At 42.0% G+C, this 72,089-nt stretch overlaps 4 protein-coding genes across 4 annotated transcripts in view; all 4 read right to left on the reverse strand.

Annotated features, from left to right (window-relative positions):
- The window catches only part of anp32e (acidic nuclear phosphoprotein 32 family member E), a 16,423-nt gene extending 16,393 nt beyond the window's left edge, over positions 1 to 30 (reverse strand). Inside the window, exon 1 of the mRNA XM_012968578.3 lies at positions 1 to 30. This exon is cut by the window's left edge and continues 235 nt beyond it. The gene's annotated coding sequence lies outside the window, so the exon portion shown is untranslated.
- Positions 31 to 13,617: 13,587 nt separating this feature from the next.
- On the reverse strand, positions 13,618 to 29,062 carry LOC100491454. Its single transcript, XM_012969701.3, has 5 exons — positions 28,862 to 29,062; positions 18,997 to 19,044; positions 17,445 to 17,482; positions 16,519 to 16,623; positions 13,618 to 14,081 (listed from the first exon to the last, which is right to left on the reverse strand). The coding sequence occupies exons 1-4, from the start codon at positions 29,043 to 29,045 to the stop codon at positions 16,522 to 16,524; spliced, it is 372 nt and encodes a 123-aa protein (XP_012825155.1). The 5' UTR covers positions 29,046 to 29,062; the 3' UTR covers positions 13,618 to 14,081; positions 16,519 to 16,521.
- Positions 29,063 to 60,677: 31,615 nt separating this feature from the next.
- On the reverse strand, positions 60,678 to 61,637 carry LOC116406837 (olfactory receptor 5B21-like). Its single transcript, XM_031891801.1, has one exon. It carries the CDS (start codon positions 61,635 to 61,637, stop codon positions 60,678 to 60,680), a length of 960 nt encoding a protein of 319 aa, XP_031747661.1.
- A 7,119-nt stretch (positions 61,638 to 68,756) lies between these two features.
- LOC116406838 (olfactory receptor 5B21-like) lies at positions 68,757 to 69,695 on the reverse strand. Its single transcript, XM_031891802.1, has one exon. It carries the CDS (start codon positions 69,693 to 69,695, stop codon positions 68,757 to 68,759), a length of 939 nt encoding a protein of 312 aa, XP_031747662.1.
- Positions 69,696 to 72,089: the final 2,394 nt, after the last annotated feature.

The following is a 72,089-nucleotide window of genomic DNA, read 5'->3' on the forward strand; positions in this document are numbered from 1 at the left end:
ACTGAGACTCCATTACACAGCACAGGCATCCCCTTCGCTAAGTTGACGCCCCTCCCACGCAACGATTGGCTGTCCGCTCAGGGATCGTGGCTATTATTGGTGGTCAATTATGTCAGTCAGGTTCTTCCAAATAGAACGCCGCACCATTGGCTGGAAGTATGAGCGCAGTAAATTCGGATTGGCTGCTGCTTTTGTCCATCTCGGGGGGGATGCGTTGGTTTTTTTTAATTTTTTTTTTTTTTTTTAATCTTTTAATGTCGTTTGACCCAGGCGTCGTGTCTTTGTGTATTCAGTGCTTTCGCGCCCTATTTTAGGTCAGGGAAGCGTTGTGTGAGGTGGGATATCTGCTAATGTAGGGGCTACTTCGCTTGCGATAAATCAATGTAATGGTAGAGTAGGCTGGAATACGCGCAAGGATACCTTAAATGTACGATAAAGAGAAACACGAACTAATTGTAGTCATTTGTTACCGCCAAAATGGCTAGAGGGAAGGCAAAGGAGCCTTTTAGGTTATTTGATCGTTTGTCCTGGGCCCGTCTGTGGCCATATTGGGTACATATGTCGGCATATTAAGTCTTATATAGATATGAAGACGTATTAGTGGGTCCAAAAATTATTTTAGAGCCCTGTATAAGCTTTGGAAATAAGCCATGTAAAGAAATATATATTTTGAAGCTGGGTGTCTGTTATTATACAGCCTTGTCCAACTAGTACTCCCAGGGTCCTAGTTATGGTGTTAAATTGAGCAAATACATAAAGACTTGGTTGGTGAGGTTGCTAACCAATCCGATTTGGCCATACACGGGCCTATAGTAGCTGCCGATATGGGTCCCTTAAGCAAAAAAGTGTCTGCACACTCAGAAAGTACAAAAGAAACAAATCTTTTATTAAATACAAAACAGAAAATACAGCCCAACGCGTTTCAACCCAATAAAGGGTCTTCATCAGGAGAAAAAAAAGTTAAAAAAGGGGCAGGATATGTGTCCCTAAAGGTGGCCACACACAGGCAGATCCGCTTGCTTGGCTTCATCCGATATCCCCACCTACGGGTGGGGCCAAACGATCGAATTCTGCACGCGGCCTGGGGCCAAACGATCGAATTCTGCACGCGGCAATGGGGCAGTCGGTTCTGGGACCGCATCAACGAGCCGATGCGGTCCCCGATCCGACGGGATTTTCTAACCTGGCCGACCGATATCTGGCCAATTTCAGGCCAGATATCGGTCGGCCAGTCCGATCGTTTCTGCCCCTACACGGGCCGATAAGCTGCCGAGTCGGTCCAAGGGACCGATATCGGCAGCTTCTATCGGCCCGTGTATGGGGACCTTAAAGGTGGCCACACACGTGGCGATTTGCCATCGGTCGCACAAAAGATCGTACAATCAGCCACACACCATTCAGGGCTGAAACGGCAGATAAGGAGGTAGAAACAATAGGATTTCGACCTCCTGCCGATTCAGCGCTGAAGGCAGAATTTGGTCAGGCACCTTCTATGGCGCCAGATCGGCGAGTTGACCGATATCAGCAGCTTCCTGCGATATCGGTCGACTCGCCGACTTTCCATACACACACCGAATATCGTACGAAACGAGGTTTTGTACGATATTATCGGTGCGTGTATGGCCAGCTTTAGACCGATTCGGCAGCTTATCAGCTGGTGTAGGGGAAATAATGACGGGCCTGCCCAACCAATATCTGGCTTAAAATCGGGCAGATTTCAATTGGGCAGGTTAAAAACTTCAGGTGGATCGCAGACCGCACCGGCTCGTTGATGCGGTCCCCGAACCATCTGCGCCTATTCCAGTCGTTACAATCCGAATTAGCCTAAATTCCCCCGATATCGCCCACCCGTAGGTAATTGGACTGATCCAATTGTTTGGCCCCTGGTCAAGCAGTCTAATCATAATGCAGACATATGCATGTCCGTAAAGGTGGCCATACACACTTAAGATCCGCTTGCTTGGCGAGGTCGCCAAACGATCAAATTAGAACGACAGGTATAGGCATCTTGGTTCAGGGACCGCATCAACGAGCCATTGCGGTCCCCAATCCAACAAATTTTTAAGCCTGCCTGATCGATATGTGGGCAATTTCATGTTGTTAGTGCCCATACACGGGCCGATAAGCTGCAGAATCGGTCTAAGTCAGGGGTGCCCAGACTTTTTCTCCTGGTGAACGACTTTTGGCTCTTCCCCGCGTACATACGCATACCCAATAAACGCGCGGAACAGTCATACTTCCCGGCTTCGACGTGGTCCACCAGAAATCCACGGGGGATTGACTGGTGGACCGCGATTGACGTGTTGGTCACCCCTGGTCTAAGGGACCAATATCGGCAGCTAGATTCGGCCCGCGTATGGCAGCCTTTAGGAGAGGACCACATCAGTGCGCCAATACGATTCTTGTCTAGTGGTGTTTTCTAATCCGTCCCATAGATAATTGGCTGATTTTTCAGCTAGGTATTGGTTGGGTGAGTGTCGGAAAGACCCCAAACACAGGCAAATAAGCTACGTCTACTTATGCATGCCCAGGTTAACAGTCATTTTGATAGATAAAGGAGATAACAGTAGAAAGGACATTGTTTAACAATTGTTTATTATTTTTGGTTTATAACTGTCAGCCATGACGTCTTGGATTTAGTTTCCTGTAGCAGTTGTACTTGAAGGTATGGTATTCAGCTTCAATAAAGGGCTGGGTTCAAATATGAAATTACAAGGCAACAGGTACAAATACTTCAGGTACTACGGGTTGATGCCGGTACATGTCCGATTGCCTCTTTGGGGCATGGAAGGCCTTTTTTTCCCTTCTAATGCAACCCGGAACAGCTTTATATGGCGTTTTACTTGCATTCTTCTAAATAAACTAAAAAATTAGTTCACTTGATCTGTATGACAAATGATTTCAATACAAACTGTGAATTAATTAAAGCTGTAGAGACAAAATATGGCTTGGATTCCTGTGATTGCTGGATCAGTATGCCAACTAAGGTTTAATTTATTCTTATTGGTGGCTTATTAGTAGACCCAAATTATGGAAGGATCCCTTATATGGAAAACCCCTGGTCCGAAGCATTCTGAATAACCGGTTTCATACTGTAATTGTCTGCAAAAACATCTCAGAGCCGGCTAACACATACATACATTTTATGTCCAAGTAGAATAAGCTATTACTTGCCATTCGGGATAGTTTATCTTCTGTGGGGCTTACAGGAGGGTTAGGTTAGTTCAGCAGTTCAGGAGACAGTTTAAAGCTGCCCATACACACACAGATATAATCATAGGAAAACTTAGTTTTGTAAATTTTTTGGACCGTGTGTGGGCTCCAAATATCGTCCTAATAATTTTCGTACCATGGCTATCGATTGTTTAGTCCAGGGGTGGCCAGACTTGGTCCGGTTGCGATCGACCAGAGCGACACATTCACGCAGCACTTCCGCATCCCCAGCTTGATTGCGCTGCACCAGAAATCCACGGGGGATCGGCTGGTGGACTGTGATCGACGTATTGGCCACCCCTGGTTTAGTCGATCGGACAGTTTAGAGAATGCTGGATAAGGATAAAATCTGTGCATGTATTGGGTATCTGACGATATCCTTGGGGGACATATAATGGAGTCACTTTCGTACGGCTGGTGTCTGCCAACTATTTCATGCTCAGAACATCCTCCGATTTGTTATTTTTAGGTCTTTTTCCTACAATTTCAGTCTGATTGTTAGTTTTAGATCGTTGCATTTAAACGTACGATCGATACCCGAATGTATCAGCCTCCATCGCCTGTTACCCATGCATGTGTGTGCCAAAAAGTGCTAACTTTGTGGGAGTCAGGAAGTGGCACTGTACTCAGATCTAGTGACCGGTCCTGGCCACTTTTTTTCCCTGGGGGTCCCCAATAGTCATGGGGTCTGCTGTACGGTAGTTACTCCACTGCATATGACACAAGTGGCATCACTTTGCATCAGGTTGTACATTGCAGTTTATTCCTAGTTCTTATGCATTATTATCATATAATGTGAATTTATCATTTTGGTTCTCAGTTATTTATGGAATTGATGGAGGGTTTAGAGTTGGTAGTTAAGGTTTGCCAAAAAATGACATGGGTAAGTAATGACCAGGCATTCAGGGTGTATGGATTCAGTTGAAGGGCTGATTTAGTGGTTATTTTGTTATAAGAAGGTTTGGTTCATAGATTTTTGTCCTGAAAATATAACTTTACTTGATAGATAAAGTCTTCATTGTTCATCCTCTAGCCTGGCGCCATCTAGCATCTTATGTGTAATGGACAAAATATCCCAAAGGCAAATGTTTGGGTACAAATTTCATTAAACATTAATGCACATGGATGTTTTTTGGCAGTGTAAAAAGCAAAGGAAACCATTGGAGGCCCACATGTATCCTTCAGGCCTTCTACTGGAAAGCATTGCTGTAGAGCAGGGATCCCCAACCTTTTGTACTTGTGAGCCACAGTCAGATGTAAAAAGTGTTGGTGAGCCACACTTGGAGATGCGGAATAAAAGCTGTGATTGGCTATTTGGTGGCCCCATGAGGCCCTAGGACCCTTCATAGCATCTTCCATTGCTACAAGTACGATTATTAACATAAATGGTGTTTGCGGATGAGAAGCAAACATATATCATTTACAAGAGTGGGTAATAGGGAGCTATATTTAAATGGATTGGTTATTTGTTTCTATGGATGAATAATGACCAGACGGAATAAGGTTGGGCAAGAAGAAGTTGTTTCCGAGCTCAGACCTAATAACTGATTTTAATGCAACGTTCTTCGTACCTGGGTCTGGGCCACCGGGGCCCACCAGGATTTTTCCCGGTGTCCTGGTGGCCCAGTCCAACCCTGATCAAAGGATTCACAGTGCACACAAACAAGCCAAGGCACACATACATGCTAGGCCCCATCAGCCAATGAATGGACAGAGTTCTGCCTTTTGCTCCCACACTACTTCCTGTTACAGTCAGAGCTGCATCACTTCCTGTCAGCTGATCTCTGAGGGAGCATACAGCCCATCACTAAATGGCGGCTCAAGGGAAAGGATGTAAAAGGGTAATATTTACTGATATATATATTCCAGTTTGGAAATATTTCTTAATAGGTCACTTCACACAATATAAAAATTTGTTGGTTAGGTATTCATTCTAGGGGTATAGTTTTCCTTAAAAAAATCCATTACCCGCATCTGTTCTTTTCCCCGCACCATGCTAAGATTGTATCCGACTCCCAGAAACCCAGTGACACGGTGCTGTTCCCAAGCTGGCTGCCTGTTATTATCAGTTCCTGTAGATCCTTTTAAAATTACCCCTGCTCCATTAGGCCCTGAAATAAATGACAATGTAGGGAGCAAAGTGCAATTTTGAGCTCAGTTGCCATTTTGCAATTCCCCCCCCCCCTGCAATTTAGGGTTTTTCCCAGAATCCCAGCATTATTTCAGGAGCACTGCGGCCGCTGAAAGTGAAGTGACTGTGCGGTGTGGGATGCAGACTCGCGGCATCTGGTGCAACTGTGCCTAATTTGTCACAATGGATGCTGTATGATCACTTCATCGCAGTTGCACTGAATATTTTCGAAGTCTGCTTGACGCCATTCTGGTGTTCATCATGAGAGTGATGTCTGTGCCCGATTCTTTAGCCGCAACTGTGCTCTGGCGATTGGCAAAGGGCTGTCAGGGAACCCCAGGGCTACCAACACCTTCAGGCAGTAGCTCCAGGGTTCCCTAGTCTGTCTAACTAACTATCATCTATCAGCTGTCTATCTATCTATCTATTTATCTATCTATCTATCATCTATCTATCTATCTATCTATCTATCATCTATCTATTTATCTATCTATCTATCTATCATCTATCTATCTATCTATCTATTTATCTATGTATCTATCTATCTATCTATCTATCTATCTATCTATCATCTATCTATCTATCTATTTATCTATCTATCTATCTATCATCTATTTATCTATCTATCTATCTATTTATCTATCTATCTATCATCTATCTATCTATCTATCTATTTATCTATGTATCTATCTATCTATCATCTATCTATCTATCTATCTATTTATCTATCTATCTATCTATCTATCATCTATTTATCTATCTATCATCTATCTATCATCTATCTATCTATCTATCATCTATCTATCTATCTATCTATCTATTTATCTATCTATCTATCATCTATCTATCTATCTATCTATTTATCTATCTATCTATCATCTATCTATCTATCTATCTATCATCTATCTATCTATCTATTTATCTATCTATCTATCATCTATCCATCGATCTATCTATCTATCTATCTATCATCATCTATCTATCTATCATCTATCTATCTATCTATCTATCTATCTATCTATTTATCTATCTATCTATCATCTATCTATCTATCTATCATCTATCTATCTATCATCTATCTATCTATCTATCATCTATCTATCTATCTATCTATCTATTTATCTATCTATCATCTATCTATCTATTTATCTATCTATCTATCTATCATCTATCTATCTATCTATCTATCTATCATCTATCTACCTATCATCTATCTATCTATCTATCTATCTATCTATCTATCTATCTATCTATGTATCTATCAGCTGTCTATCTATCAGCTGTCTATCTGTCTGTCTGTCTATCTATCATCTATCAGCTGTCTATCTATATATCTATCTATCAGTCTGTCTGACTGTCTATCTATCTATCTATCATCTATCTATCTATCTATCAGCTGTCTATCTGTCTATCTATCTATCTATATATCTATCTATCATATTATCTATCTTTCTATCTATCTATCTATCTGTTATATTTTCAATCTACCTGTCTATGTATCATCTATCTATCTATCTATCTATCTATCTATCTATCTATCTATCTGTTATATTCTTTCTGTTTATCTATCCACCTATCTATCAATCTATCCAACCAACTATCTTCTATCTAATTATCTATCATTTATCTATCTTTCTATATATCTTCCCCAGGCATATTCCACATTAAAAATCTCTCGCTCTTGGAGTGCTGTCCTCAGCCCTATACATACACACACACATATATATATAGAGAAAGAGAGATATGATTCACAGTACAGCTAACATTTTGGAAGACATATTGCAGTTGATAATTACAGGTGTAAATAACATTACATCTGGTGTATACAGGTGCCAGAACCACATCCTATCAACAAAAACATTTACAAAAAGGCATTTAGTGAGCTCCCCTTACAGTGTCACTGTTGGGCATAAAATGCTTTAATTCAAAGTGTAGTGTCCATGGAAACCCACTCCTAAACTTTATTCTTTGTTTCATTCACCCTGTAAAACAACATGCTGTGTATTAATATTTCTATTTACTGATTAAATGTTCATTTAACCCTCTGGAGGCCACACTCATATATTTAGAAAGCTTCCAATGTTAATAGCTCCTGTATGGGGTCCTCCGACCCCATAAAACAATCTTCACCCGGATCTTCACCCGATATCCCAACCTACGGGTGGCGATATCGGGGAGGAATGTCGGTGAATTCGATCGTTTGGCCCTGGGGCCAAACGATCAACTTCTGCAAGCGGCAATGGGGCAGTCGGTTCGGAGACCGCATCAACGAGCCGATGCGGTCCCCGATCCGACAGGATTTTCTAACCTGGCCGACCGATATCTGGCCAATTTCAGGCCAGATATCGGTCGGCCAGTCCAATCGTTTCTGCCCCTACACGGGCCGATAAGCTGCCGAGTCCGTCCAAGGGACCGATATCGGCAGCTTCTATCGGCCCGTGTATGGGGACCTTTACTTGTATGTATGTATGTATGTATAACTTTATTTATAAAGCGCCACAAGGGTACGCAGCGCTGTACAGTCTTACAGAATACAAAATTACACACAGGGAGGACAAGTGATATAATAAATAAATACAATAAATACATATATGTATACATATATATATAAGTGCCATGTGGTATGAGACACAGTAGGAAGGAGGTCCCTGCCCCGTAGAGCTTACAATCTAAGCGAGATCACTTGTTTGGTGATCTCGCTTAATGAGCAAATCTTACTGTGTATGACTACTTTCAGTATCTGTAATTTGTGTAACAAGTTCAACAACTCCTGGGGGAGGGCTGGAGCAACGGAAAAATGCAATTTATCCAAATCCTTTTATGTATGTACATCCAAAGTATGTATATCATGTGATTACTCAGCGCATTTCGCGTACCTACAAACAGTCGCTCAGCTGTACCCGTCCACACAAAGAACGCATCAACATTAAAATGTCTGTAGAAAGCCTTGCATTGCCTAAATAGAGGCTGATAAAATAAAGGTACTTTTTGATACCCGTGCATTGGAGTATATGGGAGCAACGTTGGACCCCATTGCTGTTCCCTTGCTTCGGCTATAGTATACATCCTCAGATTGAAATATCATTTTAAAAATGGATAGCCCGAATTCAGCCTTGTAATTGGTATCATCAGCAATAAGCTTTCTTACTGCCTCTATACCTGGAACAGTCTATTTCATTTATCGTTAGAGACTGCGACTCACCTTCAAGGGAAAGCTGAGCCCTTTTTTAAAGCATTGCCACTTACGTGTCCATTGGTTTATAGGAAAAGAAGATGAAAATCAAGTTTTCTTGGGCATCTGCCATGTTTATATAGGAGTGCTGTTTAACCCTTAGTGGGTTGTTTCTTGAGTCCTTGGTGGTTTATTTGCTTCTTTCTAAAAAAAAGGTTGCGATGCAGCTTTCTCCTTTTTCACTCTCAGAAGTGACAAGCAGCTCTGTGGATCTCCAAGTCAGCTCTAACAGATCCCGCCTTCTAAAGGCTTCTGCTTAGCTATTGGTAAACGCTGCCCCCTCCTGCAGTCCTGGGCTTCAGATTGGCTCATGTTATGCACAACAGCGACACCTTGTGGTGCAAATACTTCATTTCTGCTTTTTTTTCATTTATAGGTTCTGCAATGGTTTCCTTCATATGAGAAAATGATTGCAAGATTATTATCGACAGCACACAGTGTTACCCTTTGTAAATATAGATAAGTAAATGGACCGGTTAACTTTGGGTTCAGCATTTAACCTTATCCAATAGCAATTTCATTTACATGCCACTTTAAAACCGGTGAAAATGTGTAATAAATGTCTATTGGAAAGTTGCTTAGAATGATATTTTCTTTCATTACGCAAAAGTTTTTGAGTGTGCAAGTGCTAGAGGAAGGAGAGAAGGGTATGAGCAAGAGGAAGGTAAATGGAGGACAAATGGGGGCAATTACAGCAGAACAGTATGATGGATAAATCACCAATTTCTAATAATCATTAGAGACTTATAAATGAGCATAGTTATATTTATTTATAGATTAGGGCAGGGTTAGGTATTGAGTGGTGTCAAATTTTTTTCAACCCGCACAAGGGTTACCACCTTTGCCAGTGACTAAACCCGAAGAAAGGGGGCAGGGTTGAAGGTATTGGGGGTGGGGCAGTAATGCTAGAGGTGGGCTTGAAGACATAATTGTCAGGCACAATAATGTCCGGTGGGATTATGAAGCCGGGGTGTGGTTACTACATCATTTAGATACAAGGCTGCCATTGGGGGGGGAGAGGGGGTACAGCTGTGCCGGGCCCCATGAAATCTTTTCATAATGGGGCACGGCCGTAAGTTACACATAAAGTTATGCTGTTTAAGTTTTAATATAAAGATAAGATATATGCCCTTATACAGTTGTGTTCAGAATGATAGCAGTCTGACGCCTTTTTTTTGATGCAGCCATGCCTTTTTTGGACACAACCGCAAATTTTTCGCGGCAAAATTTCGCGGAAGTTTCATGGTTTGCTGCGAATCCGTGCCTGGCGAAAAAATTCGGTCATCACTATTTAAAATGCCAACCAATCGAACTTGGATGGAAAAAACATACAAGCACTGTCAAATTCAACAACCAAAACAACAAGAAGCATGGACTCACATACAATAGACAAATCCCTGCCAATCCCCCACCAACCAAAAAGGAAAAGAACAGAAAAGCAAGAACCACCTCAGCAACCAAGAGGCAATCCCACCAAGCATGGATCCCCCCCCCCCCTATTTCCCTCTCCTACTTACCTCCACTACCCCCTTTCAAATCTTTATCCCCAATGTTCTTGATGTGTACCACATGTAAAGAAAAAATAAACAAAAATTTTCAGTAAAAAAAAATAAAATAAAATGCCAACCAAAACCCGAAAGATGTGAAAGAAAACGTCAAATTATCTTTTGAATGGATAGAAGAATAGCCAAAAAGACAATGATCAACTTCAGGAAGAGCAAAGAAGGAGTAAAGTTACCTGTGAGTACTGTAACAATTAGAATTAGAATTAGAAGATGACTATGTGAAGCCAAGGGGCCCCCGCAGAGTCCCATAGTTGAAAAAAAGATGTGCTGAAGAGATTACAATTTACCAAAGAACACAGTGATTGGCCTAAAGAAAGCAAGATTGTTCTTTTTGGGTCTAGGGGCTTCTAGACACTGAATTCAAGCCACAGTACACTGTAAAGAGCCCTAAAAGGTGCTAAACTGCACCAGCAACAGTAATTCATACTAAACAATCAACTACCTTTAAACCAAAAGATCTCAATGGTTGCTACGAGTATTTACCCTGGTGTGTTTTATCTCCTATGTTAGTAAATCAGTCACAATGAAGCATTTTAACCAAGATTGGGCATGAGAGTTTAGGAGAAAACTATAAGTTATTGTTGAAACTGTAGCATTATCTTGATCAAAATTTGGATTTTTTATACCCTTACTAGTCCCCATTTCAAGACTTACAGAGGCTTAATTACTAATACTGGGAAAAAACTGTCTCAGTGCCGTAACCCATAGCAAACAATCTGCAATTAGTTTTGATAACCCTGCTGCAGGTAGAACACACAAAACAAAAATTGAATTGGCAGGGAGGTAATTTTGCCCACAGTTAATACAGGAGCCCCCATATAAGACCAACAAACAAAAAGACTCATTATCTGTTCTTGGAAAGATGACCAAGTGTAACAACAGTGCCACCTACTGTTACGTTCCTGTAACTGTACAGACAGAGAGAAATACCTTCAGAAGGGAAACGGAGAAAGGTTCTGATGTTGCTCTTCTCAGGAAAGAGATCAGAAGCCTTAGATGCCCTTTCCCACCTCCTGAATACCCTTGGCTGAAATGAGATGGGGCACAGACAAGTTTTTGGACATTAAGTGCCAGTAACATAGCAATCTGACCTGCCACAGAGTTCTCAGCACAAGTCCCAGGGATATTTTAGTCTCTTACACTTTCCCCAGCTAAAAGTGAGGTGGTTGGTACTCAGATCCAGGGCCACCATCAGGGGGTTATAGGAGGTACTGCCGTCAGTGGCCTCATAGCACAGGGGGCCCCCAACGTGAAAAGGTGTCATTTGTAGGTCATGAAAGGGGTGGGGCTTAAGGTCAAACATTGGTGGAGCTTGGGCAAAACTGGAGAGTGGCATGGATCAAGGAATTCCTTGAGGCTCCATTTAACTTGCTATCAGTAGAACAAAGAGTAAGCACAAAATACCCACTTACCTATGTTGGAATCCTTGAGATCCAGTGCTTCCGGCTGCATTTCCAAGGCTGACTAAATTTAATGCAATAACCGGCTTTTTATTGGCCTTCCTAATGTACTGAAGGAGACAATGCAGACCAGTTTATCATGGCTGGCTAAGTCCAGGGTCGGACTGGGCCACTGGGACACCAGAAAAATCCTGGTGGGCCCCAGTCCTAGTGGGCCCCGGAGGCCCAGACCTGACCCATGCCGGTGCTCCCCTGGCCTGCGAGGGGGGGGGACATGGCTGGCGGGGGCACCTGCAGGGCCCCTGGGGCGGGAGCCCCGGTGGGTCCTACAACCCCCAGTCTGACCCTGCTTGAGTGTTCTAATCCGTCCACAACCCTTGCAGTAGAACAAGAGCATCAAATACCTATTAAAAACATGCCGCCTACACCAGACCACTAGCATGGGAAAGTGACAGAAGCTTCAAGCCAAATTCTAGGATGGGCAATTTTATATGCTATTTATGGATAATGCCCATTTGCTGCCCTGGATACACCTGAAAGCCCAGTTTACAGGTCAACTAGATTGGAATTTCTATCTTAGACATTCCTGAACCTATGGCTGACTCACTGATATGCCAATGTTTTCCAATATTCCGTAACCTTGTTATGATCCAAGGGGGTCCCTAAGCAAAGGATCAATCCCCAATGCATTTGCCTTTAAAATGATGTGCCCAATTCTTTAGGTGCAAGTGAACTGCTCATATCGGCAGCGCTGTGGGAACCCAGGGACCACCGCCACCATCGAAGGTGGTTGTAGCTCCAGGGTTCACTTACTATACCCTATTAATATTTTTTGCTTCCGACACCGCTCTACTTTATAAAATATTTAGGTCCATTTACATATACAAAATTTTTAAAAATTGTGTCTCTATAAAGGGTTAAAGATTTTGCAAAAAAACAAATCCAGAAAAGTATTTTAAAAAATATTGTTTATCAGTATTTTATTTTTGTATCTACAGTTCATGTGAAGTCTCAGTTCTGATATATAAAATCATTATCTTGCAGTTCGGCTCATGACTGCCCTCTTGTGTTTCATTTTTTTAAATTTTATTCTTGACCAACAAATGTATTTGTAGCTGTAATATTGGTGTGTAGGCGCCATCTCAGTGCATTGTGCCTGAGTCTGAGCTTTCAGCCAGCGCTACACATTAGAACTGCTTTCAGCTAACCTATTGTTTCTCCTACTCCCATGTAACTGGAGGAGTCCCAAGCCGGACTTGGATTCCTTACTATTGAGTGCTATTCTGATACCTACTGGGAGCTGCTATCTTGCTCCCTTCCCATTGTTCTGCTGATCGGCTGCTGGGGGGGAGGGGGGGGATATCACTCCAACTTGCAGCGCAGCAGTAAAGTGTGCCTGAGTCTGAGCTTTCAGAAGGAGCCAGCGCTACACATTAGAACAGCTTTCAACTAACCTATTGTTTCTCCTACTCCCATGTAACTGGAGGAGTCCCAAGCCGGACTTGGATTTCTTACTATTGAGTGCTATTCTGATACCTACTGGGAGCTGCTATCTTGCTCCCTTCCCATTGTTCTGCTGATCAGCTGCTGGGAGGGGGGGATATCACTCCAACTTGCAGCGCAGCAGTAAAGTGTGCCTGAGTCTGAGCTTTCAGAAGGAGCCAGCACTACACATTAGAACTGCTTTCAGCTAACCTATTGTTTCTCCTACTCCCATGTAACTGGAGGAGTCCCAAGCCGGACTTGGATTTCTTACTATTGAGTGCTATTCTGATACCTACTGGGAGCTGCTATCTTGCTCCCTTCCCATTGTTCTGCTGATCGGCTGCTGGGGGGGGGGGGGGATATCACTCCAACTTGCAGCGCAGCAGTAAAGTGTGACTGAAGTTTATCAGAGCACAGGTCACATGTGGCACCCTGGAAAATGAAGAATATGGCTAGCCCCATGGGAAATTTCAAAACTAAATATAAAAAAATCTATTTGTGTTGTGTGAAAAACAGATTACAATGCAGGATTCTGCCGGGGAAGCTCTATTACCTGATGGGTTTGGAAAAAAACATGTTTTCCCATGACAGTATTGCTAACTGCCACTTTATTTCCCTCTATAAATGAAAAATGCTTATGGTGGTGAAGGCAAAAACCATCACAGCGTCAGTGACAAGGTTGCGCGTGGCCAAGGCAAGGAATAGTCAGCCTGATGGGAATTGTTGATGGCAAAGATGCAAAGAACAGGTGGGGGGGTTAAAGAACACCAGGCAGCCAATAGGAGTTGGAATAATCCAAGGCCCATCTTACTGGTCAAAATCTGATCATCGAATACAAGTGATTGTTTCATAAAGGTTTCAACAGTGTTGAATGTTAGGAGAATACACCAGTTTTATAAGCCATTCCTTGTGTGAACGTTTTGCACGTGAATTTGATTTGACTTGCTTGGACTTCCCTGAACCAATCGATCACTGAGTAGCCAGAGAATGGAGCCTTTCCTGATTAGAAGGAGATTATCCCAATTGTAATCGCTTTGTCATTTCCTTGAACCCCCCTGTGGGACAAAACCAACAGCAAATAAGCAACAGTGCATAATATTCTACACAAAACTCCTGCAAATGAAAGTCTCATACAGGTATGGGTTCCCTTATCCGGAAAGCCTGTCTCCCATAGACTCAATTTTAATCAAATAATTCAAATTTTAAAACTGATTTACTTTTTCTCTGTAGTAATAAAACAGAACCTGTACTTGATCCCAACTAAGATATAATTACCCCTTATTGGGGGCAGAACAGCCCTATTGGGTTTATTTCATGTTTAAATTATTCCCTTTTCTCTGTAATAATAAAACAGTACCTGTACTTGATCCCAACTAAGATATAATTACCCCTTATTGGGGGCAGAACAGCCCTATTGGGTTTATTTCATGGTTAAATGATTCCCTTTTCTCTGTAATAATAAAACAGTACCTGTACTTGATCCCAACTAAGATATAATTACCCCTTATTGGGGGCAGAACAGCCCTATTGGGTTTATTTCATGGTTAAATGATTCCCTTTTCTCTGTAATAATAAAACACTACCTGTACTTGATCCCAACTAAGATATAATTACCGCTTATTGGGGGCAGAACAGCCCTATTGGGTTTATTTAATGGTTAAATGATTCCCTTTTCTCTGTAATAATAAAACAGTACCTGTACTTGATCCCAACTAAGATATAATTACCCCTTATTGGGGGCAGAACAGCCCTATTGGGTTTATTTAATGGTTAAATGATTCCCTTTTCTCTGTAATAATAAAACACTACCTGTACTTGATCCCAACTAAGATATAATTACCCCTTATTGGGGGCAGAACAGCCCTATTGGGTTTATTTAATGGTTAAATGATTCCCTTTTCTCTGTAATAATAAAACAGTACCTGTACTTGATCCCAACTAAGATATAATTACCCCTTATTGGGGGCAGAACAGCCCTATTGGGTTTATTTCATGGTTAAATGATTCCCTTTTCTCTGTAATAATAAAACAGTATCTGTACTTGATCCCAACTAAGATATAATTACCCCTTATTGGGGCAGAACAGCCCTATTGGGTTTATTTCATGGTTAAATGATTCCCTTTTCTCTGTAATAATAAAACAGTACCTGTACTTGATCCCAACTAAGATATAAATAATCATTATTGAATACAAAACAATCCTGTTGGGTTTAATTAACGTTTTATTGATTTTTTAGTAGACTTAAGCTATGGAGATCAAATTATCCAGAATACCCTAGGTCCTGAGCATTCTGGATAATGGGTCCTATACCTGTACATAATTATAGCCTCTGTCTGTCTGTCTGGTTGCTATCGGGGGGTACTGGGGCTACTCCTGTCACAGGCCTCATGGCAAAGGGGGCCCCCCATGAGATGGGAAAGTACAATTTATGGGTTGGTCAAAAAGGGGGTGGGGCTTGCAGGAAGTGGGGGGTGTTGGGCAGATCATGGGTGTGGCTTACTGATAAAGTGGATTTAGATGGGGTTTGAAGTTATGGGACAGGGACAGTAGTTAAGTTGAGCCCAGTTTTATTTACAGTAATTATTTGCATTCTGGCTATTTTTGGGCAAATACAATGTGCAGTCCATCGTGCAATACTTCAAGTTATCCACTAGGTGGCTCTAGTATAGTCAGCAGCAGTGTCTTTATAAACTCCATTGCAACAATCTGACACCAATAATAATTTCAAAGTATATAAAATAAATATGCCTGCTTATGATACCATTACTGTTTGGTAGATGCACACTATTTAATTCATGAATCCAACAAGTCCCACACTTCAGAACCTTACATAAATCACCCTTTGATCTAGTCTAAGAGCAAAACTTGATCCTGAGAGGACAGAACAGTGGAAGCAAAATGGCCAGCTCTTGTTTGTGAATGTCCCATTTTTCCTTGTAGATTGTAAGCTCTTTTGGGCAGGGCTCTCTTCACCTCTTGTATCGGTTATTGATTGCTTTATATGTTACTCTGTATGCCCAATGTATGTAACCCACTTATTGTACAGCGCTGCGGGATATGTTGGCGCTTTATAAATAAATGTTAATAATAATAATAATAATGTAGATTGTAAGCTCTTTTGGGCAGGGCTCTTTTCACCTCTTGTATCGGTTATTGATTGCTTTATATGTTACTCTGTATGCCCAATGTATGAAACCCACTTATTGTACAGCGCTGCGGGATATGTTGGCGCTTTATAAATAAATGTTAATAATAATAATAATAATAATAATACTTCCACTTTTTGCAGCTTTTAGGCTTTGGGATAAGCTCTGCTCTTATACTACATGGATGTATCTGCTGTTTGGAAGAAATGGGAGCCATCTAGTGGATGAAATGATGAATAGCAGGCATTAGGACAATGCTGTGTTTCTGGGAGTGTGTGTCCTTTTTATATGATACAGTTTTCTATGCAAATCACCACAATGGAGTTATTTTTTTATTAGTTTTACCTTCTAGCGTCCAACTGGGAAAACTTGATGCCACACCATCCAAGTGAAATAGAGAATCAGTGTTGCAAATGGCAGGTACCCAGGCGTTATTGATGTACCGGAATTCTGCAGCAAGACACATTAGTGGAAGTCACAGGTAGGCCGAAATTGTTCCACACAATAAACAGATTAAACTTAATAGCAATCCTATCAATTCAACATACAACAGTGTATAAAGCCTCATTTTTCTTATTTATAATCATAATTGGGAGTGTGGGGGCCACAAGGGACCCTTGGAGAGTGCACCCCCCCAGTCCGACCCTGCTTACAGACAGCAGACCAATAAATGCAATCATCAGCAACATCATTGGGCCCCTATGCTTACGCAATTTACACAATTTATGTTACTGTCAAAGAAACTTACGTAACTTATGTATAGACTCCACTGACCCCCCAATTAAAATACTTTCTTATTAGCACATTAATTGTTTTTACTGTTATTATGAACTACTACTGACTAGTTATTGGGCCCCACAGCAATATCATTGGGCCCCTAAACGTATACAGTTTACATAACATATCCAAAAACGTATGTTACCTCCATATCAATATCAAGCAATGACAGCACAGAGCAGGGGCAGGTAGGGGGGCAAATTTAGGGCAAATGCCACTGACCCCCTATAAACTGACTGACTTATTAGCACATTAATCAATGGAACTCTTTATATAAAGGGCTTATTATAGAGTCAGCAGGTTATATTACACACACAGGGGGTGTGGCCAAATGTTGGTACTAAGTGCTTGTGTTCATGGGGGGCCCCATATAAATAACTTGTGTGGGCACCCAAAGTTTCTGATAGTGGCCCTGTGTGTATTAGATGATTGATGGCATGTAGCCCATTGAATCCCTTGTCCTTCTTAGGAGGAACCAATCATAAGGCACTTACAGGTACGTGGTATATGATTTCAAAGTCATCGTAAAAATCTAAAGAAAAAAAAAAAAAGAAAAAATTCATGGTTTAATCTGACATTTCCATATAATTCTAGTTATAAACCAGTAAAATGATATAAATATTGATGAAATAGACTGGTAAGAGGGAGCCGTACACACACACTTTTATGCAGTTTTCCCCATTTATTATGACCACCCTGTATTAATATTTTGGGGGGGCGCACCCTACCTTCCTCAGCATACAATACAAAGAAAACCACACCCCTTTAAAGCAAACAGTTCCCGCCTCCCCCTAATAAAACAGGAAGCATATTGGATATGGCGATTAGGCAGGTTACGCCCTAATGATCGCAATAAAAGTTTCAGTCTTACTTGTTTTTTATAAATATGATTTTAGGCTGTTTTTTCCACAAATAAGAACTGCTGGTGGGGGGAATTGTGTAAAGGTAACAGCCCCGTGGTAGTGAGTATAAAATTATGTAATTAATAGTTGATTTAATTATTTATATCTCTGTTATAACTGAATTGGCGTTCTAGTATTCATGGAATCAGGAAGTTTGTCGCTGGGTGCATCCCAAGCCTCATTGTGGATTATATACCTTTCTATGGGCTGATTGGACAATGAGGGACTTTGGAAAGGGGAGGCGGAACTGTTTGCTTTAAAGGTGTGTGGTTCACTTTGTATTGGATCCTGAGGAAGAAAGAGTGTGCCCCCCCCCCAAACATTGGTCATAATAAACGGGGTAAGTGCCAGGTTGGCGGTTTTCCCGCCAAATTGGGCTATTAATTTAAAGCCCAGGTGGGTTTCCAAAGTACAAACCTGCCAAGGTACAGATTTGGGCTATTTTTTTGGAGTCTTGGGGGGTTTGTAGTTTGGAAACTAGGCAAAGTTTATTTCCCCTAGTAAACCTGACATGCCTGTCCCATTGCATGCTGGGTAATATAGTTTGTATCTAACAATTAGGCTACAGCTAGAATTAATATAAAACTACAATACCCAGCATGCAATTGGACAGTATAGACAGAGGCTCCCATTTCTATTGTATTCAGGCTCAACCTGTCTGCTCTACACCCTGCTCTATAGGGTGAGAGTGATTGTACTATTACTTTCTACTGGGATGTGGGGCAGTTCTGCAGTTGATCCTTAAGATATAACTCTCAGGAGTTGTAGTTCAACGGACTCATATGTATATCATATCTGAATCCGTTTCTGTAGTGACTTCCCAGCTGGACTGGGCACAGAGGGCATTATCAGCCATCCCAGTAACTGGAGAGAGGGCACAGGGCAAAATGCAGGTTTTCCCATATATACTTTTATTTTTCCGATTTTTTTTCATTGTGCATATTGGGCTATTTTTGTACTTTCGAAGTGGCTTTTGGCTAGTTTTGGGCTGGTTTTAGAACTGACTTTGGCTGGTTTGGGAAAATAAATCTGGCAACCCTGGTAAGCTCCCCTGCTGAATAAAAGTGCGTCCATTACGACTTATCACATGGCTGCCATATGGGCAAAGCAGATAAAGACTGAATACGAGCTGCAAACAGGGTACCTGATGACTGATAATAGAACGTTGTTGTTTCCTCAACTTCACAGTTCCCTATAGATGAAAAGGAGAAAAAGATTTTTAAAATGCATTATAATGTATCAATGAGCTCTGAATACAAGATAAGAGTTATAACACCCCCCACATTTTTTTTTTTGCAACATTGTAGCCTTTTGACTATGTTTGCCTGAAAACTTGCCCTAACTGCCCTACGGACTAGGCTTTCACTAGTGTCAAGAGGAATAGGTTGAGCCCCCATAACCTGCTTTGGACCCCCTATGGGGCCAGACCCACAACTGACACACCTGAACCCAAGACTCATGTCATGCATTTTAGCCTACATCAGAGGATCCCAACCTGTGGCGCTGATGTTCCAGGGGGGTTCTAGGCACGTAGTTCAGTCTTACCTCCCAATATTTCAATATTAAATAGCAGGACAATTTAAGCTAATCCCTGATATGTCTGACCACACCCAGTTAACCCCTAGACATGCTCTTGATCCATCCAAAGCTCCACCCACTTTCCAGTAAATAGTAATAATAATACACTTCTGCTAACTGTAACTCCCCATGAGCATTAGGTACTGCAAATTGCCAAATGAGTGACTGTTGAATCACAAGATGAATATGTTTACAACCTAGTTCTCTAACAAAACTGTTTCATTTCAGTGTGGCTGTGTCAGCAAACACAAAGAACCTTGCCCTGCTGGAGCATATGATTGGGGGGTTATATAGGCCGGGGCTTGTGGCTTTGCTCTTCGTGGTCTCTGTATAGTTAGTGAACTCTGTATTATTGCAGTTATAGGGACATTCTTTGTTTAGTAATCTGGAAATGCTGCCATCATTCCCAGACACTCTTTCACAGGGGTTAGAGCCTATAGTAGGGACTGTGGCTGTGGCATAGCAGGTATAGTAGGGAGAGATGGTGCCTATAGTAGCAGTGGGGGTATAATAGCCTTTGGGAAGGGACTGTGGCTGTGGGATAGCAGGTATAGTAGGGAGAGATGGTGCCTATAGTAGCAGTGGGGGGATAATAGCCTTTGGGAAGGGACTGGGGCTGTGGGATAGCAGGTATAGTAGGGAGAGATGGTGCCTATAGTAGCAGTGGGGGGATAATAGCCTCTGGGAAGGGACTGGGGCTGTGGGATAGCAGGTATAGTAGGGAGAGATGGTGCCTATAGTAGCAGTGGGATAATAGCCTCTGGGAAGGGACTGGGGCTGTGGGATAGCAGGTATAGTAGGGAGAGATGGTGCCTATAGTAGCAGTGGGGGGATAATAGCCTCTGGGAAGGGACTGGGGCTGTGGGATAGCAGGTATAGTAGGGAGAGATGGTGCCTATAGTAGCAGTGGGGGATAATAGCCTCTGGGAAGGGACTGTGGCTGTGGGATAGTAGGTATAGTAGGGAGAGATGGTCCCTATAGTAGCAGTGGGGGGATAATAGCCTCTCGGAAGGGACTGGGGCTGTGGGATAGCAGGTATAGTAGGGAGAGATGGTGCCTATAGTAGCAGTGGGGGGATAATAGCCTCTGGGAAGGGACTGGGGCTGTGGGATAGCAGGTATAGTAGGGAGAGATGGTGCCTATAGTAGCAGTGGGGGGATAATAGCCTCTGGGAAGGGACTGGGGCTGTGGGATAGCAGGTATAGTAGGGAGAGATGGTGCCTATAGTAGCAGTGGGGGGATAATAGCCTCTGGGAAGGGACTGGGGCTGTGGGATAGCAGGTATAGTAGGGAGAGATGGTGCCTATAGTAGCAGTGGGGGGATAATAGCCTCTGGGAAGGGACTGTGGCTGTGGGATAGCAGGTATAGTAGGGAGAGATGGTGCCTATAGTAGCAGTGGGATAATAGCCTCTGGGAAGGGACTGGGGCTGTGGGATAGCAGGTATAGTAGGGAGAGATGGTGCCTATAGTAGCAGTGGGGGATAATAGCCTCTGGGAAGGGACTGGGGCTGTGGGATAGTGGGTATAGTAGGGAGAGATGGTCCCTATAGTAGCAGTGGGGGGATAATAGCCTCTCGGAAGGGACTGGGGCTGTGGGATAGCAGGTATAGTAAGGAGAGATGGTGCCTATAGTAACAGTGGGGGGATAATAGCCTCTGGGAAGGGACTGGGGCTGTGGGATAGCAGGTATAGTAGGGAGAGATGGTGCCTATAGTAGCAGTGGGGGGATAATAGCCTCTGGGAAGGGACTGGGGCTGTGGGATAGCAGGTATAGTATGGAGAGATGGTGCCTATAGTAGCAGTGGGGGGATAATAGCCTCTGGGAAGGGACTGGGGCTGTGGGATAGTGGGTATAGTAGGGAGAGATGGTGCCTATAGTAGCAGTGGGGGGATAATAGCCTCTGGGAAGGGACTGGGGCTGTGGGATAGCAGGTATAGTAGGGAGAGATGGTGCCTATAGTAGCAGTGGGGCGATAATAGCCTCTGGGAAGGGACTGGGGCTGTGGGATAGCAGGTATAGTAGGGAGAGATGGTGCCTATAGTAGCAGTGGGGGGATAATAGCCTCTGGGAAGGGACTGGGGCTGTTGGATAGCAGGTATAGTAGGGAGAGATGGTGCCTATAGTAGCAGTGGGGGGATAATAGCCTCTGGGAAGGGACTGGGGCTGTGGGATAGCAGGTATAGTAAGGAGAGATGGTGCCTATAGTAGCAGTGGGGGGATAATAGCCTCTGGGAAGGGACTGGGGCTGTGGGATAGTGGGTATAGTAGGGAGAGATGGTCCCTATAGTAGCAGTGGGGGGATAATAGCCTCTCGGAAGGGACTGGGGCTGTGGGATAGCAGGTATAGTAAGGAGAGATGGTGCCTATAGTAACAGTGGGGGGATAATAGCCTCTGGGAAGGGACTGGGGCTGTGGGATAGCAGGTATAGTAGGGAGAGATGGTGCCTATAGTAGCAGTGGGGGGATAATAGCCTCTGGGAAGGGACTGGGGCTGTGGGATAGCAGGTATAGTAGGGAGAGATGGTGCCTATAGTAGCAGTGGGGGGATAATAGCCTCTGGGAAGGGACTGGGGCTGTGGGATAGCAGGTATAGTAGGGAGAGATGGTGCCTATAGTAGTAGTGGGAGGATAATAGCCTCTGGGAAGGGACTGTGGCTGTGGGATAGCAGGTATAGTAGGGAGAGATGGTGCCTATAGTAGCAGTGGGGGGATAATAGCCTCTGGGAAGAGACTGGGGCTGTGGGATAGCAGGTATATAGTAGGGAGAGATGGTGCCTATAGTAGCAGTGGGATAATAGCCTCTGGGAAGGGACTGTGGCTGTGGGATAGTGGGTATAGTAGGGAGAGATGGTCCCTATAGTAGCAGTGGGGGGATAATAGCCTCTGGGAAGGGACTGTGGCTGTGGGATAGTAGGTATAGTAGGGAGAGATGGTGCCTATAGTAGCAGTGGGGGGATAATAGCCTCTGGAAAGGGACTGGGGCTGTGGGGTAGCAGGTATAGTAGGGAGAGATGGTGCCTATAGTAGCAGTGGGATAATAGCCTCTGGGAAGGGACTGGGGCTGTGGGATTACAGGTATAGTAGGGAGAGATGGTGCCTATAGTAGCAGTGGGGGGGATAATAGCCTCTGGGAAGGGACTGGGGCTGTGGGATAGCAGGTATAGTAGGGAGAGATGGTGCCTATAGTAGCAGTGGGGGATAATAGCCTCTGGGAAGGGACTGGGGCTGTGGGATAGCAGGTATAGTAAGGAGAGATGGTGCCTATAGTAACAGTGGGGGGATAATAGCCTCTTGGAAGGGACTGGGGCTGTGGGATAGCAGGTATAGTAGGGAGAGATGGTGCCTATAGTAGCAGTGGGGGGATAATAGCCTCTGGGAAGGGACTGGGGCTGTGGGATAGCAGGTATAGTAGGGAGAGATGGTGCCTATAGTAGCAGCGGGGGAATAATTTCCTCTGGGAAGGGACTGGGGCTGTGGGATAGCAGGTATAGTAGGGAGAGATGGTGCCTATAGTAGCAGTGGGGGGATAATAGCCTCTGGGAAGGGACTGGGGCTGTGGGATAGCAGGTATAGTAGGGAGAGATGGTGCCTATAGTAGCAGTGGGGGGGATAATAGCCTCTGGGAAGGGACTGGGGCTGTGGGTTAGCAGGTATAGTAGGGAGAGATGGTGCCTATAGTAGCAGTGGGGGGGATACTAGCCTCTGGGAATGGCTGTGGATCTAAATTACCTCTAGGCCTGGACCTTTATGACTATCTTCTATTCCACCAGCCTGCCTAAGCTTAAATGCTGAAAGCCCAGGCCCCAATATGGTGTCATTGGAAACCAGTCCCTGCAGGTGTATCCATCCTCACCACTGAAGGCAGATAGACAGCTTGTAGTGTCCTTGTTGGGTCTGAATTTGACTACTCCTTGCCCTAAATGGTCTTTTTTTGGTCATTCCTACTGCACACAAATAAAGGGATCCCACGTTGGCTATACTCTAGGATCTGCTCCTACAAAACATGGCCTGGTCAGACTACATTGTTGTTCGCTGCAATGTTAGTGTGAATGAATGCATTTAAACAGCTAATATTCAACCTTCCGAAACACTCTACTAGCTGAGAAAAGCAAAAACAAAACTCCCAGCTGCCAAGCCACAGTTTCAGCTCCGTCTGATAAATGCCAAGTAGGTCACAAGACAGCTCATAGGGAGCAATGCATGGATCACAAGATGACTTTGCTGATGATTTGTTTCCTTAAAATAAGAGTTTCGTTATTGCCAGTTATTGCCACAATTTGTCTACATTTTCCAGCATAGCGGGTAGGTGACATAACGCTGAGAACTGCCCCTCCAATGGGTAATAGTAGTCACCTTGATCCTACCACCTGGAGATTACACGTGTAATCACATGACTTGCGAGTGCAGCAACAGGGTCTAGTTGCCTATTGAAGGCAATCCCCAGTATTTTGCTGCCCAGTCGCCAAGCTGGAAATCTTTCACATCTCTGCCAACAACCAATACGTTTTGGGCAGTTGGGCAGTCACATATTCATCCAGACATCTCCACTGTTGGGTGCCAGCAGCCATTGAAGAAGGATGGCTAGACGGACCAGAATATTATGGGGGCTAGTAGTTTTGCTGAATTTGATGACTGTACATGGGTAATGCAAAAGAGTTAATAGAGAAATATATGTTTTTGGGAGGGTTAAGTTGCCCTTTTTCTGATTTTAACTGTGTGGATATTTTCTTTACTTGCTTACTCTATAGATCAGTGCTGTCCAACTGGCGGCTCGCGACCCCCCTCTGTGTGGCCCCCCACCTGTCTGGCTGCTTTGATGGCTTACTCTTGTGTAAGCTTTAAATGGTATCAGTACTGTGATTAACTGCCCCCTGCATGGTTCCACCTCAGATTCAGGCTGTAATCCCCCTGTATTGTTTAAATATGTAATCCCCTGTATTGTTTAAAAATGTGTGTGTGTTGTTCACACCTTTTAATCTCTGCATTGTTCAACCCCTGCAGTGTTCACACCTCAGGCTCAGACTGTAATCACCCACATTGTTCCCCTGTTCACACCTTAGACTGTAGGAGCAGTAGAAACCCACAAATAAACCCTGCACACTACAAAAAGAACATATACTGAGGTGGTACTGCAATTAAAAAGTTTTTTAATATATAGTTATTGTGCAGACTGTAGGAGTAGTGCCAGCATTGTGTCACTACACTATGCCATACACACAGGCAGCATAGGGCAGGAAGAGTATGGCCATACAGGCAGGGTAGGGCAGACAGAGTATGGCACAAACCAGCCAAGAATGGCACACACAGTCAAAGTATGGCACACGCAGGCAGGGTAGGGAAGGCAGAGTATGGCAAACACAGGCAGGGTAGGGCAGGCAGAGTATGGCACACACAGGCAGGGTAGGGCAGGCAGAATATGGCACACACAGGCAGGGTAGGACAGGCAGAATATGGCACACACAGGCAGGGTAGGGAAGGCAGAGTATGGCAGGTTTTTGCTGTACTACAACCATTAATATGGGTTTGGTCATGTGACGGGTGTGGTTTAAAGTGGGTGTGGTTTCAAAAAGGGGAGTGGTCAAAACTGGCTTCCATTATCGGCCCTCCACCGCGTAGGTCGGAAAAATTCCGGCCCTCGGTACCACAGAAGTTGGACAGCACTGCTATAGAAAATTATGGTTTGTAGACAGGTGATATATACACCATAACCATGAAAATTGTGTCTGAATCTATTAGAAATAAAACGAGATGCCCAAACCACATGCGACTGTTTCCCCGAATATGTGAAATGATGGCTTGTAAGTCACAGTTTCCAACAATAGCAGACATTTGCCTGTAAGAACTTGTGGTTGATTGTAAAACCAGCTGCTAGGGTGCTCTGCTGCCGGCTAGAATAACAACAGTGAACTGCTCTACTTATTTTGTAAAGGGCATGTAAAGCCCAAACATTAAATAATGTAACAATTTACTTTCATTTTATATTTACAGTGGTTTCTGGGATATTAGCAGTTTTAGGCCGCTAATAGCAGGCTTTAGGCTTAACAAGTCTCTAAAGGTCAAAGTGTGAGTGACCCTAACTCTTTGCTTTGCTCCCATTGCTGTTAGGCTTTCACTCTTAAACCAGTTCACTTATTGACACTGGACAAGCTCATCTGATTATATGCCTTATTTATGGCTTTTAGTTTTCTTACTTATACACGTTAATGAGGGCTTGTTTGCTTGCTGGTATAGGAAGTATGGACGTCAAGCCTAAGGGCACCCAAGGGAAAATTGTGCAAGTTAGGAGAACTAAGGAATGATAGGGTCAGAGTTACAATGCTGTTAGCTCAGGAAGCAGATACTTTAAAAACAATTTTCATGAGATTCGATGGGAAAGAGATTCCCTATTGCCAGCAGGCTTCTTCCCATAATTATTTCAGTAAAGGGTGGGGTCTGGATGGTTTCCATCTGAAAGTAACTCTGGAAATGACCCTGGTAATACTGAGGGGAAGGGAAATGAGAAAACATGCACTTGGGAAAACATAGTGAAAACCAGCCAGGAGCTGACAGATTCAGCATTTGCTGTAAGTCCTTCTCTACTTCCCAGTCCCAGGGTTTACTGGTTTGTTGGAACATCCTCCAAGGAACAATCTTGGCCAAACTTCTCACATGGTTTCTGTTGTCCAGGACTGGAATGAAACTGCTAGCAATGGGTACCCGATAAAGACAAAATAGCCCCCTTCATATCCAGTACATTTAGCACACTATGGCAGTAGTTCCCAAACTATGGATCTGCCCCCCTCCCAGGTGGGGCTTTAAGCAGTGGCAGCAGAGCCTCAGCTTGAAGGCCAGTTGGAATCAGGGATAATTGCCATTTGCTTCTCTATATGTGCCTAAAAGGCCAGCTGGAAGGTCAGTTAGGGTGAGAGTTGAGGTGAACATGTATTTGGTGTATTTGGGCAGACTTCAGTTGTTGATTCAAGTCTGGGTATGTGCCCCCCGATGGTCCTACTTGACCGACATCTGGCCTAAAATAGGCTAGATCTCGATTGGGCAGGTTTCGGATCGGAGGCATCTTTGATGTGGTCCTTCAGTCTGATTGCGCCTATGTCCGATGTAATTTGATTGTTTGGCCCTAGGGCCAGACAATTGAATTAGCCTGATATCGCCCACCTTAGGTGGGCATATTGGGAAAAGATCTGCTTATATGGCGACCTTGCCAAAAGAGTGGATCATACTGTGAATGGCCACCTTAAGACTAATACATTAATATTTTAGTTTATCTTTTCCTATATTATGAGCTAATGGGGTCCTTCAAGTGGGGCTTGAACTGAAAATGTTTGAGGCTCAGTGGGCACAAGTAGTTTTTTAATAGCATTTAAGTGCACACAGTGTTAGAGATTTAACATCTCACTAACAGCAATGAGCTAATATGGTGCAGGCAGTACTAGGGCAATTAACTCAATCAGATGTTTTTAATTAATATTTTCTTCTCAGCTGTTTAACTAAAGCTGTTTGCTGATTAGTTGCAGTTACCACACTGGAGCAAATCGGTATAATATTAAAAATATTATCCGCTAATGGGTCAGCTGAGTGATTGGCAGAATTCATATTACTGTGCTATGGCCTGAGCAGCCGGACAGACACCCAGAGACCCAGTTTATCTCTATGAGGCTGGGAAGAATACACAGGACTGGTTTTCTTTTTTATCTCTGCACAAACTAGAAGCATTAAAATAATTTATAGTTTTGGCACTCAAGGTCAGTGTTGTGCTCAGAATTTTCCCAGCATTTGAAGAGCATTAGAAGAAGTCTGGTTTTAGTTTTCCCGGAGATGTGGGAATTAGCAACAGTTATTTTTTATTTCCAGATAAATATTTTATAGGAGGCATTTGTAGAAATAGGTTTAGTTCAAAAAGATAAGGATCAAAGCAAAGAAGTTCCTGGTAAACAGCAGCTTCCTGCATTCTCTTAATTGCTTTACAGGTGTTATTAAGCTTGGGCAACTAATGCCTAATGAGGCAGATATGGATCATTTACTATTCCCTGGGCAGCAGCGCAAGAGCACTAAGGGATCTGTAGAACTGGAGCACAGAGAAGTGTATCAGTAGCACTGGAGGGCAAGAGAGCGGCACAGCGAGAAAGTCAGTAGCACTGGAGGGCAAGAGAGTGGCACAGGGAGACAGTAGCACTGGAGGGCAAGAGAGTGGCACAGGGAGACAGTCAGTAGCACTAGCGGGCAAGAGAGTGGCACAAGGAGGCAATCAGTAGCACTGGAGGGCAAGAGAGTGGCACAGGGAGACAGTCAGTAGCACTGGCGGGCAAGAGAGTGGCACAGGGAGACAGTCAGTAGCACTGGCGGGCAAGAGAGTGGCACAGGGAGACAGTCAGTAGCACTGGCGGGCAAGAGAGTGGCACAGGGAGACAGTAGCACTGGCGGGCAAGAGAGTGGCACAGGGATACAGTCAGTAGCACTGGAGGGCAAGAGAGTGGCACAGGGATACAGTCAGTAGCACTGGAGGGCAAGAGAGTGGCACAGGGAGACAGTCAGTAGCACTGGCGGGCAAGAGAGTGGCACAGGGATACAATCAGTAGCACTGGAGGGCAAGAGAGTGGCACATGGAGACAGTCAGTAGCACTGGAGGGCAAGAGAGTGGCACAGGGAGACAGTCAGTAGCACTGGCGGGCAAGAGAGTGGCACAGGGAGACAGTCAGTAGCACTGGAGGACAAGAGAGTGGCACAGGGAGACAGTCAGTAGCACTGGAGGGCAAGAGAGTGGCACAGGGAGACAGTCAGTAGCACTGGTGGGCAAGAGAGTAGCACTGAGGAATCAGTCAGTAGAACTTGGGGTTATAAAATATGATTCCCCGCTCTATAAACTGCAGGGGAGACAGCACTGGTGCCAGCCATAACCTCTTACTAACATCGTGGGGAGTGTATTACAGTGCACTGCTATAAACTGTTCTCCTGTCTTCCTTCTGCTAACATTAACCTGTGCAAAGCCTTTCCCTTATACATTCATTGTGGTTGTACTGTTATTTCCAAACTTAATTGCTAATGAAAGCAAAAATATTTTCTTTTTTTTACTTTCTGCACTGTTGGTTCTGTCTCTTAAAACAATGTAGCCTAGGTCAGCCTTCCTTGTTTGCTTCTTCACAGGTCTGTTAAACACCTGGTTTATGCTACATTGTTTCAGAAGTTGGAACCACCAGGGCAGGAAATAGAGAGTCACAGACACTGCTTTCAATAGCAATGACATTTACATGTAACTTAAAAACCAGTGATATTGAATGTATATCGGAAAGGGGCTTTGAATTACAATATTGTTTCATTAGACAGCATTTTTTTAGGTGGTTTCCATTACCTATAAATTATAGTTGAAATATAAACACTTTCTGTATTATAAAGAAAAAAAACCAAAACTGCAGTGAGTGAATGAAGGTCCTTACCTGGGAAGAACTGGAGGATGAAGAGGAGGAGGAGGAGAGGCAAGAGCAGTGAGTGCTTCATATCTGTCAGTGAGACTGCAGCACAATAAGATTCCTGTCTCTGACTGAGACACAGCAGCACCGCTCTCTCTGTAGTCTCAGAGCCAAGACTTATCAGCAGGGGAAGCAGTGACTCCCTTACCATATGTAATAGCCAGCTTTGCTTATTTAAGGGGCCGGCCCACTTTACATCACTTTAAATTGCATCCAGTCAGCTCGTGGTACTTTCTCTTAATGGGCTTGCCTGGCATTTAAACAGCCTAAATTATAATAAAACAACTACCTCCCCCCTAATAACTGGGGTTCAATTTGGTTCAATTCCAAAAAGAGCAATGTTGGAACATTAATACTGAGAGTTCAGAGATTTGGGTCAGTGTATAATGTGTTTATGAAGTTAATATGAATTTCTAACGGCCTCTTTTAGCATTAAAACTGAAGGGAGACGAGAAGCCAAACTAAAAGGATCAATATAAAGCACTACTGTTATAGGGGACCCCCACATATTCTTCTTATTAGGAGGGTTCATACTTATGATCCTTTCCCTGGGGCAGTGCTGTCCAACTTCTGTTGTACCGAGGGCCGGAATTTTTCCGACCTACGTGGTGGAGGGCCGATAATGGAAGCCAGTTTTGACCACTCCCCTTTTTGAAACTGCACCCACTTGAAACCACACCCATGTTATCACATGACCATACCCATATTAATTGTTGTAGTACAGCAAAAACCTGCCATACTCTGCCTGCCCTACCCTGCCTGTGTGTGCCATACTCTGCCTTCCCTACCCTGCCTGTGTGCCATACTTTCACTGTGTGTGCCATTCTTGGCTGGTTTGTGCCATACTTGGCCTGTGTGTGCCATACTCTGCCTGCCCTACCCTGCCTGTGTGTGCCATACTCTGCCTTCCCTACCCTGCCTGCGTGTGCCATACTTTCACTGTGTTTGCCATTCTTGGCTGGTTTGTGCCATACTTGGCCTGTGTGTGCCATACTCTGCCTTCCCTACCCTGCCTGTGTGTGCCATACTCTGCTTGCCCTATGATGCCTGTGTGTATGGCACACACAGGCAGCCTACAGTGACACAATGCTGGCACTGCTCCTACAGTCTGCACAATAACTATATATTAAAAAACTTTTTAATTGCAGTACCACCTCAGTATATGTTCTTTTTGTAGTGTGCAGGGTTTATTTGTGGGTTTCTACTGCTCCTGAGGTGTGAACAGGGGAACAATGGGGGTGATTACAGCCTGAGCCTGAGGTGTGAACACTGCAGGGGGTGAACAATACAGAGATTAAAAGGTGTGAACAACACAGGGGATTACATATTTAAACAATACAGCCTGATTACAGCCTGAATCTGAGGTGAGAACCATGCAGGGGGGGCAGTTAATCTCAGTACTGATACCATTTAAAGCTTACACAAGAGTAAGCCATCAAAGCAGCCAGGCAGGTGGGGGGCCACACAGAGGGGGGTCGCGGGCCGCATGCGGCCCGCGGGCCGCCAGTTGGACAGCACTGCCCTGGGGTGTTAACAGTGAGGTTGTGGTCCTTAAGGAAACCCATCCTTTTTAAATTGGACATGAGTTTCCCAACTTGAATATATTGCAGTAAATGGACAAGCAATCCCAGCTTTTATTAATGGGGAGGAAAGATTTTAGTAGCTTTGTGCACAAAATATCTAAATGTCCTAAATATATTGATATGGGTAAGAGTAAAGGATCTCTTGTCTTTATGTTGTTCCAAACAGACATGATATGATGGTGTCTGAGAGCACCAGATAGACTGACTTAACCAGAATCACTTAACCAAAATCAATTATTTTATCTAGGCCGCTCTTTGTGGGCCAAGAGTTGTTTAGGTTGCTCTTAGCTCAATAAAGGGTTTCATGTATATATTAAAAATGGTCATACTAACCACCCTGCTACAGTAAGTATCCCCTCACCCAAATTGTAACTAGACTAACCTATAGGCTGCCTCCATTCCACAGCATTGGGGCCCTCTACAAGGGTCAGTCCAGAGGTTTAGGAAACATGGCTTCAGATTGTAGGGTAAGGTATCCCAGTCATGCACTTGTTGTTGTTCATCTCTGTTGTTCTATTCATTATGATAAACCTAGTAGAATTTCCAGACAATGCCCCCCAAAGGAAAAAAAAACAGTAAAGTACTTACTTGATTCTCAGTTCCTTTCTATAAAGGGTGACACTTTCTCCTTTGTAATGTTCAGATTTCCTCCCTTACTGTTTACCGTTCTGGATGATATATAGTTATATATAGTGCTATTGTTTCATAGAACGTGAGTGTTGTACATGAAGTCAAGGGAAGTCCCTCGCTAAGGAAGAGAAGACATAGCTCAGTTCTGTTAACTGTTAGTGATTCCCGAATTGTGCAGCTGCTCTCTAAGGGGGTTTACAGATTTGGAAGAGTGACTCTAGAAAGACGAGCGTTGAAACACCAGGCAAAGGGGAAGCTGCAGCACAAAAGCTAGCGCAGTTTGCTAGAGAACCACAGCCACAATGCTCTCCCAAAGACAGGCATACAGTACAAAATGAGCCCCCAGATGCCACAGCAGGGGCCTCTCATGGGGAGGACTGGGCCACATCCACTACCCCTTCAGTGCCACATACAACTACAGAGCCAGCACTCGCAGAAGTCCTTAATGCGATTACATCTAACCATGCTACCCTTGTAGGCAAAATAGATGAACCGAGGACAGACTTTGCAATTCTTAAACAAGATGTGCAGAAACTAAGCGAGAGAACAGGAGAAGCAGAAAGGAGGATCAGTGACTTGGAAGATGCTACTACACCGATTCCGGCCCGCATTACAACATCCGAAAAGCAGCTAAGCTTATTGGAAGCAAAAGGAGACAACCTAGAAAACCGACTAAAGGTGGCCATACACGTGGCGATCTGACGATGTTTCGTACGACCATCGGTCGCACGAAACATCGTCAGATCCGCCACACACCATTCAGGGCTGAATCGGCAGGTAAGGAGGTAGAAACAATAGGATTTCTACCTCCTTCTGCCGATTCAGCTCTGAAGGGAGAATTTTGGTCAGGCGCCTTCTATGGCGCCCGATCAAAATTTTCAAACTGGTCCGATCGGCGAGTCGTACGATATCAGCAGCTTCCTGCGATATCGGTCGACTCGCCGACATGCCATACACGCACCGATTATCGTACGAAACGAGGTTTCATATGATATTATCGGTGCATGTATGGCCACCTTAAGACGCAAAAACATCCGCATCCTGGGCCTACCTGAAAGAGCAGAAGGGGCCAATACTGAAAGGTTTGTGGAACAATGGCTACTAAACAAATTTGGCCAGCCAGCTTTTTTCCCAACCTTTACTGTCGAGAGAGCACACAGAATACCGGGCAAACCACCCCCACCAGGAGCCCCTCCAAAGCCCCTAATAGCACGTCTCCTAAACTACAGAGACGCAGCACTGATTGAAGCAAGAAAAGCGGGAGAAATAATGTATGAAAACCAAAGAATCTCCATATACCCGGATTTCTCCTCTGAAATACGGAAACAAAGAGTAAAGTTCACGGAGGCAAAGGCAAGAGGCAAATCCCATACGCAATGATCTTCCCTTCCCGATTGAGAGTTACAGAAAATGGCAAAACACATTTCTTCAATGCACCAGAGGAGGCTGTTAATTGGCTGGAAACAAGACCCCAAAGATCACCACGGCGAGACTAACAGCAAAAGCTACAACTACCACAACTTCTGGGAGACACGTATAAATCTTGGTAGCCTGAACACATCAGCTGACAAATAAATAACCTTGTTTATATCACTGGGCTGAACAGCCATAATATGCAGGAACTTGACACTCAGATAAGTTACAAATACTCAGGCAACCATAAGGGGTTAGGTGCTATTACAAACATAGTCCAGCGAGCTAGGTACTCTAACTACCCCAGGAACCCCCCCCCCCCACACTAACAGACTGCAGTAGATTATCTCTTACTACAGACTGTACAGTTTTTCTAGTTAAGGGTGCAAACTTACTCAGCTGGGAACATGGGGTGGGTGGGGTGGGTGCGGTAGGGATTACAGTTAAATGTTTATGTTTTTTGTGGTGCTTATTTAGCTAATCTTTTAAAACAAGTCATGCTGCGCACAGGCCTAAATTTACCTACCCTGCAGACCATTTAACAATTCATAACACTGTCTACAGTTAAAGTAATATCATGGAATGTGCGGGGGCCTTGGGGACGCAATAAAGAGACGCTTGGTCTTTGATTTTATTCGCAGAACCAAACCCCAATTTATTTTTCTACAGGAGACCCACCTGGTAGGCAACAAAGTGCTGGCATGAAAACGGCCTTGGATTAGCTCAATGTATCATTCCCTTTACTCCAGTTACTCCCGAGGGGTTACCACACTGATGAGCAAATCTTGCCCCTTCACGCCTGAAAGGGTCATTTCAGATAATCAAGGTAAATACATTATTATACATGGTACCCTACAAGGAACAATTACACTGGTTAACACATACCTACCGCCACCCTTTACAGAGGTGACGCTGCATGAAATTATGGGTTATATACTAACTCTCCCTATGGCACCCCTGCTCCTAATGGGAGACTTTAATGCAGGGGTAGGGAACCTATGGCTCGGGAGCCAGATGTGGCTCTTTTGATGGCTGCATCTGGCTCGTAGCCAAATCTTTAATTAAAAAAATAACGGGGGGCGTGGCCTGCGCTCGGCGGATAGAAGACGTGTTCTAAGCCTTAGAACGCGTCTTCTATCCGCCGAGCGCCGGCCACGCTCTCCTCCGCATCGCATCCACATCCGGCATCCTTGGGACCCACCCTACCTTGCCTCTGCACTCGGTGGATAGAAGACGTGTTCTAAGTCTTCGAAAACGTCTTCTATCCGCCAAGCACAGGCCTCGCCCTCCTCCGCATCACATCCGGCATCCTTGGCACCCACCCTACCTTGCCCCTACGCTCGCCAGATTGAAGACGTGTTCTAAGCCTTAGAACACGTCTTTTATCCACCGAGCGCAGGCCACGCCCTCCTCCGCATCGCATCCGGCATCCTTGGGACCCACCCTACCTTGCCCCTGCGCTCGGCGGATATAAGACGTGTTCTAAGCCTTAGAACACATCTTCCATCCACCGAGCACAGGCCAGGCCCTCCTCTGCATCGCATCCGCATCCGGCATCCTTGGGACCCACCCTACCTTGCCCCGCAGCATTCGCGGCCAAACATATTGTATGGCTCTCACGGAATTACATTTTAAAATATGTGGCGTTTATGGCTCTCTCAGCCAAAAAGGTTCCCGACCCCTGCTTTAATGCCATCTCTGATCTAGATAAATTCAACCCACTCCGGCCTTTACCAGGTGGCTCTCACTGTTTCAACTGGTGGATTTATGGAGAGTACGAAATCCCCTAAAAAAAAAAGCAATACACTTGCTATTCATCAGGTCACAATAGTCTATCCAGAATTGATCTTGCCCTAGGATGTGAAGAACTAAATAAATAAGTTCAGAAGGTAGAAATCCTAACTCGAGGGATCTCAGACCACTCGCCCATAATGCTCACCCTACTTGCATCCCCAGAACCAAATGACAGGGTCTGGAGACTAAGCCCGTACTGGATTAACCACAGTCACATGAGTGAGACAATACAGAGCAGCATTGACACCTACCTAGCGACAAACGCAGAGGAGGTCCCGTTAGAGGTAACATGGGGCACACATTAGGGGTGAATACATCCGCAATATTAAGGCTCTAAATAAAAGCTATGAAGCAGACATCATCCACAAAACCCAGAAACTATGCGACGATTGATTGATTGAGCATAGCCTTCTTTCTGTATAGGAAGGAGTCAGGCTAGGCTCGATCAATCGATCGTCGCATAGTGGATGCTGCTCCTTTGCCGTAGTTCAATTGACAGGAAGCCAAGTTTGAGCAGGTATTTTTTATTAAAGCATTTAAAATACTACGTAGTTTGCAGGATAGGGCAGTCATTGGTGCAGGGTAGAATAGCTTTTTTACTTAAAAAATGTTAGTGTTACTTTTTTCTTCAAGGTAGCCAAACATTCTGGATCACAGGTCCCATACCTGTACAATTTCAAAGTGAATGCTACAAATTAAGCCTCTTGTGTTGGTGAAAATGGAAAAATGATAATAAAAGCAGGACATGATGTAACGGTTCCATCACTTTTCCCTTTGTTACCTCTCTGGTGCTGCCAATTCTTTTATCCTGTATGGGATATGGAACCAATGCAGGCAGTAACCCTTTCAACTCTTTCCCCTTTTCTCTGTGCTGTATATGGTGAAAAGAAAAAGGCACTGACCTGTCCATCATTTCCCCTTGTCCCCGCCCTTATATAGTAAGCTCCAATTTAATGCTACCAAGCATTATTTTTGTCCCGTATTGGGAGTGGCTTCCATTGTGGGTGGCACACCCTAATATGCATTAATTACACATTCTCATTGGTTTTCTATTGACTGCACTGCTGGTTCTCACTGAAACAGTAATAGAAGAGCATACAAAGGGCACAAGAAGACTGACAGATGCTACAGTCAACAACAATTATCTCTTATCTATATTTCTGAATATTGCACTTGGGTCTCCTGACTTCCTCCTGTTTCTGTCTCCTAAAGCTAAACTTTCTCTTAAACCACACTGCTGGGAAATATTATATTATATTATGTTGGTAAGATGTTAGAATATTGCAGACACTGTGGCAACAAGAAGTTTCCTAATATATAAAAATCCCCAGCATCACACAAATCACATGTACTTCCCATAAGGCTACTTCAGTCCCCTGGTTACAAGCTGGGAGTGCTGGTTTCACAACCCAACCCACATCTTGTGCACTCTGGAAATCTTCCCAGCTCATAAAGTGGGGACTTTCATCAGGATTTCCTGTTATTTATCATATTACCAGTGTCAGCTGCTATAATTGCACCGAAGGGCTTTTTAATAAAACATATTTGGAGGAAATTCATATACAAATCCATCCATTACATTCACTACCCATCAGTCTGTGCCAGGATAGGTATTGTGCTTTAAAATGTAAGCCCCTCCCTCTCCTTAGAATGCCCAATATCAGTGCCAGGATAGATAATGGGCTCTTACAATTGACCGGTCAAAATATTTCAGCCTTCGTTAGGCATACACACATTAACATATGTGATTGTTTGGTTGATATATTAACCTTTAAAACACTCTAAAAAACTTTATCAGAATTGTGCAATACACGATTCACAAAAACTTTGCTGAATTATATTAAACAGAATTAACCATCCTTCCCAGTATTCAGTGTCCATAAGTGAAACCTCCATAACAAGGCATAATTCAAACAATGGGTATAGATCTGCAAAAATGAATACATAAAAATCCATAAAAACATACTCCATCAGTCTTATTTAAAAACATTATCCCTTATCCCATTATCCCTAAACAGTTTCCTATGTCCTTAGCATTCATTATTGTTACATAGTCTCAATTTAACCTTATAACCCTTTAAAAGTGTAACCAATCCTAAAAAAAAGGTTACAAGATCAAAACTCAGACTCACCCTAAACCCTGTTTAGTAATTACGTTTTTTTCAACCTCCATCATCACAGAAGCTTCAAAGGCATCAATCGCCGGGTAATTTCCTGGGGGATTAAAGCAACTTTTTTTTTAGACAATTTCTGTCTTAATAGTGCTAAATCATCATTTTTCTTAGTAATACTAGGTAATACTATCAGCACAGTAAGCTTTTAATTTCAAAGACCTAACAAATTTAAACATATCAATAACAAAAGTAAATGGTGCATTGGAATAAACCGGAACAAAATTCAATCCTCTGTTTAAAACCGACAGTTCATTAGGGCTAAGTTCATAAGCTGAAAGATTAAACATCATATTTACCGCTGCCCCCTTGTTGGTTTCTGAAATTTCTTCCGACGTTGAGTGAGTTGTAGTTGTGCGCCCCCTCCGTGTTTTTCTTTTCTTTTTTGGCTGCGGTAGCCCCTGGATAAAAAAGACCCCGCTGAGGACTGGGAAGAGGAAGCCGGTGACTGGCTTTGTTCATCTACTGGCTGCTGAAATGAAGACTCGCTGGATGCGGCAGGGGAACGCCAAGGTCTACACTGTTGTTTTCGCGACTCCCTCCACGTATAGACCTAACCCCGCTCGTAGTCTCGCATGTCTCTGCGGAATTTGCGCAACTTGTTCTGAATAATCTCCTGTTGCAGCGTCACGATTTTACGATCCAGTTCCTGAAGCTTGTCAGCGGTCTCACCTCCCTCGATAGCCTTGAGTTCCTCCTCGACCTTGTAGATTTGCTGTTTGGGGTCTTTCAAACACGGAGACCCCGCGGTATCCTCTGTGCCTTTACGTATTCAGTGAGGGAAGAAGAGTGAAGCATCCATGCTGTCTCCCGGCGCTTCAATTGATCTAATTTCTTTAAAACATCACTTTCATTAGTAGTAGCAAGTAGAATTCAAAATTCTTCTCCTTTCAGCTTCAGTATACCCAAAGGTTTCAGCTTTCTGGTCTGTAGTAGCAGCAATATCAGCAAAAGACATGGTGTGGGGAGTTTTACCAGGGGTGCTAAACAGGTGTATACCGGAAGTCATACAATGGGAAGAATGTATTTTTCAGCCGAATTTATTGATCATCCAAATATCCCGTATATATATTTCCTCCCTAAAATTCATAAGAGTATTCTAAACCCTCCAGGGAGACCCATAGGGGGCTGATTTACTAATCCACGAATCCGAATGGGAAAAATTCGGATTGGAAAACGAACATTTTGCGACTTTTTCGTATTTTTTGCGACTTTTTCGTAACCGTTACGACTTGCGCGAATTGTCGCGACTTTTTCATAGCAATTACAAATTTCGTGTATTGTCGCGACTTTTTCATAGCCATTATGACTTTCGTGAATTGTCGCGACTTTTTTTTATTGCCATTACAAATTTTGTGAATTGTCGCGACTTTTTCATAGCCAGTACGACTTTCGCGAATTGTCGCGACTTTCGTATTGAGCGCTCGAAAAAGTCGCAAAATACCGATCATTACGAAAAAAATGCATTCGGACGCTTTTCGGACGTTCGTGGATTAGTAAATGTGCCCCATAGTGTCCAATATAGGGTCTCTTTTTCAACCACTAGCTTGCTATGTGGATATGGCCCTACAAGAATTAACACCACTTTTAACCCATTGTTTATGGGATACTACTCAATTTTTAAATGTAATTGGGGAGACTGTGCCACCTACTGAAGATTTTCTCATGTGTTCACTTGATGTGAAGGATTTGTTCACGTCAATACCTCACAGTGACGGGATTGAATGTGTACAGATGTACCTGTCCAGAACTAATCTACCTAACCATAAAATTCATTTCATTTGCGAACTTCTGGAAATGGTATTGGTAAAAAACTATTTCCAGTTTAACAATGAGTTTTACTTGCAGCGCCAAGGCTGCGCAATGGGTGCTAACATGGCACCCATCTATGCCAATACCTTTATGGATTTTATTGAAAATACACATATCTTGGTGGGTGAATATGCTCAGTATATTCATACCTATGTAAGATATGTGGATGATACTTTTTTAATCTGGACAGGTACAGCCAGTAAATTACATGATTTTGTGGAACATCTCAATAATGTACATACTACCATAAAATTTACGTTGGAGTTTCACCCTAATACTTTACACTTTTTGGACGTAGATATAATGTACATGAATAATGAATTTGTGACTACTGTTTACAAAAAAACCTACAGATCGGAATAATTTTGTACAATCTAAAAGTTTCCATCCTCCTGGGTTATTGACCGGCCTACCAAAAAGTCAGTTCTTAAGGGTACTCCGGATAACCTCGAATGATGCACTTTATGAAATAGAGGCAGAAAAAATGATGTCTAAATTTATAGAGAAGGGTTATGATGTGGCATCACTTAGGTTAATTAATGAGCAAGTGAAAGCTACGCCAAGAGAAGAATTGTTAAAGAAAAGAAAAAGGGAAAATAAAAAATGTCAGCAATCTGTATTTGTGACTACTTTTGATAATAATGCAGGACTGATTAAAAAAACTGTGTTAAAATATTGGGGCGTTTTGAAGGCGGATTCCAAATTTGGGAAACTGTTTAATAACCCCCCGATGTTTTCTTACAGAAAAGGATAAACTGTAGGCGAGTTGGTAAAATCAAGAGTAACTTGCAGGAAGATGAATAGTGAATTAATAGAGAAGGGAGGTACTTACCCATGTGTTAATTGTGGCCATTGTAATGGCATTATACGTGGGGCCACTGTAATACACCCACATAACGGCTCAAAAATGCCTATCAAAGGGACCTTTGATTGTACCAGTAAAAATGTGGTTTATTATATAAAATGCCCCTGTGGATTAGGCTATATAGGCCAGACCAGTCGTGCAGTACGGGTACGATCGAATGAACATAAATCCACTATACGTAACTATAAACCCCCTGTCTCCATGGTGTTGAAAAAAGGAAAAGAAAATGAACCGGTTAAAAAATTGGGAAAAGAAAAAAGAGAAACAACATTAGCTAAACATTTTTTTAAATGTGGCCACCAAGTTTCGCAACTGAGGTGGCAAATACTGGAACAGGTGAAAGGAAGGGAAGATCATGATATAAATAGACGTTTATTACAAAGGGAGTGTTACTGGATCTGGCCTTTAAAAACGAAATACCCTAATGTCCAGTAATAAAGGGATTCTGGCGAGAGGTGCTCAGTTACGCTGGCACTGGCACTCCCTAATATATTGTCACCCAGTTTATGCTTATTAGGTATACTGGACACCCTACAATTGGGACCTCCAGCCAAATTGTGCTACTTACAACTGCTATACTATGCCAAAAAGGCATTGTTACTACACTGGAAATCTACAGGACCACCCTCTCTGAACTTTTGGAAAAAGCTCATTAATGACTCCCTACCAAAACAGAAGCTAGTGTATCAAGCTCGCGGATGCCCGGACAAATTTGAGGCCATATGGGGGACATGGCTCCTGGCAGATGCACCACCTTAGCCGACCTGAAACACTCAGCAAAAAAGACACAAGGTCCCCATCTTGGCTTTGTATAAATGTAAACCTTGGATATAGCAACCCTCCAGCTCACTCCCCCTTTTCTTCTTCTTCTTTTTCTGACTCTTCTTATCTCTTTTTTCTTCTTTTCTTATTTTCCTCAAAGGGAAATTTCCCTTATGTTGTTGTTTAAAATTGAAAAATGCAAAATAAAAACTTTAAAAAAAAACAAAAAAAAAACGAAATACCCTAGAGCAGTGCTGTCCAACTTCTACGGTGCCGAGGGCCGGAATTTCTCTAGCATACATGGTGGAGCCATGGAAGCAAGTTTTGACCACTCCCCTTTTTGAAACCACACCCACTTCAAACCACACCTATTTTATCACAATGGTGGTAGCACAGCAAAATCCCAAATGCTTGGTCCTTACTGTGGGGATATCAACCATCATTCCTATGTGAAAGAATTATGTCATATTAAGATATACCCTTAAATTCCATATGCCTCCTCCTCCCCTGTGGATAACACAGCAACCCCCAGTACATAATTACACACCTTTGGGACCATTTAATGGCTATTTCCAACTGCTAACAAACTCCCACAACAAACCCCTGCCAGGTTCACCTCCCACAAGCAGCATAGGGCAAGAAGAGTATGGCACACACAGGCAGCACTCTGCCTGTCCTATGCTGCCTCTGTGTGCCATACTCTGCCTGCCCTACCCTGCCTGTGTGTGCCATACTCTGCCTGCCCTACCCTTCCTGTGTGTACCATTCCCTCCCTGACCTACCCTGCCTGTGTGTGCCATACTCTGCCTGCCCTACCCTGCCTGTGTGTACCATTCCCTCCCTGACCTACCCTGCCTGTGTGTGCCATACTCTGCCTGACCTATGCTGCCTGTGTGTGCCATACTCTGCCTGCCCTACCCTGCCTGTGTGTGCCATACTCTGCCTGCCCTACCCTGCCTGTGTGTGCCATACTCTGCCTGCCCTACCCTGCCTGTGTGTGCCATACTCTGCCTGACCTATGCTGCCTGTGTGTGCCATACTCTACCTGCCCTATGCTGGCTGTATGTGCCATGCTCTGCCTACAGTACCTGAGGTGTGAAGAAGTGAACAATGGGAGTGATTACAGCCTGAGCCTGAGGTGTGAACACTGCAGGGGTTGAACAATGCAGAGATTAAAAGGTGTGAAAAACACAGGGGATTACATATTTAAACAATACAGAGGGATTACATCCTAAATCTGAGGTGAGAACCATGCAGGGGGCCAGTTAATCTCAGTACTGATACCATTTAATGCTTACACAAAGGTAAGCCATCAAAGCAGCCAGACAGGTGGGGGGCCACACAGAGGGGGGTCGCGGGCCGCCAGTTGGACAGCACTGCCCTAGAGGGTTAAATGAGGAGTGCATTATGTCCTGCTTCCTATAGATTCTGTTGGTAGTATGTTCAGTGAATTATATAAATATTTCTCCCTGCAGATAATTTATTATACATGTGAGGAAGCTGCAGAGCTACAATGACAGGGAATCCTTTCTTGCTTCAGGGTGAGTCTGAGTTTTGATCTTGTAACCTTTCGTTAGTTTTGGAAACAAAATTTAGGATTGGTTACACTGTTAAAGGGTTATAAGGTTAAATTGAGACTATGTAACAATAATGAATGTTAAGGACATAGGAAACTGTTTAAAGGAAAAATAACGCTAAAAATTTTTAACTAAAAAATCTATTCTACCCTCCCCCAATAATTGCCCTATCCTGAAAACTATTTGTTATTTTGAATGCTTTAGAAGAAAATACCTGTAAAAAACTTGGCTTCCAGTCATTTGAACAAAGGCGATATGGCGATGCAGGGAAAGTTTCAGGGTAAGCGTTCACTATGCGGCGATCGACTGATCGAGCCTAGCCTTCCTTCTGTATAGGAAGGACTCAGGCTAGGCTCGATCAATCGATCACTGCATAGTTGATGCTTCACCCGATACTTTCTCCTGCATGGCCGTATTGGCTTTGTTCAAATGACAGGTCACTGCATCAGTCCCTTCTTTCCTTAGAACAGTGGTTGCCAAACTGTGGGACTGATTCACAAGGAGGGCGTGGAGCAGTAAGGGGAGCACAGGCATACAAGTTTTGTACAAATTTCATTATGTTTATGCTGGCCGGATGATTGGTTGACTTGTTGAGGCATAAACAGTTGAAGCACACTGGACAACGGAGTTTGCTAAAACCAAGGTGCCTGACGCGTTTCGTGCACACTTAATCATAGGCAAAATCACCGTCTTTTAGCAAACTCCGTTGTCCGGTGTGCTTGGAGTTCCTTCAACTGTTTACGACTTTCCCCTTCAGCTACGGGTTCGGGGCCTTGAGCACCCAGACCACCTCTGGACCTTGGTGAGCTATTCGTTCTTCGTTTGACTTGTTGATTTCTTTAATTGATTTGGGATTGGATATTTTGGAGATAGGCTCGGGGTTTACACACCTGAGCCTCCACGTGTTATCGGGTATAATTTGTACTGCTATCCCAATATAAACTTTATAATCAATTTATTTATTATTTTGATTCAAGTTTACTTTTGCTTTAGGGCTCATTTTTGTATACGTTTTGTTGACTTGTTGAGGCAGGTAACAATGTTGGACCATGGACCATTTAACCATTAAATAAACCCAATAGGGCTGTTCTGCCCCCAATAAGGGGTAATTATATCTTAGTTGGGATCAAGTACAGGTACTGTTTTATTATTACAGAGAAAAGGGAATCATTTAACCATTAAATAAACCCAATAGGGCTGTTCTGCCCCAATAAGGGGTAATTATATCTTAGTTGGGATCAAGTACAGGTACTGTTTTATTATTACAGAGAAAAGGGAATCATTTAACCATGAAATAAACCCAATAGGGCTGTTCTGCCCCAATAAGGGGTAATTATATCTTAGTTGGGATCAAGTACAGGTACTGTTTTATTATTACAGAGAAAAGGGAATCATTTAACCATTAAATAAACCCAATAGGGCTGTTCTGCCCCCAATAAGGGGTAATTATATCTTAGTTGGGATCAAGTACAGGTTCTGTTTTATTATTAGATAGAAAAATGAAATCATTTTTAAAAATGTGAATTATTTGATTACAATAAAGTCTATGGGAGATGGCTTTTCCGTAATTCGGAACTTTCTGGATAATGGGTTTCCAGATAAGGGGTTCGATATCTGTATTAAGTGCAAAACCCCCGAAAACTTGAATGTAAAAATTCACCATCTAAAAGCTTGCAAGTTTCTATAGAAGTCAATGGGAGTTGTCCTAGGCAAAGTCAAGGCATATTTTATTCAAGATATTTGAGGTATTTAAGTTTTTTGAAGGAGGTTTCCTTATTAATAAATAAGTTACGATTCGATTTGCAAGTTTATTCAATTTAGAAAAACAAACTTGAGTTCACAATCTTGAAAATTGATAAATAAGCCCATTATTATATAGATGGACCTATAAGCTGGTCTTCAGTATTTAATATGTATGTCCTAACAACCAGATACCAGTTAGATTTGTTCTGGATCATTACACATGGCAACTAATCAAAAGTTTGAACATTTGATACATTTAAATTCATTATTTTTAACCCATTGACCCCTTCCAAGAAAACACTCAAATATCAGTAGCGACCAAGGTTCAATCCAGGCCTAATAACCCAAAGGAACCAATCATATGTTTGCTATAGGTTACCAGAACTTGCGCACCTGTTGGTGCGTTCCAATCCTCAGCTTCCATAACTACAGTATATCACTTGCAGATTTGCTTATTTCTGACTCAGAGCAGAATAAACCAATAACATATTATTGGTTTAAAAATAACTGGTTTGTTTCCTTGTCAATGTGACTGACGGTGTGGTTATACAGGGGAAGCTTAGACATTATAAAACCTGTGGTTCCTGACAATAAGAAATGATATGAGGAACATTAACTCAAAGATCATGTGACATTTCCGCTTATGGGAAATCCACAAGACCACAGGCGGCTGCAGCAACATCACTGCCCGATGCTTTTTACCCAGTATATTAATCATCTCCCTGAGTGTTAGGTAAAACTTCTAGCAGAGAGACATTTATGAGAACACGAAAACACAAGAAATGCAATTTGTATATGTCCTGGATAAGAATATTGATTATACAATCAAAAGATTATATTAACTAGAATGTCAGGGGTGAGTGTTTGCAGCATATTTCTGGCCTAAAATGTTGTCTGGCATCAAATAGTTTTCTACAAATTGTATCTAGAAGGTTTATCGAGATACAATTTGGCGTATCTACAAAAGTGCAATTTTTTCCTTATCCAATTATAGCGATGTTTGTGTCAATAGCCGGGTTTATTTTTAAGTGTAATGGGCAAATATTTTCTGGCATAAATACTTTTCATAATTACGTCACTGCATTTCCCATTGTAATGGGAAAAACACAGTGTTGAATAGTGATGGGCGAAATGTTTCGCCAGGCATGGATTTCCGCGTTTCGCCATTGGCGGATTGTTTTGCGGAACGGATAAAAGAATTCGCCGCGCGTCCAAAAATTGTCGCGGGCATCAAAAGAATAGTCGCGCGTCAAATTAAATAGTCGCAGTGTCAAAAAAAAATAGTCACTGCGTCAAAAGAATAGTCGCACATCAAGAGAATAGTCACGGCGTTAAAATAAATAGCTGCTGCGTCAAAAGGATAGTCGCGAGCGACAATTTTTTTTTTTTACGTGCAACATTTTTGCCGTTTCGCGGGACAGATTCGCCCATCACTAGTGGTGAATTATGACCATAAAGGAATTCTTTTTTTATTATTTGTAGTTTTTTTTCCCTTATTTGTAGTTATTTTATTTTCAGTTAAGCAGCTCTCCAGTTTGGAGTTTCAGCAGTAGTGATGAGCGAATCTGTCCCATTTCGCATTTTGCAAACGGCAAAAAATTCGGGATTTTTTTTGTCGCCCGGGTCTATTTTTTGTCGCCCGCATATATTTTTTTGTCGCCCGTATATATTTTTTTGTCGCCCGCATATATTTTTTTGTCGCCTGCGCTTTTTGACGCAACCGCGGGTCTAAGTTACCTTAGCAACCAGGGAGTGGTTTGGATCAGAGACTGGTATATGAATAGGAGAGGGGCTGAATAGTAAAGAAAGTTACAAAAAGTAACAATAACAATAAAACTGTAGCCTCACAGAGGTTTTTGGCTGCCGGGTTCAGTGACCCCCCCATTTAAAAAATGAGTTGAAAAAGATTTGGAAGAGTCGGAAGAAGAAGGCAAATAATTTAAAAACTATAACAAATAAATAATGAAGACCAGTTGAAAGGTTGCTTAGAATTTGACCGTTCTGTAACATACTAAAAAACATAGTAAAAAACTAAAAATGCCCTCGGCCTTAGTGTTTTTCTTTCGGTTAATTGCTATTTCCCACGGGCTCTTTTTCTTTTCTAGCTTACTTCCCCATTCTACTTCTTGGAGACATTTCCTTCTGTCAATAATCTTCGCATTTGTTTCCTAACGCTTCCCTCTCACATTCACAAAATCAAAACAAAAAGCCCTTGCTCAATCATTTCAAAATCATTTTCAAAAAAGGGACTTTCTGTGGTTGAGCTATGGAGGGCATGCTAAGCCTCCAAGAGCGGAAGTAATTACGTGCCCTTGATATGACCATGAGAACTATGTCAATGGAACCACACTTCATGGTTAAAATTCTACATAGGACAGAAAAGTAGAATAAGGTTTGGGTGACCTATTAGGTCTTTGTTAGAAGTTCTATCAAAAGAATATTCTGCAGACATAAGAGCAGCACCTGAAGCAAATGAAATTGCACAACTGCCTGAAGGCAAGCAGTCCAGGGAGTGAGAAACATCAGGTGAGGGCAATTCCTGTCGTAAGTTAATAAGTCATAAGGATGGACAACCTTATGGCTGGGATATTACATAAGGCACACTCCAGTAAAAAACACAAAAGATATTTCATATACAAATTACAGGCCTTACAAAGACCTATAGTGAAGACATTTTCTCACATAGTTTGCCCTGGTCAACTAGGATTTACCCAAATGTGAAAAGCTCTTGTTGGCTTTATATACCCTAAACTCCATCTGTATTTTATGGATACAAGGCAGTAAATGTCAGGACATCAGTGAAACCCAAGCTCGCCCAGTAAGCTTTTATGGAACCATCTCCAAAGGATGTAAGCCATTAAGTTTTATTTGTAAAGAATGAGGTGGATAAAACACTACATTGCCACACAATGTTTTAAAATATAGGACCTATGGATCAATCCGATAGCTACAGTGTTGCCATTGTTTATGAACTCTTAACCGAAATTATGACCAAAAACTTGGCCACAATTCCTAATACTAAATAATTAGAACCTAATTACTTCTAATGATCTTCATGTTTTTCTTAATACAACCCTCTGCACTTTCACCAAAACAACAACTGAGGGGTAATTTTTGTTTGCCCAGGGAAACTATACATCATTTTTTTCAGGACAATCTGGGCTTTCTAATGTTTTCTGTATTTCTGTGTAATTCCACTTCTGTAACAAGATTTAAGGGTCTAAATACCTTCTTCTCTAGCCCCTACTCATTACTGGTCAGCAGCAATCCGGCCCCCACACCAACATGCCCGGTGAATAGAGGTCCAACAGGACTAGAGCCCACTGGGTTTTTATCCAGTGCCCTGTTGGGCCAGTCCAACCCTGTACCCCAATATCCCAGTTTGGGTGCCAGTGTGTATGTGCTGTTTGCTGATCCCCAAGATGGCTGCTGGGAACAGGTGGGGACCAATGCTGTCAGGCAGCTCTGTAGTTCTGGGCATGCTATGGGGGCACAGAAGAGAAAGGCAAATAATAAATAACTATAAACAAAAAACAACTATAAAAAAAAAAATACTGAAGACCAATTGCAAAGTTGCTAGGAATAGGTTGTTCTATAACATACTAAAAATTAACGTAAAGGTGAAGCACCCCTTAGTGACCAATGCACAACATGTCACTACTCTGCAGAAGATTTGTTTGGTGGCCCTTTTGGGTCCTCATTTTAGTACTAATTCAAGAAGGAGAAAATAGCACAGTTACAGTCTCTTATGTTATTTGTTCACGATTTTGCTTCCCAGCATTAAGGTCCCCATACACAGGCCGATTCTAGCTGCCGATATGGGTTCCTTAGACCGATTTGGCAGCTAATCGGCCCGTGTATGGGCGCTAACAACGGGCCTGCCCGACCGATATCTGGCCTGAAACCAGCCAGATCTCGATTGGGCAGGTTAGAAAATCTAGTTGGATCGGGGTCCACATCGGCTCGTTGATGCGGTCCTCGGACCAACTTTGCCTATACCCGCCGTAATAATTCAATAATTTGGCCCCAGGGCCGAACGATCGAATTAGCCTGGATTCTACCAATATCGCCCACCCATAGGTGGAGGATATCGGGAGAACATCTGCTTCCTTGGCAACATCGCCAAGCGAGCGGATCTTAAGGTGTATGGGGACCTTAAGGTGGGAGTCTGGAAACATGACAAACACACAGCATATTTATGCAATAAGCCAAGTTCATAATCACGTCTGTTCTGTTGATATGGAATGAACCACTATTTTAGCAATTGTGTTTGCTGCTATTATTGCAACGTTCCAACTGGGACTTTTCTCCTTTCACTGATGGTATTACTGAAAATGAGAAATTTCCCCCTTTTTACAACTCTGTGGGAATATTCTTTCTAATATCTTCCGTACATTGTTCTATCTGTGCTAGTAAAACCCCTCATTAAGAAGAGTCAACAAATATCAAAGCGAGTCTCGTACAGTATTGCAAAAGCCTACATACCGGAACAATTGGCTAGGTGCCCAGATTCCAATGACTATTCAGGGTGTGTAGACATTGTTGTAGAATTATTTCCAGACAATTTGCCAGTATCATATCTGCTATGTTAAAGCTCCATGGAGGGATAGGTTGGGTGCCTAGGGAAGGGACCTCAGACCTTGAACTGATACCCTTTTGCCCACAACCCAACCTGCTGTCCTGTAGGGCACATATACATCATATTGTTAAGGGACAATATCCCATTTCATGTGCTCAAAACCTACTGTTCATTGTGGGGCTTTCATGAGGACCTCATAGATTTCTGATGAGTTTTCATGAGCTAAACTATGGGATAACTTCTGCTCATCAAAGGAAATCATACTGTCTCACAGTCTTACAGCTCAAGCATAATGAGGGTAACCACCCTTGAACACCTAGAAAGTTTGAAAACAACTTACAGTGTCAGAGCAATACAGACATTTGTAAGTCCTTGGGTTTCTTCCGTGTTTTTTCTATATTTAGAATACCAATTTACCTAGGGATGTGCTAATGTGCACTGAATCTGTAACAGATGTAACCCCTTTTTGGCTGTAGAACATGTACATGTAATTAACATGTATAGTTGGTGTAGGGACCCATAGGGTTAATATCCCTGTGGCTTTAAACCCTACACTTCTTTTCCTGTTACTGGGCAAAGACCCATGTATCATAATTGATATTAACATATACCCTGTTATTGGCTCAAAGCTAGACCACACTTTAATATAGTGTTAGGAAAGGGGTGGTTCTGCCTTCTTGGCCTTGGCCTTCATGGCCTTCTTGGCCTGCAGCATTTGATCTTCATGGATACTCCATGAAGCCTGGGATCCTCACCAGCCCACAAGTTTAAGCCCTAAGGGGGACCAGCACCCTTGGAGAAGTCGGAGAGCAGGGACCCCGTGAATGAGGGAACAGTAAGGACAGACTATCTTGTGTCATACCACGTGTAACCACGTGCAGCTTGGTTAGTAAGAGCAGTTTCTGGCTCCATCCAGGAGGACAGAGGATTAGTCTCCTTTACAGGCTCTGTTGCCTTATTGTAGGGACCACGGTTTAGATACAGGTTGCAGGTCAGTGTAAATCCCTGAACCATCATCAGCCAGTTGGGATCCGGTCCAATAAGGGTGATATCCTAAGGATAAAGAACTACTTTCCCTAGACCTTCCACAGTGGTGCCAAACTGGTTTACTATATTATCCATACCATCTGCCTTGCTCTAATACCTCATGGTCTGTGAGTATTTTCGCTGAACCCTGCCTAATTATGTTTGTGTTTCCTGGCATCCACTTGCTTAATTATTGCATTTACACATACACGTTGCAGTGGGAGGTATAGTTATACAACACCCTCCATATTGCACCTTCCACATTGCGAAGGCCGATCTTGTGGAAACAGAGTCACATGTACCCCGTGCTTTATCCTAGTTGGACAATTTGACTAATATAGCCAATAAAGGGTTACATAGGTATAATATGAACATAGGACAAGACTGTTAATAATCATGTCTTAACCTTCATCTTTCCCAGGCTTCCTTTGATTTATTTCTGATCCTGCAGATAATGGGACTCAGTATAGGTGTCACTTGGGTGTATATAGAGAGAGCACAGCCCTGTCCCGATCTGGACTGGAACAAGGAAGGGTAATGTAGACAAATGGCAAGACTGGTGATCATTTTGAATATAATATATTAATCTTCAGCTTTTTTAGGCCTCCCTTGACCTCTTTATTCCTGATACTGTAGATAATGGGATTCAGCATAGGAGTCACAACTGTATAGAGAATGGGCATAATCCTGTCCCGATCTGGTGAGTAACTGGAACGAGGGCGCAGGTACATGAACATAATGGTGCCATAGAAGAGACAGACCACGGTAAGGTGAGAAGCACAAGTGGAAAATGTCTTGTACCTACCATGTTTTGAGTGCATTTTCATAATGGTACGGATAATGTGGACCACGGTAAGGTGAGAAGGCCACACATCCCAAGAACAAAATGCTCCTGTCCTGGGATAACGTATTAGCAAGGATCTTGGGCAGTATGGTGGAGGATAGGCAAGTGTCAATGAACGAGAGGTTAGTAAGGAAAAAGTACATAGGAGTGTGCAGTCGGCTGTCACTTCTAACCACAATCATTAGAAGAAGGTTTCCAGCGAGTGTGATTGTATAAATGGCCAAGAAGATCACAAAGTATAAAGCTTGTAGGTATGGGATGTCTGAGAGACCAAGAAGAACGAAGCTGCTCACAGGTGTTTGGTTGAATTTTTCCATTGACAAAATAAAGCTGGAAATAAATAAATGTGGGATTAATCGTAGCTGATTACTCTATAACCACCACATACATGCCCTGGGTAATGTTTTGGGCTATCCCATGTCAACCAATGCTTACTATAAATGGGGGAGAACATGTATTGGACAGATTGGACATCATAGTGATGAGCGAATCTGTCTAGCTCACTGGTTATATTCTACCAGAATTACTTTAATGGTTTTCAGAATTATTTTATCCAGGTCTCTGTTCGTGGACAACACATGGTACGTTCTTCTTAGCTCATAACATGGTTACTGGTATATATACTGTATATATATAATTTGACTGGCTGTTTTTGTCCTGTGCAAGACTATCGTCCTTGATGCAGAAATTATATTAATTGGAGTGGAAGGAGTCGGTGTTTGCAGCATATTATCTAAAATCTAGGGGCACATTTACTAACCCACGAACGGGCCGAATGCGTCCGATTGCGTTTTTTTCGTAATGATCGGTATTTTGCGATTTTTTCGGAAAATTGTCGCGACTTTTTCGTTACCAATACGATATGCCCGATTTTTTCGTAGCGTTAAAACTTGCGCGAAAAGTTGCGATTTTTTCGTAGCGTTAAAACTTGCGCGAAACGTCGCGCCTTTTAAGTTTTAACGCTACGAAAAAGGCGCAACTTTTCGCGCAAGTTTTAACGCTACAAAAAATCGCCAGATTTTGCGCAACTTTCGGAATGACTATGAAAAACTCGTGTTTTTTCGCGCAAATCGTATTGGTAACGAAAAAGTCGCTACAATTTCCGAAAAGACGTAAAGGCGCTGAAAAAAATCGCAAAAAATATGAAAAAGTCGCAAAATGTTCGTTTTCAAATCGGAATTTTTCAAATTCGGTTTGGATTTGTGTCTTAGTAAATGTGCCCCATAGTCTGATTATAATTTTCCATATTCATTTTTCAAGTGTGCTCAGCCACAAACCATGCCTGACAACCCCCTCCCAAAAAACAGTGAAATAACATTTTCTAAATGGGGAAGATACACCTGTCTTGTCAAACGGAAACAAGATTTGTTCAAATTTTAACAATACCTTAAGTCTGCTAAAAATCATTGAAACATCAAATAAACCCTATAGTATTGTTTTGCATACAGTAAGGATTAATTACATATTGGCTGGGATCAAGTACAGGTACTGTTTTATTATTACAGAGAAAAGGGAATCATTTAACCATGAAATAAACCCAATAGGGCTGTTCTGCCCCAATAAGGGGTAATTATATCTTAGTTGGGATCAAGTACAGGTACTGTTTTATTATTACAGAGAAAAGGGAATCATTTAACCATGAAATAAACCCAATAGGGCTGTTCTGCCCCCAATAAGGGGTAATTATATCTTAGTTGGGATCAAGTACAGGTACTGTTTTATTATTACAGAGAAAAGGGAATCATTTAACCATGAAATAAACCCAATATGGCTGTTCTGCCCCAATAAGGGGTAATTATATCTTAGTTGGGATCAAGTACAGGTACTGTTTTATTATTACAGAGAAAAGGGAATCATTTAACCATGAAATAAACCCAATAGGACTGTTCTGCCCCCAATAAGGGGTAATTATATCTTAGTTGGGATCAAGTACAGGTACTGTTTTATTATTACAGAGAAAAGGGAATCATTTAACCATGAAATAAACCCAATAGGGCTGTTCTGCCCCCAATAAGGGGTAATTATATCTTAGTTGGGATCTAGTACAGGTACTGTTTTATTATTACAGAGAAAAAAGAAATCAGTTTCAAAATTCTAAATTTTTGATTAAAATGGAGTCTATGGGAGACAGGCTTTCCGTAATTCGGAGCTTTCTGGATAACGGGTTTCCGGATAAGGGGTCCAATACCTTTATCTATTTTTAGGTCATATTTATGCAGCAATATTTAAAAGGGTTCATAAACTTCCATACACCACTGTATAAAGATACACCCATAACTATCATTAGAGAGCTATAACTACAGAAACAAAATGTAGTAAAATGCTAAAAAACCCATGAACTGTATAGAAAGAAAGCGAAAGCATTTGCTGGAGTGCTAGGTGCAGGTGTAATACAGTCATGGGGCCAATACAACAAAATAGACTGAATTACTGAAGAACTTTTGCAAATCCCATAAATTCCATTTTATCTATCTTGCTTTCCTCTCCCACGTGTGCCTCTCCCATAGAAATGACTAACTGTGACTAAATGAGGGACGGAGACGCAGAACAAAAATAAAAACGTGTTAAGCTTCATAAACATTGTGTGTCTGTTTGTTCTAATGAAAGCAAACTCTTCCCTCCCAGTCAAACAAAGAATGGACATCTTAGTAAAGATTGGATGTTTGGCCCATTCTATGCTTTTATCATTCACACAATGGCACAGAAAGAAATATTTAATAATAATCTGACCTACACACTGTATCATTTGTTTGCGAAATGTAGGCACTTTGTATTTCTCCCCAACTACTCCCTCCAGTGTTATTATGCCCAAGTACATTTTTATTCTTCAACATCATTACTTACATGAGCTTTTGGCACTTACTTTTCCACAGTGAATGACTTTATCATCATTTTAATCAACATATATTGTTACAGGGCCACATTTTAAAGCGGAGTGAACCAGCAGATCTAGAGGCCATTTAAGTGCTTTGTTTGGTCTCCACACAATTAAACAGCTCCCTGTATCCCCCTCCTCTGGGACTTCAGTAGTACCTTCTAGAGTATGTCCCTTGGGCTCCAGCTAATAATTCAAACAAGTCATCTTAAATGTTCAAATATACTTTAATAAGCAAATACCTGATAATCTCCCTAAAACAAGTTATACGAGAACTAAATAATGAACTTAACTTAATCCAATTCAACCCCTTTCTTAAATAAGTCCTGCCTAGGCAATCAAACTAGTCCCTGGATCACCCTATAAAGATTAATAGCAGTAGCTCCTCTCTTTAAACATATGCTGTCCCATATATTGTTCTTTAGAGGAGAGGTAATACCATCTTGGCTGCTTTCCCAGTCATTCAGTGAGGTGCCCAAAAATATGCATCTTTGCTACTGGTTTAGCTCATTGTGTTGCCCTTATTGTACTGCAAAGACACCAACTTGAGTACCTGAGGGACCAGACAAGATGGAGTCACTCAACCTATAAAGAACAGTAGCTCATTGTGTTGCCCTTATTGTACTGCAAAGACACCAACTTGAGTACCCGAGAAAGCAGAAAAGATGGAGTCACTCAACCTATAAAGAACAGTAGCTCATTGTGTTGCCCTTATTGTACTGAAAAGACACCAACTTGAGTACCTGAGAAAGCAGAAAAGATGGAGTCACTCAACCTAAAAAGAACAGTAGCTCATTGTGTTGCCCTTATTGTACTGCAAAGACACCAACTTGAGTACCTGAGGGAGCAGACAAGATGGAGTTATTCAACCTATAAAGAACAGTAGCTCATTGTATTGCCCTTATTGTACTGCAAGGACTCCAACTTGAGTACCTGAGGGACCAGCCAAGATGGAGTCACACAACCTATAAAGAACAGTACCTGGGCAGTGTGTTTTTTATAAGAGGGGCAGCAGGCTAAGATTTAAGGTTAGTGACTGGGGTCACTGGGGGTGAGATGTCATAAGTATTTCCCCTACGTTCTATTAAGATGTCCCAGTCTTACCTGAAGTCTTTGTTATTCTTATAGTGTCTGTCCTCATACCCCCTCTTATATCACTTCTCAAAGAACAGGGAAGGTACAAAATCATAAAGCTTCAGTATGTAAGTAAGTAAGTATAACTTACTGCAATGCTTTATTATGGTTTCCCTACAAAATGTACCCAGATTCTCTGTGTGCCAGGCTGATATAACTTGAGTCAGTAACAAGACCAACCGCAATCTGTTTCATTGGCTGTTCCTCTTTGTGTAATTGCTGCTTCCCACAGGCCCGCGCCTCTGTAGCTTATTTCCCCATTCTATGTCTTGGTGAAACTTTACTTCTTCTAATGGTCTTCACATGTTTCCTGATGTGTTCCTCTTCACTTTCACAAACCCAAAGCAAAAACAATAATTCGCTATAAAATATTCAGCAGGAAATTTTGTGGTGGAATTATGAAATGCATTGGGGCAGGGGTAGGGAACCTATGACTCGGGAGCCAGATGTGGCACCTGGCTCGCTGCCAAATCTTTAATAAAAAAAATAACGGGGGGGCTGCGCTGATTTTTACGGGGTACTTTTCATTTCTAAATTACACTGTTTACACAGCAAATAATTCACTCTGCCTATTGTTTCTCCTACTCCCATGTTACTGGTCCCAAGCCAGACTTGGATTTCTTACTATTGAGTGCTATTCTGATACCTACTGGGAGCTGCTATCTTGCTCCCTTCCCATTGTTCTGCTGATTGGCTGCTGGGGGTGAGGGGGGATATCACTCCAACTTGCAACGCAGCAGTAAAGTGTGCCTGAGTCTGAGCTTTCAGCCAGCGCTACACATTAGAACTGCTTTCAGCTAACCTATTGTTTCTCCTACTCCCATGTAACTGGAGGAGTCCCAAGCCGGACTTGGATTTCTTACTATTGAGTGCTATTCTGATACCTACTGGGAGCTGCTATCTTGCTCCCTTCCCATTGTTCTGCTGATCGGCTGCTGTGGGGGGGGGGGGGATATCACTCCAACTTGCAGCACAGCAGTAAAGTGTGCCTGAGTCTGAGCTTTCAGAAGGAGCCAGCGCTACACATTAGAACTGCTTTCAGCTAACCTTTTGTTTCTCCTACTCCCATGTAACTGGAGGAGTCCCAAGCCGGACTTGGATTTCTTACTATTGAGTGCTATTCTGATACTTACTGGGAGCTGCTATCTTGCTCCCTTCCCATTGTTCTGCTGATCGGCTGCTGGGGGGGGGGGATATCACTCCAACTTGCAGCACAGCAGTAAAGTGTACACATTAGAACTGCTTTCAGCTAACCTATTGTTTCTCCTACTCCCATGTAACTGGAGGAGTCCCAAGCCGGACTTGGATTTCTTACTATTGAGTGCTATTCTGATACCTACTGGGAGCTGCTATCTTGCTCCCTTCCCATTGTTCTGCTTATTGGCTGCTGGGGGGTGAGGGAGGGGGATATCACTCCAACTTGCAGCGCAGCAGTAAAGTGTGCCTGAGTCTGAGCTTTCAGAAGGAGCGGGCGCTACACATTAGAACTGCTTTCAGCTAACCTATTGTTTCTCCTACTCCCATGTAACTGGAGGAGTCCCAAGCCGGACTTGGATTTCTTACTATTGAGTGCTATTCTGATACCTACTGGGAGCTGCTATCTTGCTCCCTTCCCATTGTTCTGCTGATCGGCTGCTGGGAGGGGGGGGGTATCACTCCAATTTGCAGCGCAGCAGTAAAGTGTGAGTGAAGTTTATCAGAGCACAGGTCACATGGCGGTGGCACCCTGGGAAATGAATAATATGGCTAGCCCTTTGTGACATTTCAAAATGAAATATAAAAAAATCTGTTTGTGTTGTGTGAAAAACAGATTACAATGCAGGATTCTGCTGGGGAAGCTCTATTAACTGATGGGTTTTATTAAAAAAAAAGTTTTCCCATGACAGTATTGCTTTAAAAGTACAAACGAACTGCAGTAAATAATTAAATATTGTTTATGTTTTTACGGCTGTGACAGGATTCCTGGCTGTGCCTTCATGAGAGAGAGGAGATGAACAGTAAATTCAGCTGCACTACGTCAGTTATTTTATAAAAAAAAAAAATGGCACTGAATTTCTAATTTAAGTACATATCAAATATTCTTCTTTTAAGGTTCAGAAGCAGGAGATACAATATTGGTTTTTGCCTTTACTTCCCCTTTAAAGCATTGTGCAAGCCATTTTGCTGTTCATCCACTAGATGGCTCCCATTTAGTAAAAAGCTTCCATATAAATGTCATAGTGACACAAATAAGATATGTAAAATACAATCAATAACTGCACACATACAGTACATTCTTTTGATACTATTACATTTGGCAGAAACAATGCACACAATTACATTCATGAATCCAAAAAAAACCCACGTTTCATCTGGACTTTATGTAAATCCCCCTTCAATCTGGTGTATAAGCAACACTTGCAAAATGGCCACCGCTTGTTTCCAAATGCCCCATTTTGCTTCACCTTTTTGCACCCTCTGTAGTACTGTGTACATAAGTAACGCAATATAAATATAAAATATAATTGTATAATATATAGTATAAAATATATACATATATATATCCCTTATCCGGCAACCCGTTATCCAGAAAGCTCCGAATTATGGAAAACCCTTCTCCCATAGACTCCATTTTAATCAAATTATTCAGAATTTTAAAACTGATTTTCTTTTTCTCTGTAATAATAAAACAGTACCTGTACTTGATCCCAACTAAGATATAATTACCCCTTATTGGGGCAGAACAGCCCTATTGGGTTTATTTCATGGTTAAATGATTCCCTTTTCTCTGTAATAATAAAACAGTACCTGTACTTGATCCCAACTAAGATATAATTACCCCTTATTGGGGCAGAACAGCCCTATTGGGTTTATTTAATGGTTAAATGATTCCCTTTTCTCTGTAATAATAAAACAGTACCTGTACTTGATCCCAACTAAGATATAATTACCCCTTATTGGGGCAGAACAGCCCTATTGGGTTTATTTAATGGTTAAATGATTCCCTTTTCTCTGTAATAATAAAACAGTACCTGTACTTGATCCCAACTAAGATATAATTACCCCTTATTGGGGCAGAACAGCCCTATTGGGTTTATTTCATGGTTAAATGATTCCCTTTTCTCTGTAATAATAAAACAGTACCTGTACTTGATCCCAACTAAGATATAATTACCCCTTATTGGGGGCAGAACAGCCCTATTGGGTTTATTTCATGGTTAAATGATTCCCTTTTCTCTGTAATAATAAAACAGTACCTGTACTTGATCCCAACTAAGATATAATTACCCCTTATTGGGGGCAGAACAGCCCTATTGGGTTTATTTAATGGTTAAATGACTTTTTAGTAGACTTAAGGTAGGAGATCCAAATTACGGAAAGATCCCTTCTCTGGAAAACCCCAGGTCCCGATCATTCTGGATAATGGGTCCAAAACCTGTAATATCAAAGATTTCCGATCTACATAATATATCAAATTCTGTATCATTTCAACTAAAACCAAACATTAGTACTTTTTTCTCTTAAAATTCTGCTTTATTTTATTTAGAATAAAAAGTACAATATTTTATTGATTTTACAGTTCAGTATCATTTTTACTTAAATGCATAGTACATTATTTGTCTTAAAATTCTGTATCATTTTGCCTATTTATTGTTAAAAACAGAGTAATATGATTAATTGCATTTATATAAAATCATTATCAATATTCTTGGTGTCATATAATTTCTTGTAAAAATTGCACCTTTTTCCTCCACAAATTTTTACCCGTTTCCCTTATTAATGGATTTCTTCTTCACTATTCCTATAAGTTTATAGAAGGTCTGTAAATATGGGTTCATTTTTCATAATCTGATTTTTTATTCTTTCTTTTCTTCTCCTTTTGGCACCACACATTTTCTTTTTTTACAAAAGTGAAATCCTTCTTTAATTCTTTTTTGACATACTGTATCTATCAAAATGGTGTTCATTTTTGAATAACCTCCCACCTTTCACTCAACCAGGTTTAAAATGTTACAAATGGACCTGAAAATAATGCTAAGGAGCAGAAAAAAATATATAATAAGCATTTCTGGAGCGAGAAACCATTTTATGCTGAAGTGACTCTTTAGACAAATGTTTTATTTGTATTTAAAACCAGCGACTATGTTTATTTAAATCTTGGCACATCTCGTAAATACTGACCTACGGAGCAAATCTGTTGTAGAACAGCCATGCTTGAATTATTGTGGAAAGCTAATAGTGGAATAACCTCTTGTCAGATCATGAGATACTGAAGCAGGGTTGGACTGGGGGGTGCAGGGCCCACCGGGGCTCCCGCCCCAGGTGCCCTGCAGGTGCCCCAGCCGCGTCCCCTAACCCCCCCCCCAGGGGCCCCCCTAACCCCCCCACCTGACATCCTCCCCGAACGCGTTGGGGAGGAACAGTCAGTAGGGGGAGCGCCGGCAAAGGTCGGACTGGGTCGCTGGGGCCCACTAGGGCTGGGGCCCACCGTGATTTTTCCCGGTGTCCCGGGGGCCCAGTCCGACTCTGTACTGAAGGATACAGGGGGCCCTTAATGCTCTTTCCCTTTGTCTTCCTTTTTGGCAACTTGTAGTTCAAGCTTCTCAATAATAAACCCCTGCTGTGAGGGTTCCTCCATCTTCTCTGAAATAGTGGCCTCTTCTTCTAGGATAGGAACTGGATCTGAACCTCAGTTTACTAAGGATAGTGGTCCTGGAACATCTTCTGTAGATCTCTCTCTGAAGAAACTAGATCAAGATCAGTTTACCCTACTGACATCTTGCCTTAATACCCTTCAAGGGTGGCAATTTGGACATTCTCTGTTCTTTAGTCTAGGCCTTTAGACATGGCCTTCTCCAAAGCAAAATCGCATTGCTTTGCCATTGGACACTCCATTTAAACCAAATTATCTGAATCTGCAGACGTGTTGAGAGCCGTCCTCACCTGAAAGTCCAAAACGTGTTCCAGCAAAGATCAGATAGATACAAGGTTCCTTCTCTATTACACAGCTGCAGAGTCAGTTATTAGGTTATTACAGTATATAGATCAGGTTTAACGGGGAAAATACTCAAACACCCTGGTTTAATCAGGTCAGACTAGAACAAGGTGTCTACCACCCATAGTTAATAATCAACAGCCAAGAACAACGTTTTGTGCTTCATCCAGTTAATTAAAACTTAACTTTTAATTCATGTCTCCATAAAATAAAATAAATATTGAAATTGATCAAGTTTTGTCACCCAATGATGTGAAACGTTAAAAACAATTGTCTTGATATACTTATATTTTATACTTATATTCCCTGCCTCCCCTCTCAGAGATACTGTATGGGCTTTGCCCAACATGCGTTTGTGAGACTACCTCTTTTTGTGTTTTACACTAGTGTCCCCCCCACGTGAATGTGTATGTATATATTTTATTTAATGGTAATTGAATGACTTTTTGTTTCACACAAGCCTCCCTCAGAATTTACAATTGTAAATAAATCTAACTGACGGCCCTCCCCAATCATGTTCTGAAATTGAATTTTTGATTAATCATTCGTGTGAACAGATGAACTCAGGACATAAGTATATATCAAGACAATTGTTTTTAACTTTTCACATCATTGGGTGACAAAACTTGATCAATTCTAATATTTATTTTATGGAGACATGAATTAAAAGTTAAGTTTAAATTAACTGGATGAAGCACAAAAACGTTTTCACGTTGATTATTATATAGATCACCAGGCAAAATGACCGCCAATCGAACACAAGTTTGCAAGGTCACATTTAAGATGTAGCATTGGCCAATAACAAGCTAGAAATATCATACATGACCTTATTGGGAACAGATATCTTTACTCTAAGGGACAGATTTATCCAAATGTGTGTTAAGAGCATAATACATAGAATGTAGAATGTTCTATTTATTCCTATTGGATTTTTAGAAGCCTATTTATCAGTGGGTGAAAGTGAAATATGCTTCTAAAAATCCAATAGGAATGAATAGAAAGTACGTTTTTATGTATTAAGCTCTAAACTTACGTTTTGGTAAATATACCCCTAAGCATAGGCATTTATATGAAGTGGCCAAGTAATTTTTGTTAGTGAATAATTTGCCACAATAATACAAAAGAATTACCTATATTAGTAGAATAAATAATTCACTAGAAAATCTGAATAAGCTCACTTATAGGAGAAGTGGAAAGTATTCCTGCATGATGTTTGCCCAGTTTTAATTGTTGGGTGTTGCTTGTTATGCAATAATAATGTATTCATTTTGTATAAAGTTATGTTAGTGAGCAAACAGGAAACAGGAAGTACACGAACTTTATTGGCAGCAGTTATCGCTGAGGAGACTTTAGACCAGGGGTAGGGAACCTATGGCTCGGGAGCCAGATGTGGCTCTTTTGATGGCTGCATCTGGCTCGCTGCCAAAAAAATAACGGGGGGCGTGGCCTGTACTCGGCGGATAGAAGGCGTGTTCTAAGCCTTAGAACACGTCTTCTATCCGTCGAGCACAGGCCACGCCCTCCTCCGCATCTGGCATCCTTACCGGGTTCCACTTGAACCAGGGCCCAGGGAACTGAGAGGGACATTGGAGCAGAAACCTGTGACAGTTCACGCTTGAATTGAAAATAAAATGTGGCCAATATGTCTCTGTTGGGGCTACAAAGAGAAGCCAACTGTGCAATGTGCTAGGTAGCCCTCTAGTGATACCACTAACAAGCCATATTGAACAGCTAAAGATGACACCCACCCTACCTTGCCCCCCAGCATCCGCAGTCGAACGGGCCTGAAGCCGCATCGTCCTCAACAGGCAGCCGCAAATCGAGGCCCTGGCTTCGGCCTAGCTCCCGTCGGCCATTGTATGGCTCTCAAGGAATTACATTTTAAAACATGGGGTGTTTATGGCTCACTCAGCCAAAAAGGTTCCCGACCCCTGCTTTAGACCTACAGGCAAATATAGGGGCTAAAGCTCGATTTTTCGGTAAATAGAAACTGAATTCTTTCATGCAGATGCAGATTGTGAGATTACACGGCCATCTTTTTTAGACTGGTTTCCTCTTATAGCGAGTTTGATATCCGTATTCCTTATACTATAGATGATGGGGTTCAGCAGCGGAGACACAGCCGTGTAAGTAATGGACATAATTTTGTCTGTCTCGGAAAAGTATTTGGAGCGAGGGAGTAAATACATGAATATGAGAGTTCCGTAGTACAGAGAGACCACTATGAGATGGGAGGCACATGTAGAAAAAGCTTTATGTCTTCCTTGAGTGGAACGGATCTTGAGAATAGAGGAGATTATAAAAACATATGAAACTATAGTCAAGATGAAGGAGCAGAGGCCAACTATGAAGGCTGTAATGTACACTGTTACCCTGGGAAACCAAGTATTTTTGCAAGACAATTCTAATATAGGGGGTATCTCACAGAAAAAATGGTCAATATGGCGGGACCTGCAATAAGGCAGTTGGAAGGTGTATGGTACATGGATACTGGAGTTGATAATGCCTGCAGCCCAGCAGTAAATAGCTATACTAACGCAGACTCTCATGTTCATTATTGTGTGGTAGTGCAGAGGCTTACAGATGGCTACGTATCTGTCATAGGCCATTATGGCTAGCATGGTGCACTCTGTCGTTATTAGAGCCGAAAGAACGAACATCTGTGCGGCACAACCAAACGCGGAAATGCTGTTATCCTGAGAGGATGTGATGAGCATGAGTTTAGGCAATGTCGAAGAAGGAACCCCAATATCAACAGCGGAGATGTTGCTGAGGAAAAAATACATTGGGGTCTGGAGATGCAACTTGAGTCTCACCAGTACAATAAGTAGAGAGTTTACTGACAGTATGAGTATGTACAGTATAAGCAAGGTTACGGCGCATAAGGCCCTTAGGTCTGGGGAATCGGCAAGGCTGAGCAGAAAGAATCTGCTGACAAGGGTTTCATTCGAATACTCCATAATCCTTACTTCTCTACAGCGGGACAGGCGTCATGAAAAATATCTGCGGTATGATCTACCCAAGAGACTTGTTTAGAAGCTTGTACAGATGTATTAGTAGGAATGCATGTACACCATGTAAAAATAAAATAAACACTAATAGTGCAATGTGTCTGTTAAAAGAAATCCAATCACCATATGTGACACGACCAAATTAGTTGGAGTCTACCACGTGTGCAATAATGCTAAATGCTCACCAGATGACCATGTATTCAGGCCCAACTGAGGTGATGCCGGGATCCTCAGTGTGATAAAGTAGAGAGAAAAAGCAGCACATAGTATAACATCGTTTATTAAAAAGTATACTGCTAAAACAAGCTACTTTCAATGTGAAGTATTCAACCAGGCACAAATAAATGATGGCTCAACGCGTTTCGCGTCCGTCCGGTACGCTTCCTCAGGAGCTAATAGAGAGGTCTTTGGCTATTGTATATACCACATCACACATATACTGGTTTAGAAGCAGCAGTTCTTGTGAAGTCAAGTTGCTCCACCCAGTAGCGACATTTGTTCATCCATTCATTATGTCACGCAGAAAGATCGTACTTTGGAGAAAAGTACAATAATAGTCCGAATGCAGAACTTTTCAGTGCTGAGGTGTACAGATTTACACACTTAGTGCCAGTTCCACCCCACAACTTCCAGCCCATACATAATGCTCTGCCGTGAGCATAAAAAGAACCTTCCAGCTACTGCCAAAGTGGTAGCGATACAGAGATATAGAGGTACTATACAGCTGCAGCTACATTGTCCATTTGTCATTACTGGGCAAAGCACATTGCTGTACTATACATATAACCCTGCCAGGAATAGTGGTTACTACAATGTGCAGTTGCATTGTGCATAATACTCACTAAGCAAAGCAGCTATGGATGGGCACAGTCGCAATGGCATTGTTTGGGCTAAACCATTAGGGGGTGATTTTTCAATGTTCCCATCAATGTTCCAGTTTTTTTGCGCTAAACCTCCTAATCAAAACTTCAGCATATAAGGGCTTGCAGGTCTCTGTAGAAGTCAATGGGAGTTGTCCTAGGGAAAGTTCAAGCTATTTGAATTTGAAAACTCACAGGGTTTGACTGCAGCTAAAAAACTGACCCGGGTATCTTTATTAGAGATGAAAGAGACTTTCCGCCAGCTATGGATTCGCTGCCAAATTCTGCATTTCAGCACTGGCACATTTTTGGCGAAGGATTTCAAAATATATGTGTTTTATTATATACAGTATATTATTGTGGAAATGTGTAAGATGTACATTTGCAGTGGTCCTTACCTTCGATGGATGATGTTACACTGCGCTAAAGTTAGAAATTGCTCTTTTCCGTTTTCATTAAGTAAAAATTGTGCAGATTTTGATAGTTTGGGAAATTAATTTGTAATTTGATGCCGTCGTATTCATTTGTCAGTTGGAACGGCAAACTCCAGCAGCGAGCCTGAGCGGTGCCATTGTGCCACTTAAATACATATGTGAGGAATATGTCCGTGTAGGTCCCAGAGGCGCGCGGCTTCAACTGAGCCCCAAGTGAAATCATTTAGAAATTTCTGAAATTCCCAGTACAATTTCATCTCTTTCCAAAACAATATTTTAACTGTTTGTTTAATAAAAGTGAGTTACCATAATGTTTCCTTTACACCACAAGGTTAGATTGAATGAACAATATAATCAAACATTAAGATTTTATTTTGTAATACTTAGGGGCCGACATGGTATAAATTTGAATTAAACTCTATCATTGTTGTATTGAACCAAAAGTATCGTTAAAACTCCGGTTTAAACAGACATTTCCATGAATCCTCTTTGTTTTTCCCAAACAGGAATTGCTCCAGCTGCCATTTTAGGAGCATTCTTGGAAAACAACTTCCCCTTGAAAGTGTGTGAAAGAGAAAACAATAATGAGATTAACTTCCCCTTGAAAGTGTGTAGAAAAAGGCTGACAATGAATATTCACATTTTTAACCATGTTTGAGTTTACTTCAAACATATCTAGTATTTGAAGCCTTCATAGGACCAAATGGTATTCGACAGATCAAACCTGACGAATTTGTATTCCCAAGAAAACAGTAACCAAAGCATTAATAAATCGTGAAGTGTAAAAAATAATCTGACTTTATCTCAAATAGCTTAGTAAATGTGCCCCTTAGTAAAGTAGAGGCTTTTGGGAAAAGGAATAATTTGCTTAAATCTAAAATTTTGCTCACTTTTGTTCTTGCTTAGGACATTGTAATCAGATAGTTTTTAAAGAAGCAGTTCTGCCATGCGTCTTTGGCTATGGTTCTAGCTGCCTAGGATATTTAGGCCACTGTAGGCCAAGATCCTGTCTGAAACCCTTTGTTTGAGCCACTATGGAATGTCCAATCATTATCAGGATTTCTTGCTTTCTCATGTTAAAGGAAACATCTGTACAGCAGTCTGGGGATGGTGGTTGAAAGTCATTCATTTGCTGCCCTCTGAGTGTCCTCCGCCAACTCTGTTGGATGTTAATGTTTACAAGAACCTTTCAATATTATTATTATTATTATTAACATTTATTTATAAAGCGCCAACATATCCCGCAGCGCTGTACAATAAGTGGGTTTCATACATTGGACATACAGAGTAACATATAAAGCAATCAATAACCTATACAAGAGGTGAAGAGAGCCCTGCCCAAAAGAGCTTACAATCTACATTATTATTATTATTAACATTTATTTATAAAGCGCCAACATATCCCGCAGCGCTGTACAATAAGTGGGTTTCATACATTGGACATACAGAGTAACATATAAAGCAATAATAAATGTGTTTTTAGAGATCTTTTGAAGGCAGAGAGATTGGGAGAAAGTCTGACAGATTGTGGGAGCGAATTCCAGAGAAGGGGGAATGTGTGTGAGGAGGGAATGAGAGAGGAGTTGAGGAGCAGGTCAGAAGAGGAGCGTAACAAGCGGGTTGGATTGTACCTAGAGATAAGTTCAGAGATGTAGGGTGGGGCAGAGTTATGAACTGCTTTGTATGTGAGAGTCATTAGTTTGAATTTTATCCTGGATGGTAGGGGAAGCCAGTGCAGGGATTGGCAGAGTGGCACAGCAGAGGAGGAGCGGTTGGAGAGGTGTATGAGCCTGGCAGCAGTATTCATTATGGACTGGCGAGGGGACAGTCTTTGGAGGGGAAGGCCAATTAATAGGGAGTTACAGTAGTCCAGGCGAGATATTATAAGAGAGTGAATAAGAATTTTGGCAGCATCGTGGGTGAAAACAAATAATAAAGCCTCTACTCTAAATAGTATTTATAACAAAGTAAATGTAAACGAATAACAAATTGAAGGCCCAAACAAATCAAAACCCGTACCAAATAAATATATAGGTCTGGGTGTGAACACCCCAGACCTAGCGCAGTTGTGAGGAAACTCTAGGGGGCCCCAATGGAAATTTGTAATTAATACAGAATCAGAAAAAGCTCACCAGAGTCCACAGTTGGTCCGGGTGCTCAGGGCCCCGAACCCGTAGCTGAAGGGAGAGATTATATCATATACAGTTGAGCTCCAAACATCTCCGGACACGACATGCTGCTAAAACCAGGTCTTTATTGTTCCATCTAAAAACTAGACGCCTGTCGCATCTTGGGTGATAAATGATTGTATTTTGTAAATATTTCTTAGGTGAAAGTGACATGATTTGATAAGTGACTGGATATGAGGGGTGAAGGACAGGGCAGAATCAAGGATAACCCCATGGCACTGGGCCTGGGGAGATGGGGTGATGGTAGAATTGTTATAGATACCTCGGGAACAATGCGGGTGTTGGATGGGGGAAAGAGAACCAGTTCAGTCTTGGAGAGGTTTAATTTAAGGTAACGTTGGGACATCCAAGTGGAGATAGCGACAGGCAGGAAGAGACGCGAGTAAGAAGCTCTGGGTTGAGATCAGGAAAGGAAAGATAGATCTGAGTATCGTCAGCATAGAGGTGGTACTGAAAGCCAAAAGAATTGATTAATTTGCCAAGTGAGGAGGTATAGAGAGAAAATAGTAAGGGGCCCAGGACAGAGCCTTGAGGAACCCCGACAGAAAGAGGCAGGGGAGAAGGTGATTCCCCATTGTAAGAGACACTGAAGGATCGATCTGAGAGATAAGATGAAAATCAGGATAAGGCAGTGTCCCGAAGGCCAAGAGAGCGGAGAGACTGGAGGAGAAGAGGGTGATCCACAGTGAGAGATCAAGAAGTATTAGGAGCGAGTAGTGTTTTTTGGCTTTAGTCGAGGAGGTCATTTGTTAGTCGGGTTAGAGCAGTTTCGGTGGAGTGTTGTTGTCTAAAACCAGATTGTAGTGGATCCAGGAGGTTATTGTCAGAGAGGAATACCGTCAGTCGGTTGTAAACCAGGCGCTCAAGCAGTTTGGAAATGAATGGGAGCAGAGAGATAGGTCGGAGGTTAGTAGGATTGGAGGGATCAAGGGAGGGTTTTTCAGAATAGGGGTTACAAGTGCATGTTTCAGTTGGGAGGGAAAGATTGCAGTAGAGAGCGAGAGATTGAATAGATGAGTTAAGGCTTTGATAAGACAGGGGTTGCCATTACGTAGAAGTTTGGTAGGAATGGGATCAAGTGGGCAGGTAAGTAAGGTGAGAGGAAGCCAAAAGTCTTGGGACTGCCTCTTCAGTCACTGGGGAGAAGGAGCCAAGAAGAGACTGGGTAGCATGTAGGGAGGGAGGGGAATGGTTATGGGGATTTAGTTATGCAATGTCACTTCGGATGGTGTCAATTTTATTTTTAAAGGACAAGGAAAGTCAAAATCTATTAAGCACACTATTTAATAGTACTACTATTGCTGTGTAAAAACGCTATATTTCTGGCTTGCCTAATGAAAGATTAACAGAGATACACTTACTACAAACTACATACTTGTTTCAGTGAACGGCGCCCCCATCTTTAAAAAGGGATGCCCATACCCTTTCCCTTCACATCTGTACTGCGCATGCGTCCCCCCGTGTGCTCCCCGCTGGGCTACTAGTAGCTGATCCCAGACTACACAGAAATCAGCCTCTTCACCCCCTGTCACCCTCCCTGCATCTTTGTCTGGCGGAACCCCCCCCCGCTCCAATCCCTGCATCTTTGGAGTCCTTGTCCAACTCCACCCCCCCCCCGCTCCGCTGCAATCCCCACACCTTTGGAGTCCTTAACACCAGGGTTGGAGTGGTGTGGGTCTCATGCGTTTTGTGCATAGAATGGCAACTAATAGAATGGCCTCTGGTAATGCATGGGATTGTGGCCAGCTGTGTATAAAGTAGGGTTACTTCAGTTCAAGCTTCCAGAAAGGTATGGGGTATGGGTTATTTAGCAGTAGCAGTTGGGGACAATGGTGCCTGGCAGGTTCATTGGTAATGGGCCATGATTGGCTAAGGGGTCAGCAGTAGTGAGGAATAAACTGTAATAATCCCTAGGGACTGGGTGTCAGGCAGACGTGTCACATTGGCAACAGCTGTGGGTATATATATATATATATATATTAACAAATTGGAAGGTCTGGTTCAGAAATGGATAAACCTGTCCTTGGCCTTCCTACAATGATAGTTGTATTTATTTCTAATATTTAATTGGCGGCTTAATTTTTGACATTCAGACTTTTTGGGTTGTTCGTAAGCCTTCTCCTCCATAAACAGAAGGTTTATCCCAGAAAATGATACATTTTTGGAAAGAACAGATTGTGGGGAATCCAGAATAGGTAGAACTGTCTGTCTACTTCAAACTACCAAGTCGCAATGCTTTCCTAAAGTTATTTATTTATTTTTTATCACAATTTGTGATTTTTAAAAAAAATTGCTTCAAAGTTTCGAGTCTATAGTATCTTATCTCCTACAGGTCATAAAGTAACCAAATAAAACACCCTAAATATGAATGCCTGGGGTCCACTGAACAGTTTGATGCCCTAATACACCCTATTGCTCCTAGAGGTAAGTGAAAAAGAATACAGGTATGGGATCCCTTATCCGGAAACCCATTATCCAGAAAGACCCGAATTACGGAAAGCCCGTATCCCATAGACTCCATTTTAATCAAATAATTCAGAATTTTAAAACTGATTTACTTTTTCTCTGTAATAATAAAACAGTACCTGTACTTGATCCCAACTAAGATATAATTACCCCTTATTGGGGCAGAACAGCCCTATTGGGTTTATTTAATGGTTAAATGATTCCCTTTTCTCTGTAATAATAAAACAGTACCTGTACTTGATCCCAACTAAGATATAATTACCCCTTATTGGGGGCAGAACAGCCCTATTGGGTTTATTTAATGGTTAAATGATTCCCTTTTCTCTGTAATAATAAAACAGTACCTGTACTTGATCCCAACTAAGATATAATTACCCCTTATTGGGGGCAGAACAGCCCTATTGGGTTTATTTAATGGTTAAATGATTCCCTTTTCTCTGTAATAATAAAACAGTACCTGTACTTGATCCCAACTAAGATATAATTACCCCTTATTGGGGGCAGAACAGCCCTATTGGGTTTATTTAATGGTTAAATGATTCCCTTTTCTCTGTAATAATAAAACAGTACCTGTACTTGATCCCAACTAAGATATAATTACCCCTTATTGGGGCAGAACAGCCCTATTGGGTTTATTTCATGGTTAAATGATTCCCTTTTCTCTGTAATAATAAAACAGTACCTGTACTTGATCCCAACTAAGATATAATTACCCCTTATTGGGGGCAGAACAGCCCTATTGGGTTTATTTCATGGTTAAATGATTCCCTTTTCTCTGTAATAATAAAACAGTGCCTGTACTTGATCCCAACTAAGATATAATTACCCCTTATTGGGGGCAGAACAGCCCTATTGGGTTTATTTAATGGTTAAATGATTCCCTTTTCTCTGTAATAATAAAACAGTACCTGTACTTGATCCCAACTAAGATATAAATAATCCTTATTGGATACAAAACAATCCTATTGGGTTTAATGAATGTTTTATTAATTGTTTAGTAGACTTAAGGTAGGAGATCCAAATTAAGGAAAGACCCCTTATCCCCCTTACCCCTTATATATGCTGGGGCCATTTTTAAGCGTTGAAGTTAAGTGTTTTTGGTTTTTCAACTCTATTTATCTACAGTTTGTAATGTATGGGCTGCAGTGTTCCTTGAATGGTAGCCTTAATATCTTTATTCCTTACGCTATAGATGATGGGATTCAGCATTGGAGTCACAACCGTGTAAATAACTGAAGCAGTCTTCTCTATGCTGGGAGAGTTTCTGGAGTGAGGGCGCAAATACATGAACATCAGAGGCCCATAGTACAGAGAGACCACTGTGAGATGGGAGGCACATGTAGAGAAAGCTTTATGTCTTCCCTCAGTGGAACGGATATTCAAAATAGCAGAAATGATATAATTATATGAGAAAATAGTAAAAACAAATGAACTAAGGCCGAGAGTACAAGCTGAGATGTACATTGATACCTCATGAAGCCAGGTATCTTGGCAAGACAGGTTTAAAATAACAGGTATTTCACAGAAAAAATGGTTGACATGGTGGGACCTGCAAAAGGGCAGTTGGAAGGTGTACGGTACATGAATGCCACAGTTGATACAACCTACAGCCCAGCAAACAGCAGCCATGGAAATGCAGAAACCCTTGTTCATAAGTGTATTGTAGTGCAGAGGCTTACATATAGCCATGTATCTATCATAGGCCATAACAGCCAGAAGAACACACTCTATTGTTACTAGGGCAGAATGGAAGAACATTTGAAAAGCACAATCAAGACGTGAAATACTTTTATCTTGTGTCATTGTTATTATGATAAGTTTAGGTACTACTGAAGTACTTATGCCAATGTCAACGATGGACAGGTTGCTTAAGAAGAAATACATCGGGGTGTGAAGCCGCAAATTGATTCGTACCACAATGATAAGTAGAGCGTTTATGGACAATGTGAGTATATACATTATCAGGAAGGTTAGCATACTTAGGGCTTTTAGGGATGGGGTATCAGCAAGACTGAGAAGAAAGAATCTGTTCAAAGATGTGTTATTTGAGTTCTCCATATCTCTTGCCTCGAACTAAGCAATAGGGCAGTGGTTACGGGAAGTCAAGAAACAGATTGTGAGTCATTAGATCAGAGAATAAGGTCATTCTACAACAAGTCTTTCTCAGTCTGCTACCAAAGAAGTATCTGGGAATGTAATGAGAAAAAATTGTGTCCAATTATGTCTCTGGAACTTGATAGAAGATTCTTACTGCCGATCCAAAGGGAAGTTATGGAAGCTGAGACTTGTTTGTTATAGGACCAAGCCAAATAGTTATGCTGAGGTGCAGTTCATCAATAAGCCTTGCCTGAAATGACAGAAAGGTTAATTTAATGGCTAAATGCAGCATCAATACCCTATAGGGAATCTTATACACACAGTGGTATAATGCTTTGTTTAAAAGCAAAATGTATAGGAAAACTATATCCCCATAAAGAATAATTAACCAACAAATAGTTTATATTATGTTAAGTGACCTATAAAAGAATCTCGCCAAACTGGAATATATCAGTAAATACTGCCCTTTTACATCCTTTTCCTTGAGCCGCCATTTAGTGATGGGCTGTGTGCTCCCTCAGAGATCAGATGACAGGAAGTGATGCAGCTCTAACTGTAACAGGAAAAAGTATAAAACATAGAACTTTGGGCTTTCATTGGCCGATGTGACCTTATACAGTATGTATATGTGCCTTGGTTGTTCGGCTATATAGTTTCCTTTAAAACCACCATTAAATCACAAGCACCTCCCACTCAGTATATGCTGAAATATGCCTACCCCCCTACAATGAATCCGCAACAGCAGTGTACATTCTAGCAGGCCGGGCAAAACAGTAACTGAGACAGTTGTAGCTGTATTGAACAGGTATGGGACCTGTTATCCCAAATGCTTGGGATCTGGGGTTTTCCGGATAAGGGGTCTTTCTGTAATTTGGATCTCTATAATTCAAGTCTATGGGGCTGATTTACTAACCCACGAATCCGACCCGAATTGGAAAAGTTCCGACTTGAAAACGAACATTTTGCGACTTTTTCGTATGTTTTGCGATTTTTTCGGATTCTGTACGAATTTTTCGTTACCAATACGATTTTTGCGTAAAAACGCGAGTTTTTCGTATCCATTACGAAAGTTGCGTAAAAAGTTGCGCATTTTGCGTAGCGTTAAAACTTACGCAAAAAGTTGCGCATTTTTCGTAGCGTTAAAAGGAAAACTCGCGTTTTTACGCAAAAATCGTATTGGATCCGAAAAATTCGTAAAGAATCCGAAAAAATCGCAAAACATACGAAAAAATCGCAAAGTACCGATCATTACGAAAAAAACGCAATCGGACTCCATTCGACCCGTTCGTGGGTAAGTAAATCAGCCCCTATATGTATTAAAAAATAATTTACACATTTCATGAACCCAATAGAATTGGTTTGAGTCCAATATGGATTCATAATGATGAGTTGGGATCAACTACAAGGTACTGTTTTATTATTACAGAGAAAAGGGAATCATTTAACCATTAAATAAACCCAATAGGGCTGTTCTGCCCCAATAAGGGGTAATTATATCTTAGTTGGGATCAAGTACAGGTACTGTTTTATTATTACAGAGAAAAGGGAATCATTTAACCATGAAATAAACCCAATAGGGCTGTTCTGCCCCCAATAAGGGGTAATTATATCTTAGTTGGGATCAAGTACAGGTACTGTTTTATTATTACAGAGAAAAGGGAATCATTTAACCATGAAATAAACCCAATAGGGCTGTTCTGCCCCCAATAAGGGGTAATTATATCTTAGTTGGGATCAAGTACAGGTACTGTTTTATTATTACAGAGAAAAGGGAATCATTTAACCATGAAATAAACCCAATAGGGCTGTTCTGCCCCAATAAGGGGTAATTATATCTTAGTTGGGATCAAGTACAGGTACTGTTTTATTATTACAGAGAAAAGGGAATCATTTAACCATGAAATAAACCCAATAGGGCTGTTCTGCCCCAATAAGGGGTAATTATATCTTAGTTGGGATCAAGTACAGGTACTGTTTTATTATTACAGAGAAAAGGGAATCATTTAACCATGAAATAAACCCAATAGGGCTGTTCTGCCCCAATAAGGGGTAATTATATCTTAGTTGGGATCAAGTACAGGTACTGTTTTATTATTACAGAGAAAAGGGAATCATTTAACCATTAAATAAACCCAATAGGACTGTTCTGCCCCCAATAAGGGGTAATTATATCTTAGTTGGGATCAAGTACAGGTACTGTTTTATTATTACAGAGAAAAGGGAATCATTTAACCATGAAATAAACCCAATAGGGCTGTTCTGCCCCCAATAAGGGGTAATTATATCTTAGTTGGGATCAAGTACAGGTACTGTTTTATTATTACAGAGAAAAGGGAAATATTTTTTAAAAATCTA

This window comes from Xenopus tropicalis, chromosome 8, assembly GCF_000004195.4.
Source record: "Xenopus tropicalis strain Nigerian chromosome 8, UCB_Xtro_10.0, whole genome shotgun sequence".
Taxonomy (NCBI): Eukaryota; Metazoa; Chordata; class Amphibia; order Anura; family Pipidae; genus Xenopus; species Xenopus tropicalis.

Bases quoted from the DNA above. Each gene is read 5' to 3' on its own strand.
- LOC100491454 (XM_012969701.3), bottom strand. From the start codon at position 29,045: ATGGTAAGGGAGTCACTGCTTCCCCTGCTGATAAGTCTTGGCTCTGAG. The intron at 17,483-18,996 runs GTACCCTGTTTG...TTTTTTCTTTAG, and splicing joins GTTCTATTATCAGTCATCAG to ATTTTTACGATGACTTTGAA. The intron at 16,624-17,444 runs GTAAGTGCCTTA...GTCTTGCTGCAG, and splicing joins AAATCATATACCACGTACCT to AATTCCGGTACATCAATAAC.
- LOC116406838 (XM_031891802.1), bottom strand. From the start codon at position 69,695: ATGGAGAACTCAAATAACACATCTTTGAACAGATTCTTTCTTCTCAGT.
- LOC116406837 (XM_031891801.1), bottom strand. From the start codon at position 61,637: ATGGAGTATTCGAATGAAACCCTTGTCAGCAGATTCTTTCTGCTCAGC.